General features: G+C 32.2%; 6 protein-coding genes and 2 long non-coding RNA genes across 44 annotated transcripts in view; 2 read left to right on the plus strand and 6 right to left on the minus strand.

Moving 5' to 3' along the window:
• Window positions 1–20,121: 20,121 nt before the first annotated feature.
• On the minus strand, window positions 20,122–24,964 carry LOC123884531. 34 transcript variants are annotated; one of them, XR_006800862.1, is made up of 11 exons: window positions 24,750–24,964; window positions 24,456–24,485; window positions 24,261–24,329; window positions 24,065–24,114; window positions 22,464–23,586; window positions 22,076–22,247; window positions 21,356–21,396; window positions 21,190–21,247; window positions 21,022–21,099; window positions 20,731–20,894; window positions 20,255–20,636 (listed from the first exon to the last, which is right to left on the minus strand). XR_006800862.1 is itself a non-coding variant. In XM_045933644.1 (6 exons), exons 1-5 carry the CDS (start codon window positions 21,559–21,561, stop codon window positions 20,834–20,836), a joined length of 348 nt encoding a protein of 115 aa, XP_045789600.1. In that variant the 5' UTR covers window positions 21,562–21,576; the 3' UTR covers window positions 20,267–20,636; window positions 20,731–20,833. The 34 variants fall into 34 exon arrangements, 1 of the variants encoding a protein (XP_045789600.1); XR_006800845.1 differs by having other exon boundaries at window positions 24,261–24,299; window positions 24,750–24,869; XR_006800835.1 differs by having other exon boundaries at window positions 20,256–20,636; window positions 20,731–20,927; window positions 24,261–24,299; window positions 24,750–24,868.
• Window positions 24,965–27,104: 2,140 nt separating this feature from the next.
• On the minus strand, window positions 27,105–27,795 carry LOC123884533. The gene is made up of 2 exons (XR_006800863.1): window positions 27,383–27,795; window positions 27,105–27,280 (listed from the first exon to the last, which is right to left on the minus strand). It is a non-coding gene; the product is annotated as an uncharacterized LOC123884533 (long non-coding RNA).
• A 2,070-nt stretch (window positions 27,796–29,865) lies between these two features.
• Window positions 29,866–31,700, plus strand: LOC123887430. Of its 2 annotated transcripts, XR_006801487.1 has the most exons (4): window positions 29,866–29,985; window positions 30,340–30,386; window positions 30,502–30,558; window positions 31,116–31,700. It is a non-coding gene; the product is annotated as an uncharacterized LOC123887430 (long non-coding RNA). The 2 variants fall into 2 exon arrangements; XR_006801486.1 differs by lacking the exon at window positions 29,866–29,985 and having other exon boundaries at window positions 30,157–30,386.
• An 8,979-nt stretch (window positions 31,701–40,679) lies between these two features.
• Window positions 40,680–47,394, plus strand: LOC123883023 (TMV resistance protein N-like). The gene is made up of 5 exons (XM_045931704.1): window positions 40,680–41,500; window positions 43,212–44,307; window positions 44,715–44,990; window positions 45,207–46,265; window positions 46,792–47,394. Exons 1-5 carry the CDS (start codon window positions 40,998–41,000, stop codon window positions 47,257–47,259), a joined length of 3,402 nt encoding a protein of 1,133 aa, XP_045787660.1. The 5' UTR covers window positions 40,680–40,997; the 3' UTR covers window positions 47,260–47,394.
• A 132-nt stretch (window positions 47,395–47,526) lies between these two features.
• Window positions 47,527–52,287, minus strand: LOC123883024 (ferric reduction oxidase 2-like). Its single transcript, XM_045931705.1, has 8 exons — window positions 52,038–52,287; window positions 51,830–51,935; window positions 51,547–51,741; window positions 50,801–51,035; window positions 49,242–49,569; window positions 48,883–49,126; window positions 47,859–48,565; window positions 47,527–47,717 (listed from the first exon to the last, which is right to left on the minus strand). The coding sequence occupies exons 1-8, from the start codon at window positions 52,234–52,236 to the stop codon at window positions 47,578–47,580; spliced, it is 2,154 nt and encodes a 717-aa protein (XP_045787661.1). The 5' UTR covers window positions 52,237–52,287; the 3' UTR covers window positions 47,527–47,577.
• Window positions 52,288–59,718: 7,431 nt separating this feature from the next.
• Window positions 59,719–61,275, minus strand: LOC123886336 (cinnamoyl-CoA reductase 1-like). The gene is made up of 2 exons (XM_045935664.1): window positions 60,996–61,275; window positions 59,719–59,981 (listed from the first exon to the last, which is right to left on the minus strand). The coding sequence occupies exons 1-2, from the start codon at window positions 61,120–61,122 to the stop codon at window positions 59,719–59,721; spliced, it is 390 nt and encodes a 129-aa protein (XP_045791620.1). The 5' UTR covers window positions 61,123–61,275.
• Window positions 61,276–64,398: 3,123 nt separating this feature from the next.
• LOC123886337 (cinnamoyl-CoA reductase 1-like) lies at window positions 64,399–66,999 on the minus strand. The gene is made up of 4 exons (XM_045935665.1): window positions 66,979–66,999; window positions 65,797–65,902; window positions 65,412–65,607; window positions 64,399–65,306 (listed from the first exon to the last, which is right to left on the minus strand). Exons 1-4 carry the CDS (start codon window positions 66,997–66,999, stop codon window positions 65,177–65,179), a joined length of 453 nt encoding a protein of 150 aa, XP_045791621.1. The 3' UTR covers window positions 64,399–65,176.
• Window positions 67,000–68,513: 1,514 nt separating this feature from the next.
• Window positions 68,514–71,689, minus strand: part of LOC123884386 (ribonucleases P/MRP protein subunit POP1-like) — a 7,807-nt gene continuing 4,631 nt past the window's right edge. For all 3 annotated transcript variants that reach the window (XM_045933470.1, XM_045933471.1, XM_045933472.1), the window contains 7 exons: window positions 71,560–71,689; window positions 71,297–71,415; window positions 70,709–71,203; window positions 70,167–70,275; window positions 69,480–70,060; window positions 68,991–69,158; window positions 68,514–68,874 (listed from right to left, as the gene is read on the minus strand). The exon at window positions 71,560–71,689 is cut by the window's right edge and continues 116 nt beyond it. In XM_045933470.1, the coding sequence (XP_045789426.1) occupies window positions 68,676–68,874; window positions 68,991–69,158; window positions 69,480–70,060; window positions 70,167–70,275; window positions 70,709–71,203; window positions 71,297–71,415; window positions 71,560–71,689 (1,801 nt within the window). In that variant the 3' untranslated portion in view covers window positions 68,514–68,675. The remainder of the gene's footprint in view (window positions 68,875–68,990; window positions 69,159–69,479; window positions 70,061–70,166; window positions 70,276–70,708; window positions 71,204–71,296; window positions 71,416–71,559) is intronic.

Genomic DNA, 71,689 nt, shown 5'->3' on the forward strand with positions numbered 1-71,689 from the left:
TCCAAAAGCAACCCCAAACTTAGTGACATGCATTGTGCAAAAACACTAAAGGTATCTAATTCTCCAAGAAAATCATTTTTTTTTTTTTATTATTTTGATGACTTGGGTCAGATAACAAACAAACATTTTTCTTTAAGCTCAAAAGGGGTTAAACAAAGGATAAGCAATGATAAGGGTGGCTAGAACAGGCTCAAGGTACCAAACAACTTGCCTCGTGTGTACATCACAACAATAAATCAATTAAAGAGAACATGCGCAAATTCTAGAGACATAGCTAAGTGTGGAATTCTCATAATCATCAAAAGAAATCAGTGTTTGGGCTCAAAATCTCACAGTTTTTGCTGAATTAAACTATGGTCAATATTTGTGAGAGTCCCTAAGCCTTGCCTAAATCATCACTATGATGCATCCGAAACAATCAAAAACATCACAAATTCATATCACACATTTGGTCAACAATTTTGAATCTAAGATGATAGCCAAACAAATTTCAATAGTGTGAGGTTTTCAAAAAGACTAAGACATTCAAAGAAAACAAAACGACTAGCTCAAGTACTTATTATAGACCAACATCAAGCATGCAACAAATTAAACAAAGGAATCATAATACACAGGCCAAAAAGAATCTATAGAGGAGAAGGATAGTAAAGGTGAATGGCACAAAACCTCAATCCTGCTCGGGCATGTTATGATCATGATCAAAACGAGGCAGATTTCCAGGAAATTGCATTGATGAGGACCCTCCTTCATCTGGAAGGCCAGCTGCCCTCCTTTGGCGAATGTAGGTAGCACGGTTCATTTCATGTGTAGCCGCCATGCTCCTAACTCTTTGATTGTGAGCTTCATCAAAATCATGCATTGTTGGATATCTCGGATAGAAATATGCCGGGACTTGCTCCCGGTAACGCATGGATGCTTGCCATAAGGCGGATGAAGTGTCATAGTGGTCCGCCATATCAATGCCCTGTTGAGTGCTCATGTCCATTTTCCACACCATGTCAGCAAGAACATTCACATCAAATTGCGGAGCTGGAAAACTCTCCATTTCCGGACCTTGTGGTATGTCATGGTGCATCATATTTTCAACATTCTCCTCCCTTTCTTCACCTCCTCCCTCAACCGTGTAATCCATTACATCATCCTCATCAGCAAATGGAATGAATGTCTTCCCAAAAGTTTTCCTTCTCACATCTCTCACAAAAGCCGTAGTGACTTTTCGAGGTTCTTCTATTTGATCATCATCAAAAGTAGCAACATTTTGATCCAGACACAGTTTAGTGATCAAACAGAGATGTGTTAGACTATATGACCCGGGATCTTTCTGGATAATTGCAGACAAATCATCACTCAGAATTGTGCCCAAATCTATGTCTTCACCTAACAAAATAGCTTGAAGTGCTAGCCCTACATCCATAGGAATCTCAGAATTGTTCCCACTTGGCTCCACGTTATTTATCCAAAATTCAGCCCAAATCCGTGGAATATCCAACAAATGAGCGGTTTTAAACCGCTGGGGTGGGAGCTGTCTAGATGGTCTCACCCACACACTTCCGGGTGCAGTCAGCTGAGATTTTAAAGCCTCACGCTTATCTGATGCCATGGTTGCCCTATTCTCACGTCGATGATTCAGAACACAGAATTCAGGAACATTAAAATGAAATATCCTATTTATAGTTTCCGGGGAGTAGTCTACATCTACCCCGCGTACTTTAGCAATCCGTGGTGACGAATTTTTCACTCGCCATGCATTACTCAAAAATTCTAATGCTAAAGTACGATTTCCAGACCGAAGACAGAAATTAAACTCATACCAATGCCTGTTGCGGAATTCTGCTTCAATTAAGGAAAATGCTAGCACTTCATCCGTGAGACGCTTTTCAGGTTTGAAGTCCTTACTTTTGAGAGTCTGGTACCGATTGTAGGCCGTTGGACGAACAAAACATGACCGAGGAATTTCAGTCACAACCGGCGTTGGAGGAGGTGGTGATTGCTCTCTAGGCGGTGATGGTGGAGGAGAAGGCGAAGGTGACGGTGTAGGAGTTCGGACTACTCTCCTTTTCTTCACCACTTTTGACCTTGATTTTGAAGACCCAACTTCAACTTCTTTATCTTTTGAGGATTTTTTGAATATGTTCTTCATGGTGAGAAAGGTAAAGATTGAGAAGGGTGATGGGTTAAGGGTGATTGATGGAAAAGATGAAGATTTATGGTGGTTTTGGATGAATTTTCGTGTAGGGTTTTGAAGGGTTTTTGATTTTGGGCTTTGGAAAAATTTGAAGAATTGGTTGTTGTTGATGATGGGTTTTGAAGAATAGAGTTGGATGGAAGAAATTTTCGTGGGTTTGGTGTTATGGGTGTGAGAGAGGTTGTTGTTTTAATGGGGTTTTGAAGGATTTGGGAGGTTTAGGTTCAAGAGGGATTTGAGATTTGAGGATGAAATTGGTGAAAGAGAATGGGTGAATTTGTTGTGGTTGTTGTTTTAATGAAGGATTTGTGTTGGGTTTGAAGGTTTGGATGGTTGTTAATGGAGGATTTGTGTGAGGAAGGAGATGAAGTTTTGTGAGAAAGGATAAGGTTTGTTGAAGAAGATGAAGTTTGAGAGAAAGAATGAGGGTTTCACATTTGTTTACGCCTAAAACGTGATTTTTCCGCCTAGAACGTGAGTTTTTACGCCCCAAACGGCAAAACAGAGAGCAATGTTTTTTCTTCAAACTTTTCCGCCCCAAACGGCACTTTTTACGCCCCAAACGGCAAACAGAGAGCAACCAACATTTTTCAGAATTTTTTACGCCCCAGGCTCCATTTTTTACACCCCAAACGGCAAAACAGAGAGCACATGAATTTTCTTCAAAATTTTTACGCCTTAGGCTCCATTTTTTCCGCCCCAAACGTAATTTCCTGGTTGTACACTTTTCACACTCCTCTTTTTTTCAATTTGACCTGCAAAACACAAAAAAATCAAAAGAAAAACTATTACGGTTAAATAAAACCTTGAGTTGCCTCCCAAGCAGCGCTACTTTTAGCGTCATTAGCTTGACGGTCTCGAAACCTCAAGGGTCTTTGAAAAGTACTGCCACCTTGTGGCGATTAAAATCTCCTCCCTTATAAAACTTGAGTCTTTGTCCATTTACTTTGAAAGATTTCTCCTCCTCTCCTGGTGTAAAAATTTCCACAGCCCCGTGTGGAAAAACTTCCTTAATGACAAACGGACCAGACCACCGAGACATCAGCTTACCCGGGAATAACCTTAAACGAGAATTGAACAACAAGACTTGCTGTCCTTTCTTAAACTCCTTTCTTACCAACCCTTTATCATGATACTTCTTTGTCCTTGCTTTAAAAATCACGGCATTTTCATATGCTTGCATCCTCCATTCTTCAAGTTCGTTCAGCTTAAGCAATCTTTTCTCACCCGCAAGACCTGCATCAAAATTTAAAAATTTCACAGCCCAATATGCCTTGTGTTCTAGCTCAACCGGTAGGTGACATGATTTGCCATAAACTAGTTGGTACGGAGAGAACCCCAAGTGTGTCTTAAACGCGGTTCTATAAGCCCAAAGTGTATCATTAAGCTTCATTGACCAGTCTTTCCTTGAAGTAGAAACCGTTTTCTCCAGAATTTGTTTCAATTGCCGGTTAGATACTTCAACTTGTCCACTTGTCTGAGGATGGTATGGGGTGGCCACCTTGTGCTTGACATTGTATTTCTCCAAGACATTCTCCAAGTATTTGTTACAAAAATGTTTGCCTCCATCACTAATGAGAATTCTAGGAACCCCAAACCGAGTAAAAATATTTTCTTTAAGGAACTTCACCACGGTATGAGAATCATTCGCTTGGCAAGGAATAGCTTCCACCCATTTTGTAACATAATCTACACACACCAATATATGAAGATTAGACCGTGAAGATGGGAAAGGTCCCATGAAATCAATCCCCCAACAATCGAAAGGTTCTACTTCGAGCAGTTGGTTTAGAGGCATCTCATCCCGCTTTGAAACATTGCCGGTCCTCTGGCAATTATCACATCTTCTAGCAAACTCTACACAATCTGCAAACAGTGTCGGCCAAAAGAAACCACTTTGAAGCACCTTTGCTGCTGTTCGTGGACCACTGTGATGACCACCATATGGAGAACTGTGGCAATGCCACATTATGCTTTGTGCCTCTTCCTCATCAACACATCTACGGATCAAGCCATCTTGCCCCACCTTAAATAGGTATGGATCATCCCAAAAATAGAAGTTAGCATCTCTAAAGAATTTCTTCTTTTGTTGATAGGAATAGTCCTCCGGAATTTCATTTCCTGCTTTGAAATTAGCCATGTCAGCAAACCAAGGCCTTTTAGAAACCATCAACAATTTTTCATCCGGGAACTCTTCATTAATGCACTTCTCTTTTGTGGTCACCATTGGATTTTCTAACCTTGACAAATGGTCCGCGACCACATTCTCCACACCTTTCTTGTCTTTTATCTCCAAATCGAATTCCTGCAAAAGTAGTACCCACCTCAAGAGTCTAGGCTTTGAGTCGCCTTTTGTGAGGAGATACTTAAGTGCCGAGTGATCTGAAAAAACAACAACTTTCGATCCAATCAGATAAGAGCGAAATTTTTCCAAAGCAAATACTATTGCAAGCAACTCTTTTTCAGTAGTTGTGTAATTGATTTGGTTTTCATTCAAAACCTTGCTTGCATAATATATAGCATGGAAAAATTTCGCATGTCGTTGGCCAAGCACCGCTCCAACCGCATAATCACTTGCATCACACATTAATTCAAAAGGGAGATCCCAATTAGGTGCAACGATTATGGGCGCGGTGACCAACTTTTCTTTAATCACAACAAAAGCATTCAAACATTCATCATCAAATTTAAATTCATTTTCCTTCACTAGGAGGTTGCTTAAGGGCTTTGCTATCTTGGAAAAGTCTTTTATGAAACGCCGATAGAAACCGGCATGTCCTAAGAAGCTTCTCACTCCCTTAACATTCACGGGAGGAGGCAAATCCTTAATAACCTCTATTTTTGCTTGGTCAACTTGAATGCCTTTTGAAGAGATTTTGTGTCCAAGCACAATTCCTTCTTTAACCATAAAATGACATTTTTCCCAATTCAAGACTAAATTGGTACTTATGCATCTTTTCAAAACAGCATTCAAATTAGCTAAGCAATGATCAAAAGATTTTCCAAAAACAGAGAAATCATCCATAAATACCTCAATTGAATTTTCCATCATATCGGCAAAAATGGATAACATACACCGCTGAAAAGTAGCTGGTGCATTGCATAGACCAAACGGCATTTTCCGGTAAGCAAATACTCCGAATGGGCATGTGAACGCCGTCTTTTCTTGATCAGCCGGGTCTACAACAATCTGATTGTACCCGGAATATCCATCCAAAAAGCAATAATACGCCTGCCCTGCAAGCCTTTCTAACATTTGGTCCATGAATGGAAGAGGAAAATGGTCCTTCCTTGTCGCTGAGTTCAATCGCCTGTAGTCTATACACATCCGCCACCCAGTGACGGTGCGAGTGGGTATCAGTTCATTTTTTTCGTTTCTCACGACTGTCATACCACCCTTTTTCGGGACCACATGGACAGGACTTACCCAAGCACTATCCGAGATTGGATAAATCATACCAGCTTCTAGAAGTTTAAGAACCTCTTTCTTCACCACTTCTTTCATGGTTGGATTTAGTCTTCTTTGAGGTTGCACCACAGGTTTGTATTCATCTTCCATTTTTATTTTATGCATACAGAATCCGGGACTAATCCCTTTCAAATCAGAGATGCTCCAACCCATGGCTTCTTTATTTTCTCGCAAGACTCTAGTTAGCTTCTCTGCTTCCAAAGAACTCAACCTGCTGCTTATGATTGCCGGTTGTGAAGCATCTTCTCCCAAGAAAACATATTTTAAGTGAGGGGGAAGCTCTTTCAACTCCGGAATAGTAACTTTTAAGTCCTCCTTACCACTAGCTTTCTCTTCCACAGCATACACATTTTCAAAATCTTTTTGTGCTTCTTCTTCTTTACATGCTTCAAGTTGACGGAGACAAATTTCAATCTCCTTGTCCCATTCCTCTTCCAAATCATCAATGGAATTAACAATTACTCTTTCTAATGGTAGGGATGGTGTTTCTTCCACTAAGACATCTTCTACCACTTCCTCAATCACGTCAACCTTGTAACATTGTGGCTCATCATCATGGTGTTTCATAGCTTTGAACACGTTAAACATGACTTGTTCCCCATGTGTTCTCAACATAAGTTCTCCCATCTCAACATCAATCAATGCTCTTCCGGTAGCTAAGAATGGCCTACCCAATAATAACGGTTCTACATCTGCATCATCTTCCATATCAAGGATGACGAAATCAGCCGGAAAAACAAACTCAGCAACTCTTACCAAAACATCATGAAGTACGCCGTAAGGATGTACAATAGAACGATCAGCTAAAGAGAGCTGCATCTTTGTAGGCTTTGCAACAGCTCCGGGTATCTTCTTCATCATTGACAATGGCATTAGGTTGATGCTCGCTCCTAAATCACATAGAGCTCGACCAACGGATATGTTACCTATTGAACATGGTATGGTAAAGCTTCCAGGATCCTTCTTCTTTTGAGGAAGTTTCTTTTGGATTATGGCACTACATTCCTCTGTCATCTCCACTGTATCATCATCAAGAGGTTTCCGCTTCTTTGTCATAAGTTCTTTCATGAATTTGGCATAGACAGGCATCTGTTCCAACACTTCAGCAAAAGGAATGTTAATTTGGAGATCATGAAGCATCTTCATAAACTTTTTGAATTGTTGGTGATCATTAGCCTTTGCCTTCTTCTTGCGCGGATATGGCAATTTGGTATGGACAGAACTTTCTTTCTCCTCTACACCCTTGCCTCTCTTTTCAACTAACTTCTCATCATTTTCTTTTTCAATTTTTTTCTCTTTCTCATCTTCAACTAACTCCTCTTTCTCAATCTCAATCATTTTCTCCAACTCCTTTTCAACTTCTCCCTCATTCTCATTTTCAACTTCTCCCTCAACACTAGACTCACTCTTTTTCTTCGTTACAATCTCAGGTGAAGGAACCACTCTATTTCTCAAATTAATCGCCTTGCAACTTTCATTCCTCGGATTATCCTTTGTAGAACCTTCAAAACCATTATTTTGAGTAGCCGCGAATTGCCTTGACAATTGTCCAACTTGAGTTTCCAAGTTCTTAATTGAGGCTTCATGATTCTTGTTGGCAATATCTTGGTTGGCTTTCATTTGATCTTGGCTAACCTTCATAGCTTCGAAGTTGCCTTGAGTTACCTTTATGAATTGAGTAAGCGTATCCTCTAATTGAGAAGGTCTCCTTTGTTGAGAGTTTTGTGAAGAAGATTGTTGTTGAGATTGATTTGAGTTTTGATTTCCTCCCCAACCAAAGTTTGGATGATCTCTCCAACCTGGGTTATAAGTGTTTGAATATGGATCATACTTTGGGTTGTTCCTTTTGAAGTTGGCTAGGTACTTTGCCTCTTCTGACCCTTCAGGAAAACATTGGCCATTAGCATGTCCTTGTCCACAAAAATCACATTTCACTTCATTAGCTGCCATGACTGGCATTTGGGCATTAGGAGTGCTAGTGAGGTGTTTCAACACAGCTGCCATTTGAGAATTCATCAATGTAGATTGGGCCAAAAGAGCAGTTTGAGTATCAAGCTCTATCATGCCTGCCTTCTTCTTTGCACCACGATCATTTTCAACTCTGTATTCATTTTGAGCCATGGATTCCACCAACTCTCTAGCTTGAGTTTGATTTTTATTTTTCAAAGATCCACCTGCCGATGCATCTAGAAACATTCTAGTTTGAGCTCTCAATCCTTGTGTGAAATGCTGCATCTGAGTATGACTATCGAGCCCATGCTTAGGACACTTCTTCAGGCACAGTTTGAATCTTTCCCAGGCATCATACAATGTTTCGGAGTCTCCTTGCTCAAAACTTGTAATGTCAGCTCTTCTTTCAAGATACTTATGAATTGGAAAGTACCTATCCATGAATTTCATCTCTAGCTCTTGCCAAGTAGTGATGGTGTTAGGTGGTATTGTGTCCAGCCAGTCTTTAGCTCTTCCAGTTAACGAGTACTTGAAAAGCCTTAATCTTTTATCTGATTCAGATACTCCTGGTGGGTCTGTATAGTCACAAGCTTCATAGAAATGCTCCAGGTGGAGATTGGGACATTGTGTTTCTGCCCCTGAGTATTGATTCTCTTTGAGGGCGCTGAGCACTGAATTCTTGATATCAAATGACACATGATTTCTCGGTTGAAAACCCAGATTGGCAAGCTCTCCATTGTTTCTTTGGCCATAGTCACCTAATGTCCTTTCAGGCACAACTGGTGGAGGTGGTGGTGGATTTCCAGCCATGATGTTGGCTTCGTTGTCCGATGTGTCTGGACTAGAAACCACTTCTTCACAACTTTCTTGTGCAACACCTGCTAACCGGGCAACCTCTCGGGCTAACCGAACTGCTTTTCTGTTTGCTTTAGCTGTTTTCTCTATTTCAGGATCAAAGATTAGTTCTCTTGCTACTCTCCTACCTTGCATAAACAACCAGAAAATACCTTAAGAAGCAACTGCACTACACAAGAATGAAAATGAAAATAAAATTCAGAACTTATATATTTTTTTTATATATTTATAATTAAAATAAACAAAAACTTAATCAATAAAACAATAAAATTTAAAAGTATGACTCAATTGCCTTGTTGATTTAATCAACAATCCCCGGCAGCGGCGCCAAAAACTTGATGAAAATTTTGCAAGTGTACTAAATAGCCGTCAAGTAGTATAATAAAATCGTTCTCTCCGCAGGGATTGTTCTAAATCAATTGTAAATTGAAGACATACTTATGTAAATTGACATAAATTGTAAAAGGGGGTTCTTGTTTGGTTTCAAGTTCAAATTTTTAAACTTTGGAATTACTTTGGTGTTTAGATTGATGTAAGAAAAGCGATTGGTCCTTTTTGGGTCATCTAATTACTATTTTTCTTGGTAATTTCATGTATGATTACAAATTACTCAACTTTAGTTTCACGATTAGATTAAATCAAAAATAATTATGCCCAATGTCTTGGTAACATAATCCTCTCCCTTGATCATCGATCCCTAATGTCTTAGGTAATCTATGATCAATTGAGGTTTATAACCTTTAATCCTTTAATCTCAATTAACAATCCAAAATGTCTTAAGTTAAAGTTAATTGATTAATCATTCCTAGATCGATGATTTATTTCTATTGTCATAGTAAAACAAATCATTGCAATCATCATATAAGTCGCGAATTCATACAAAGCATTAAGCACGAAGAACAATCAATAGAAACTAACTTCGTAATTTATTAATCATATCATATGACAATCACATAATTCAAGATCAAAAGTAATTAGAATCACCTAAGGACCAATCATGAGAATTTAGCTAGACATTGCAAATTCAGAAATTACATCAAATAAAATGAAAGAAAGCATGTTTACAAGAAGAATCTTGATGTGTTTCCACACTGGAATCCTTGCTTGATCGCTCTTGATCCTCCAAAATCGCTCCAAATGCTGTTCTTAGTGTCAAAAATTCGATAATGATCCAGATCTGATGTTTCCCTTTTATAAAAATGATCAAAAGTAACGTTTTCCGCCTGAGGCACAGAATTTCCGCCCCAGGCGTAAGAAGTTACGTTTCAGGCACAAGAATTTCGCCTGAAACGGCAAAACAGTGAGCAAACCAGCTTCTTCAGTGAAATTTCCGCCCCAGGCGCAAAGAATTCCGCCCCAGGCGTAAAAATGCTATATAATCCACCAATTTTCATTTGCTATCTTTCTTCGCATGTAGCTTCAAATCAATGTCTTCTTCTTCATGATTTAGGTCAAAAACCTCTAAAAACACTTGAAAATGGTCTTTATTTCCATGTAATGACTAACGTCATCAGATGTCAAGACAGACTTTAGCAGAACCAGACGACCACCAAAGGACAAGAAACGACTCTTCCACCCGGATAATCTATTCTTTATACGAATCAACATCGGTTCCCAAAAACTCAAACGTCTCGGATCGCCCCCAATCTGAAGACCCAGATAAAGGAAAGGAATCTTTCCCACTTTACAACCTAGAGCAGACGCAGCTTCGCCCAACCAGGAATCAGGAATATTAACCCCAACCAACATACTTTTATTAAAATTAACTTTCAGGCCTGACATAGTCTCAAAAAGCACATGAACAGCTCGCAAAGCCCGAACATTTGCCCAACTTTTGACCCCCAACAAAAGAGTGTCATCTGCAAACTGAAGGTGTGACACCGTCATCGAACCCTGCTCTCCAATACTGTATCCCGTGAACAAATTTTGCGCTATCATCGCCTCCATAAGCACATTTAATCCCTCAGCAGCCAGCAAAAAGAGAAAAGGGGACAGCGGGTCACCTTGCCTAAGACCGCGCTGGAGAGAGAATTCATCAGTCGGACTACCATTAACTAACACAGACACCGAAGCCGTACTGACACACTCACGAATCCACTTCCTCCATAGAGTTGGAAAAGACATTCTCCCCATAACATCATCCAGATACCCCAAGTCCACTGAGTCGTAGGCCTTCTCAAAATCTACCTTAAACAACATTAGATCCTTCTTAAACTTCCGCGCCTCATCCACCACCTCATTTGCAATAAGAATACCGTCGAGGATTTGTCTATCCTTCACAAACGCCGACTGAGATTCGGAAATCACGCTACCAATCACTGTACGCAACCTATTCGCTAAAACCTTCGCCAAAATTTTATACAGGCTTCCCACAAGTGAAATAGGGCGAAAGTCGTTTAACCTTTGAGGACTATCAATTTTAGGGATCAAAACAATAAAAGTAGAATTTAAACCCTTTGTCAACTTGCCATTACGGTGAAAATCCGAAAGAAAACGCATTATGTCACCCCGTAGCTCAGCCCAAAAATCTTTAATAAAACCTAGATTAATCCCGTCTGGGCCAGGACTTTTATAACTGTCACAATCCCACACAGCTGATTTCACCTCATCCTCTGTGAACGGTTTGGTTAAACCAGCACTCTCCGCCTGATTTAGGTTTTTAAACAGGAGGTCATCAACCCCTGGTGAACAGATTTAATTTAAATTTTTTGAAAAAAAAAAATGAAAGTGTAAAAAATTAGATTTTAAAAGGGTAAAATTGGAATATTTTGTAATTTATAGGGGTGAATGTATAATTGTTGGGGTATAAAAGAAAATTTCCCGGTTTTTTTATAAGAGATTAGACCTGGCTCAAGTGCATGTACCATATGGGCCATGGAATTGAGCCTAAAAAAAATGAGGACCTAAAATAAATGTTATGTAGTAGTAATAAATAGGCAGTACAATTAACTTGAATGTTGTGATTTTGTGAATTACACATATTGACCGGTAATTCATATGAATCATAATCTTAATTTTTTAATATAGATCTAAAACTATACAGAAGGATTTTATTGATTTGGAAGGAAAAAAAGAAAGAAAGTGAGAATGAAGGAAAATACGAAAATCAATTAATGAATCTAGACTAAATTCTAAGATAAATTTCAAAAAAATTCTCTAAAAATAAGCTATTTTAAATAGCTTTTCATAAAAAAAATTTGTAGAAATGTGGGAATGAAGATCTGAAAAAAGAGTGAATGTGAGTGAAATTTGTAGCGGGTTAATTTACACTCCGCGGTGATTTGGTGAAAACGGAAGCAAAGCCTTGAAAGCAATATAGCGACGACGGTTGGACATGAACCGCCGCCATCGTTATGTCGCAATTCAGCAAATACTTTGTAGTGTTTTTTTTTTTTTTTTTTTTTTTTGAAATACTTTGTAGTGTTAGTCTAGATCTAATGTAGATTAGACTACCTTGTTGGTCAATCTGACCTATTTTTATTCATATTCGTCATATTATGTGAGTATAATTTCTTCCAATATTTGTATTCAAAAACTCTATAAATTCATATTTAGGAAAGATTAGGATTCATCATTATTTTTACCATAAAAGATAAAAACCAATATATAGTTACATCACATCTTATTTAATCTAATAACGAGATTTATTAATTCAATAAAAACAAACTTATACGTCATCATGAACTTAGTTCAATTGATAAAGAATGTCACATTTTATATGTAAGAGTCGAATGTCGAATTTCGGACACCCCACTTATAATTTCTAACCACTAGACTAGTAGCTACCTAAAAACTTATACAAACCATAGTTCCTAGCCTAAATTTTCATTTATGAACTAGCTACAAACCCGTGCGTACGCACGGGACGCGCCTTCGGCGCGTTATATTGCGTCGGGGCGTTAGGTCGTAAGAGGTCTTCGGCGCGTTGCACGCGCCTTCGGCGCATTAAGAAGTTGGTTTCAACGAAATTAATTTTATAAATAGAAAGAATTAATTGATTTAAATTGTTGTGTTATAATTCATTGACATAACGATCAATTTAATTAGTTTATTAAAAAGTGTATTAGTGAAACAAAAATTCAAAATATTGTTGTCTATCATGGACTTATCTTTTAGGCCTGAGTCTGACCTTTTGAAAGCCTAATGTGACTTGTTAGCCTGTTTAAAAACCTATTTTACATGAACATATTTAAATAAATAATTATATTTATTTTTAAATATACGTATAACTAATAAACCAATGTCCTTTTGATAATTAACATGACATTTTAGAAAATTTGACTATATATGTCATCATATTTCAATTCTAGTTTATAATAATACATTTATATATGTGAAAAACTTATGTAGATTAATAAACTTAAAATACTGAAAAAGTTAATAAATCTACAATTTAGTTAAAGTACAAATTTTAATATATAAATAATTATAGTAGTAAAAATATTATTCATATCAACTTAAATAGGTCGGCCTAGTAGGCTAAAATGTTTTTTTAATTGTCGGTAGTCTGACCTATTTAACTAAATATAAAAATATATTGGCCTGAGCATATGCTAGGCCATAGGCCCATGTAAGTATATTGAGGGCTTATATTAATTACGACATCGACATATTGTCAAATTTATTTTTATATTATCAAATAATTATTTATAAAATAATTCTTTCTTTTTAGATTATTAACTTAGACTTATTAAAATATCTTGGCCTGAGCCTATGCTAGGCCATAGGCCCGTGTAGGTATATTGAGGGCTTATGTTAATTACAACATTGACATATTGTCAATTTTTTTTATATTATCAAATAACTTTTTATAAAATAATTCTTTCTTTTTATATTATTAACTTATGTGTATATTAGTTTTTTCAAATTGATTTATCAAGAATAAATTTTATGTGTATGATAAATATTTTAAATTTTTTTAATAGTTAAAATTGTTAATTTCTTTATTGTTAAGCATGAAGGAGTACTGCAATGTGTTTTTTTAAGCAAGAAGGAGTGCAATGTTACCAGTTTTGTTTCTTCCTGTTGCAGGAGAAAGGAGTAGTAGCTACTACAAAAGTGTTTTAGAGTGAGACTTTGACCGCAACAACTCACATCATGTGATAAATTTTAATCTTATCATAAAAAGTCATCAGTATCCCTATTTGTTTTTCTTCTATTTATTAGTAAACAGTTTTTTATTTTGTCTTGCACTTAGCAAAATGACATAAAATGACATATTTAACTAAATTGACTTATAAAAATATCTTGACCTGAGCCTATGCTAGGCCATAGTCCCATGTAGGTATATTGATGGCTTATATTAATTACAACATCGACATATTGTCAAATTTATTTTTATATTATCAAATAATTATTTATAAAATAATTCTTTCTTTTTAGATTATTAACTTAGACTTATTAAAATATTTTGGCCTGAGCCTATGCTAGGCCATAGGCCCGTGTAGGTAGGTATATTGACGGCTTATGTTAATTACGACATTTATATATTGTCATTTTTTTTATATTATCAAATAACTTTTTATAAAATAGTTCTTTCTTTTTATATTATTAACTTATGTGTATATTAGTTTTTTCAAATTGTTTTATCAAGAATAAATTTTATGTGTATGATAAATATTTTAAATTTTTTTAATAGTTAAAATTGTTAATTTATTTATCGTTAAGCATGAAGGAGAAAGAGTACTGCAATGTATTTTTTTAAGCAAGAAGGAGTGCAATGTTACCAGTTTTGTTTTTCCTGTTGCAGAAGAAAGGAGTAGTAGCTACTACAAAAGTGTTTTAGAGTGAGACTTTGACCGCAACAACTCACATCATGTGATAAATTTTAATCTTATCATAAAAAGTCATCAGTATCCCTATTTTTTTTTTTCTATTTATTAGTAAACAGTTTTTTATTTTGTCTTGCACTCAACAAAATGACATAAAATGACATATTTAACTAAATGGACTTATAAAAATATCTTGGCTGAGCCTATGCTAGGCCATAGGCCCATGTAGGTATATTGATGGCTTATATTAATTACAACATCGAAAAAATATTTGTTGATTAATAAACTTAAACTACTGAAAAAGTTAATAAATTTATAATTTAATCAAAGTACAAATTTTAATATATAAATAATTATAGTAGTAAAAAATATTATTCATATTAACTTAAATAGACCGGCCTTGTAAGCTAAAAGGTTTTTTTAATGGCCTGCAGTCTGACCTATTTAACTAAATAGACTTATAAAAATATATTGGCCCGAGTCTATGCTAGGCCATAGGCCCATGTAGGTATTGAGGGCTTATATTTATTGACAAAAAAACATTTTCCATTGTTTTGATTTAGTGACAAAAAAAAACATCGCATTTAAAATAGTTTGAATTGATCGATTGCCTATCGACATTTTCCAGTGTTTTGATCAGTGGATAACTCTCACTGTAAGTGCAATCGATTTGTTTCATTGACACACATTATTGCAATCACTATTTTAATTATATACTAAATTTTATTTAGTGACCTTGGAGTAAGATAATACTCTAAATTCCGGATGTACTAAAAATTACGATTACATATAAAATTAAACATAATTAGAGATTGAGCAGAGACATAAATATCATTGACACAAACTTTTGTGATCACTATTTTAATTATACTCCCTCTAACCACAATTATAAGAAAAACTTTATTTTTTAAGTTCACTTAAAAACTCACGTATTTAATTTATAATATAGATCAAATATATCAATTATTCAATGAATCTTGAATGTGAACCCGTGTATATCATTCAAAATATTTTAGAAAAAAAAAAAGTTGGTTAAAAATATTTTAGAGAAGGAAACTATTGTGCCACTTGTCCCATGGAGGTTAGGAATGACTATATGTTCATGATATGGTTGGTCTTCCCTCATATCGTTTCTCTTAGTTTTGTGGAGATCTTGGCCTGATCCCCTCCTTTTGTGCATTTTCTTTTTCAATCTTAATGTAATATTTAGGGTGCTCTTGGATAAAAAAAAGGAAAAAAAATTAGTATGAGAAAGCACGATAATATGCTATATATAGATTTAAAAGCAAAAGAATAAGTTTTTTTTTTACAATTTTAAATTAGTTATATGTTTTATGATTTTTTTTAAGGTCAATGAACCTGTTTGACTGCTCTTGTTGTTGTTTTTTTTTTTACGGTAAGTACTACTATTATTATTTAAATCAGTTTACCTATCGATTCCGCTAATTAATTGTTTGATCCTCAAAATATCAGTTCCGTATGTATAATAGAAATGCAGTCGCCAGTCCTCCTATACTTCATAATCAGGACTTGATTTTAATACTCGAGACATTGAAAGAAATGAAAGGAAAAAACATGTTGGGTAAAAAAATGTTTGAGAAAAATCAAGCTACAACACTATGATTTGATGGGATGTCTAAGGAAATTGGTCTATACTGTTGATTATTTCCTCCGGTCACAAATATAAAAAAAAAAAAAATTTACGTGGTATTTGATAAACTTAGTTAATTAATTTGTAAAATATGAGTTAAGTTTACTATATTATCCCTTTTGAAAAGTGTAAAAGTGAAATAAATGTCTAAAAAAATAGAATTAAATAAGGGTATATTAGGAATAATAATATTAATTAGTTTAGAAGTAGTTAACTTTTGCTTATAATAGTGACCAAATATTGAAATATTTTTTTGCTTATAAATATGACCGGAGGGAGTAACTTGTAAGGAAAATACTCTGTTAAATTGAAAGTTTAAAAATTCAAATAACAGGTGGGAAAGTTCTAAATTAAAAAGTTGGCGGTGAAGTTTGAATTTGAGATTTTCTTGGAGTCCAATTTTGAATATTGTTTTCTTACTTGTACTAGGTACATACCCGTGCATACGCACGGGACGCGCCTTCGGCGCGTTATATTTCATCGGTACGTTAGGTCGTAAGGGTTCAACGGCGCGTTGCACGCGCCTTCGGCGCGTTGCGAAAGAAAGAAAATTTTATGATAAATAGAATAATCAATTGATTTTAAAGGTTGCCTTATAATTAATCGACACAATGTATATTTTTTGACAATAGTTAAAAAATAAAGACTTAACATCAAATTCATTACAACATTATATTCGAAGATAAATAACTTAGGAAATAACATAATACTTAGTCTAAATTATGGAAAACTGACAAACATTCAAGCTTATGTGTCTGAATTCAAAACTTATTCTATCTCCCAATTTAATATTGTTGTCAAAACAGAAATTTTTCCATCCTCTGGCAATCTTGACATTCTCTGAAGGATTGTTCGGATATTTCAAGTGAACTATTGAAATATCTTTGTTTGGTACATTCAGAACCAGCTTATGAAAATTGTATCGCCTTACATAATCGCTACATTCAGAAGCGACATTTTTTTTGCCGTAAGGCATCCGTGATTTCATGATGCAATATTAAAAAGATCTTTCTCAATCAAAGTACACTTACGGTTTCCAATGCTTGTCATAGGTTGACATAGTGTTGCTGCCTGAAAAATTCTGCAAGCTATTGCTTGCATAAGTAATGAAAGTTTTATAATGTTGTAGGAGTTGGTATTACCAATGACTTTCTTTTTCTTTTCCGGATATTATTACCGATGACTTTGTAAAACAAACTACTATAAGGGGTTATATATCCAAGTTCATGCTCTAACCTTTGTAATGAGAGTAGTTAGAATTAAGTGATTTATTGACAATAGACTTATGTAGTTTAAAATAGGCAAAATACATCTATAAGTCCTTTGAGTTTTATGTTTGTATCAGATATGTCCTTTAAGTTTTTAAGTATTAGATAGGTCTTTTAAGTATTTTAAGTATCAGATAGGTCTTTTAAAACTTAAAACTTAAAGGATCTATCTGATACTTAAAAAACTTAAAGATCTATCTAATACAAACGTAAAACTTAAAGGACCTACAAATTCATTTTTCCTTTAAAATAATACTTTGATATCTTCTAATTTTTTATTCAATAAATTAACATGTAAGTACACTCAAAATAAATAATAACTAAATAATAGAAGGTTTTTTTTGTACAATATTAAGATAAGAGTTATAAAGAACTCTAAAAACTTAAAGTAATTTACTAATTTAATTAATAATAATGCTAGTGCTATTACATGATAAGAGTTACAGGTATTGCAATAAAATTAAACTAATTTACTAAACACAATGGTAGTACGTAATACGATTACAGAGGTTTTAAAAACAAAAGTAGAAGATTATGCATTTTAAATTTTGCGAATATGAATCAAGTTGCGCAAAAAAGTCTGCAGGCAAATTTTAACATAAGCGTCGTATCACGTTGTTTGTACTTTTGAATATTGCATATTATAGAGTAAATACATTGTTCAATCACTATTTAAATTATATAAATTTTATATAATTAAAACTTTAGTTTCAATGTGTATTTGAAGATTGTAAAACTTTGCGGCTCTTTTTGGCACACCTTGTGTTAGCACACTGTCTTTTGGTGTGAATATATTTCAGTTTTGCTTGTTCAAAAAAAAATTATATAAATTTTATTTAGCGAAAAACATTGCATTTAAAATAGTTTGGACTAATCAACTGTCTATCTTCATTTTCAAGTGTTTTGATCGGTGGATAACTCTGCCGTATAAGTGCAATTGATTTGTATCTTTGACACATAATATTGCAATCACTATTTTAATTGTATAATTTTTTTTGACACAATTTATATAAATTTTATTTAGTTATAACATTGCATTTAAAATATTTTATGAACTGGTCGATTGGCTATCCGTATTTTCAAGTGTTTTGATTAGTGAATAATTATCTTATATCAGTGTAATCAATTTATATCATTGAAACACATTGTTGAATCATAATATAATAATATTTAATACAAAACATAGTTACAATGTCAAAATATATGTTTAACTCTAAACTATTACTTCAACCACTTAGTTTTATATATATATATATATATATATATATATATATATATATATATATATATATATATATATATATATATATATATAAATATATATTGATAAGACTAAAGTTGTAAGATTTGAGGACTTTTTAAAGTCTATGAAGTTACTATTAGCTAGTTTCTACTTATATGTTTCCAACACATATATATACTTGTAAGTTTGTGTGATTTGATTGAAGCCCAATATTTTACAATTCCTCTACCACTCTTTCTCAATAATCGGTGTAGCAGTACCACAAAGCTCAACAAAATTGACTTTTGCAACTCTATACCCTGCAGAAGTTAAAATGAGTTGTATTGATGTCACTTAATTGAATTAAACCAACAAATAAGTGCAATAAAATATTTTAGTCCCTCAAGACTCAAGTGACTAACATAGTCGGTGGCGGAACCGGAAAAAATATTGTGGGTGGGCCAACAAATAGTCGATCTATTTACAAATTGAATTTTTTGGTCTCTATTTTCATTGGTTACAATTTTGATACCAACAATTTATATTTTTACTCTAAAAATTGTGATTTTTGGCCATAAAGGTGATTTATTGTCTCAAAAGATGAAATATCAAATTTGAGACCAAAATTCACATTTTTTTGGCATTAAAATTCGCTATTTGTATGGCAAAAAAGAAAAAAAAAATTGAGATAGGACTAAAATTGCAACAAATGTGAAAATATGGAACTTAAAAAATTAAATATTAATTAAATATATTTTTTTAATGTCATTTCATATTTATATATGCTAGTTCAATTGCTAATTTTATCTAATACTATAAATTCAATTAATCATGAACTAATATTTACACTAATATTTGAACTAATATGTGCACTGAGTTACTTATAATCATCAATAAAACTTTAAATTAATATTTAAACTAAAATTTGTACAAATATGTTTGCCGAGTGATTTAAAACCATTAATAATACATTTAAATTAATACTTTAATATAAAAAAAATTATTTTTTTGGGGTGGGGGTGGGCCGCGGCCCACCTCAGCCCACCCCTAGGTCCGCTAGTGAACATAGTGTCGTTCAAAAAGAATAAGTGACTAACATAATAGTAGGAGTATTCTCTCTAGTCTTTTTTTGACGTCGACATATTGTCAAATTTCTTTTTATATTATCGAATAACATTTTATAAAATAATTTTTTCTTTTTATATTATTAACTTATGTGTATATTACTTTTTTCAGATTGTTTTATCAAGAACAAATTTTCTGGGTATGGTAAATATTTTAAATTTTTTTAATAGTTAAAATTGTTAACCTTTGTATCGTTAAGCATGAAGGAGAAGAAGTGCAATGTGTTTTTTTTTAAGCAAAAAGGAGTGCAATGTTACCAGTTTTGTTTCTTCCTGTTGCTGGAGAAAAGAGTAGTAGCTACTACAAAAGTGTTTTAGAGTGAGACTTTTACCGCAACAACTCACATCATGCGATAAATTTTAATCTTATCATAAAAAGTCATCAGTATCCCTATTTCTTTTCTTCTACTTATTAGTAAACGGTTTTTTGTCTTGCACTTAGCAAAGGAAATAAAAAGGAACATGTAGGGTAAATTTGTGAGGGTGAATCTTAGCATTTTTTATCAAATATTTCAAGAATAATTTTCTAATAATAGTTATTTAATAAAAGATTAAAATTTACCATTTAATTAACGAAGTTAAAATTGGTCATCTTCTCATGTATAATAGTGATTTATAAAAAATGATAAGCGATAACTTTATAAGTTATTTATAAAAAAAGTAGTTTTTTATATACATAAGAATAAATTAAATAAATGGAATTTGAGTAGTATGTTAAATATTCTAGATTCGATCCTCGGCTCATTGTAAAATAAAAAAAAAAAAAATAAAAGTACTTGTTTTATTACTTTTTCTTTTACGGCAAGTGAACCTATTTTCACCATTATTATTATTTATTTTTCCCTTGTAAGGACCATTCATGCTTTAGTAAGGGCCATTCATGCTTATAAGCTTGGACAACATCAACATGTTCAATATATGAACCTATTTTCACAAATATGTTGAAACAAAAATATCGTAGGCCATTAGATCTTCTACTTCTTAATGAGCTTGTCAGATCTGGTTGATGAGAAGTTCTCATTGAGAACTGCGAATCAAGGTGGGTATTCTCAAGTGGTTGATGCTTTCCAACACTCCTTTTGGCTGGTGTTTTGTGAGAAGCAGGAGATATGTCATTCTTGGCAGAAGCGGAAGAAATTGGCTGCATAATAACAATTACAATTAAGTTAAGTCTCTTAAAAATAAAACAGGTTCTTATTAAAGTTAATTATAAATAGGTTGGATAATTTGCATACAGTGGAGAGAATTGAATCATCTAGGGAAGCAGACTTGTCAAGATCATCTTGTGTGAAAGTCTGAAAACAGTATTTTTGAATGTCTCTCATCAAATTAGTTACATCATCTTTCCTGCTTCGGCAACTGGCTTGGAAGTGGACTTGATTGATTGTCTTCCCCTATTCTTTTCCATCCAATGACACGGGTTAAATCCACCCTAAATGTTAATTATATATCAAGACAGCATGCAACAATATTCAATCAGGAAATGTGTAAACTGTAGGTAATATGGAAAAAGCATAAGCAACTACCTGAATTTGAGGTGAAACAGTAATTGGAAGAACTTGTTCCTCTCCTTCAACAATGGTTTCAATGTCTTTGCATGAACTCTGATGAAGTTCAAATGTTAATAACATATAAAGCTAGCAAGTAATTATACACAATTATGATTCAGTTTTAGTGAAAGTTGTATAGTATACCTCTTTAGTTGATGTTGTGATACTGAAGTTTCAACATTTTTCTTTAGTGTTGATGAAGCTGTAGAAGTAAAACATGGAAAACAATAGGGAAAAAAAGCGAATCAGTACAATTAAAAAAGCGAGACATGTAAAATAAAAACTGAAACTTTAGCGTTGATGATGCTACCAGAGAGAGTGATGTCAGTCGTTTTCCCTTTTCCCATTAATCTGTAATGAAGATAAGTAAAAATGGAAGGAAGGTGAGTTAAAGACAGGATTAAAAGGAAGAAGAAATGAAAATTTCTCACAATGATACCTGATATGAATGAAAGAGCTCAGAGAAAAAAAATCATGAGTGAAACTGCTACCTATATTAGTACAAACATATACCATGTTTTGCAGGTTTCTCAAATAAGTCTCCACTGCCAGTAAAGCAGCCAGTGGATTAAACTATTCACATCATGGTACTTTAATCAAGCATATGTAATGAGCTAAAAAGAGAATTATAATCAAACATAAGACAGACATAAACATAAAAGAGGGATAAATCCAAATTTCATACAAATTCATTGTAGTAAAAAAAATGGAATGAAGTAAGTAGCTGACAATCAAAATCAACTAAACTAAGATTTTTCTCTATTTACATTACATATTAACACCTTGCATTATGCTTCCATGGAAGAGCTAGCAAGCTTCAAGTTCAAAATAAAGATTAGGTAAATAATCAATAACCAACCTCTTGAAAACAAATCTCCATAAACATAAAGGTATAAGAAATATAGTGGAGAGAGAATAACATTGGACAGGAAGTTGGGTGGTCAAAAAATGTCGAAGTGGCAAAGAAAAACCCAAAGCTTGCAGCGATGAATAAGAAGTTTGGTATGATTCATGGATTATCTTCCCTTACCAATATCACGTCATTTGGAAGCCTTGCAATACACTCTTGGTACTTGGCAGGTAAAATTGATCTGATTTAGTTTTTTCCTCGCATTCTAGTAGAGGTACTTGTCTATGCAATGTAATTTGTGAAATGGACTATCCAAGCATTACATGGTATTGGTTTATCACGTGTATCATGTCTGAGAAAACATAATGTATAGAAAATCAAAGTACAAATCAGTTATGTGAACCTATATATTTCAAAAATTTACCAATTGGAAATTAACTATATGTATAGAAAATCAGTTATGCCTGAACTTTTGAAATCTCCATAATGATAAACATGAGGTATAGTCGTATAGAAAATGCTTATCAGTTCAAACATGAGACAATTCATTGATATTGAAAATGCTTACTTAATGAGAGGATCATTTGTCTGATTGCCCTTTTTACATTCATAACGTGAGCTTGCTTCATGAAATTGTCATCGGCTTTATATTGAGAGCCAGCTGAACTTTGGGTGTAGAATTGTGTTGACATAGAAGTAGTGCTATTTGGAACTGTGTTTGTAAAACTAAAGAAGTACAAATGATGCAGAGAAGAGAGAAGAGAAAGTAGTCTACAAAAAGATGGCTACCAGTAATATTTGCTCTCCAAATTCTCCTTCTACAAAATAAAGTGCTTAAACCTACATTTATAAACCCATTAAAATCCCATTTGAAAGGCAAATATAGTGTACCTGCACACCACATCCAACATATTATGGAGAACTAACAAAAGACACTAACATTAAACAATGTAATAAAACACAAATACGAAAGTGAAGTTGTTTTTATTGATAAAAACACAGTATTTTTAGCAATAACTGGTTCTTTAATGTCATTCTTTTCATTCTGCTAAACATCAGCCTTATCTCCAAAAAGTGAACTTTTATACTTGAAAAGGTTAGTTGTTGGGTTAAACTTGCATATACAGATGCTCATATACCTACAAAAAGTGAACTTTTACTTTCCTATGCTGCAATAAGTGAACTTTTAATTTGAAAATAAATGTAAACATGAAAAAAGGGTTCATTATATGTTCTTAATTTGTTATGTATCTAACCAAAAAGTTCAGTTTCTTTCAAACTTCCAATAGATATAAAAAAGTTCAGTTTGAAGCAGAAAAAAAAAATCATAGAACAACTAATAACAAAGCAGAAAAAAATGAAGCAAATATCAGAGAACAACTAATACAACAATGAGGTGAAAACCTAATATAAGTATCTTGCCAAGTTTGGGTTCCATAGAAAGTACAAATGTTGATCACGTCAAAGGGAAATAAGATGTGAGACAAAACAGTGGAGATGGTGTTAGAAGAAAATAAAAAGTGAAAGAAGTAAGCAGCTGACAATCAAAATTAACCAAACTAAGAATTTTCTCAATTTAGCTCTTTGAAAGTTTTACATTACATACTAATACCTTGCATTGTGCTTATCTTAGCACCTTGCATTTTTCTTCCCTCAATGGTGGCCAATTGTTAGCAATGATAATCAATTTCCTTGCAAAAAATTTAAAAATGTTAACAAACAAAATTCACAATAATAATCAATGAGTTTAGCAAAGTACTCATAATTCAATAGTCATAAAAAGAACATGTTATAATATTGGGAAATCAATATAATCAATGCACTTAAACTTCAATCTCCAACATACAAAACAAAATGGAGGTGAAAAACAGAAAAAATTATAACAAAATATGAGAGACAAAATCAATGAAAAGAGATTTCACAAACCAAAGCAAACTCATAATAAAACTTAGGTAAAGTGGAACAAACTTCATTTTAATTATAACATATGTTCACAAATAAACTATGCTGCCTTTTGGATACTTAAGACAAACTATATTTTAATGTTATTCCTTAAACTTATGGTAGAACTATTTGCTATTATCTCTACTGCAAGAAGCATCATCGGTATGCTGTCAATTATAGTCTATATTATGCTGTTAACCTTTCATTAATAGTAAAAAATTTCACCTGCAACTGGAAAGAACATTTTGTCAAGCACATGGTGTGCATTCATAAAACTGAAACAGGACAACATAAAATTGTTAGGTAAGTAAATTCCAACACAACACAAAAACAAATAAGAAGATTTTGTAGTAGAAGTAATGAAGGTTTTGAAAACAATAAAGTAGAAGAAACCACAAACTTTATAGAGAAAATCACTAACCTATGTTACATTCTTCTTCCTTCCGGGCGTTCTATACACCTACAAAAAGTGATCTTTTACTTTCCTATGCTGCAATAAGTGAACTTTTAATTTGAAAATAAATGTAAACATGAAAAAAGGGTTCAATATATGTTCTTCTTTGATATGTATCTAATCAAAAAGTTCAGTTTCTTTACAACGAAAAAAGAACAAAACCTGTTGATCTTTGGCCTCCATTTCTTCAACCTGCATTCGAGTAAGAAAAAAATTTCATTAATAGTAAAAATTTGCACCTACAACTGGAAAGAACATTTTGTCAAACACATGGTGTGCATTCATAAAACTGAAACAGGACAACATAAAATTGTTAGGTAAGTAAATTCCAACACAACACATAAACAAATAAGAAGATTTTGTAGTAGAAGTAAGGAAGGTTTTGAAAACAATAAAGTAGAAGAAACAACAAATTTTACAGTATAGAGAGAGATGATTATAGAAAAAATCACTAACCTATGTTACATTCTTCTTCCTTCCAGGCATTCTTCTTCTGCTGTGAATCTTCTTATTTCTCCCTTCTTCAGCGGTTTTTGTTTTCTGGAAAGGTGAGAGAGCGTAGAATGATAATAACTTCACATGTATCATAGTTTGTAGATAAATATCACATTTTGAAAAATCAATAATTATATAAGAAAAACGAATTAATCATTGTTTAAAGGACCTTATCCACAGGTCTTTGGCTAGTGGAGAGTTACATGGAGTCCAGATTTGCAGAGGGGCACCGTCGGTGTCCCACCTCCTTTTTGCTGATGATTGCTTCTTGTTTTGCAGGGCCACAGTCGCGGAAACTGAATTTTTGATGAAAATTCTGAAAATTTATGAAGAAGCATCAGGACAAGAAATTAACTTAGCAAAATCAGAGGTTTTTTTCAGCAGGAATCTTAGCGCAGCAGACCAGGAAGATCTTTCCAAAATAATGGGTGTTCGACATGTTCTTGGAACGGGTAACTACTTAGGACTCCCCTCTATGGTTGGCAGAAAGAAGAAGCACATTTTTGCGTTCATTAAAGACAGAATTTGGAAGCGAATTAACTCGTGGAGAGGGCGAGCCTTATCGAGAGCAGGCAAGGAGGTGATGATCAAGTCAGTACTTCAAGCAATCCCTTCCTATGTCATGAGTGTATATCTCCTTCCAGATGGTGTTATTAAGGACATAGAGAGGATGATGAACTCCTTTTGGTGGGGTGGTGGAGCAAATAATAAAGGTATACGGTGGCTAGCTTGGGACCGCATGACAAATCCGAAAGAGCAAGGTGGTATGGGTTTTCGTGATCTACATAGTTTCAATTTAGCCATGATAGCTAAGCAAGGGTGGAATATTATGACAAAACCTCATACCCTATTAGCTAAACTTTACAAAGCAAGGTATTTTCCAAATTCCTCTCTTTTTGAATCAAAATTGGGACATAATCCGAGTTATGCTTGGAGAGGTATTTGGAAAGCTCGGCAAATTCTTATGAATGGTTGTAGGTGGCGCGTTGGTAATGGAAAGAACATCAAAGTCATGAGTGAACCTTGGTTGAGAGGAGCAAACGGCGCATGGTTACCTTCACCGCAAGACCAAGGTGTGCATAATTATAATGTTCATGATCTTATGAGGCCAAATGTTAAAATGTGGGATAAGGATAAAATTGAGTCGTTATTTTCTATACATATTGCTAACCGTATACTCGAAATTCCTTTATTTGATATGATTGAGGAGGACAAGTTATTATGGATTGATAGCACAAATGGTAATTATAATGTCAAGAGTGGATACAAGTTAATGATGAAAATTGCAGGCAAAATGCATAATGAGGAGCAGCAAGTAGCATGGCGCAATCTTTGGTCAATTCAGGCTCCTCCAAAAGCCAAACATCTTTTATGGCGTGTCAGTAAAGGATGCTTGCCAACCCGTTTGCGACTACAACAGAGACATGTATCCTGCCCTTTGCTGTGTCCGGTCTGCAATCAGGAAAATGAGGATGATTGGCATGTGCTTTTTGGGTGTGAGATAAGCAAACTAGCAAGGCAAGCAGCTGGTATACTGCAGCAGACAGAGGCGCGGCTGCAACATATCACCTCTGCCAGTCAATTAATTCACACAATCTGTTCAACAGAAGATAAGGAGACAGCGGGTATGTTTGCTGTGCTAGCCTGGGTACTATGGAATAACAGAAATAATATAGTGTGGAATGGCACGAATGAACCGGGACGGAGTTTAGGAATCAAGGCACGTGTTTTATGGGAGGAATGGAGCTCGGTTCAGCAGGTACAGCAGGGTCAGGCGCACTCTGCACAGCAGCAGCACATCATCAGATGGCAAGCACCAGATCCTGGATGGTACAAATGCAACGTTGACGCCGGATTTCATCAAGCGATAAACAAAACTAGTACCGGCTGGGTTTTGCGTGATGATATGGGACGATTTGTGATGGCGGAGACTACATGGATGGAAGGAAATTGCTCCATTATGGAAGGTGAATGCATAGCACTAATAAAAGCTTTGGAGAAGTTGAGTCAAAGAGGTGTATCGAAGGTTATTTTTGAAACTGATTCCAAAAGCGTGGTGGATGCAGTTCATCGTTTGCATAGCGGTAGCTCTGAATTTAGCTTTCTTATTCGTCATGTTAATAATATTATGTTATGTAATCCAAACTTCAAGGTTAAGTTTACCAAGCGGCAAGCGAACATGGTTGCCCACACACTTGCTAGGGCGGCCATTTCTTGGCCTCGTCGCTGTGATTTTGAGACATTACCTATTTGTATTGCTCCTTTTTTAAATAATGAAATGATATAAGCCTTTGTTTGTCAAAAAAAAAAAAGGACCTTGGTCTTGTCAGTCTCCATGGATATTGCTTGCTTCTAAAAAAATAAAAATAAAAAATTACAAAAAAATCAGAAGGAGAATGAATCAGTGAATCAACTATAAAATAGAATGGAGAAAGACATGAGTGGGTAATAGAAAAATAAAACCTTTTGATGTTTGTCTTGCATCATTTCTTCTACACACAACAACATGAACATAAGTGGAAAAACTATTAAAAATTGATGCATAAGGATGAAGAAAGACAAAGGAAAAAGTTGAGGATTGAGGAAGAACAAACCTCAGCAAAGAAGAAAAGAAGAAAAACAAAGAAGAAAAGTTTATGAAAAAGGTGATTGTACTTGTCTTCCTAAAAGGCAATACAATACTACTTCAAACTCCATTTTGTCCCATCAAACTGATCTTGATCAGTGTGTAAATCTATTATGCAATACCAAAAACACCCTTCATATTTGAATTTGCTTTCTAATACTTCTATGATGAGGATTTTAAATTTTGTGAGTTGAGAAGGCATAAAAGTTGCAAAAGGGCATTTTCGGTAGAGTTGTAATTTTTCTGTGAGGAGGATGGATACAATTTTATGCCAAATATGACAGTAATACCCCCACTTATTCAACACAACAAAAACAAAAAAATTAAGGGTGAGAGGGACAATTCAGTATTTTTGGTAGTATATTATTGTCTTTGATTAGTAGTTGAAGTAAGTAACAACAAAAGTGGCAGAGTTGAAATTAACAACGGTTCACCGTCCTATGCAAGTGGCCTCATTCTTTTGCTTTGAAATATAGTACGATTTAAATATAAGTAATTTCGAAAGGTATTTTGTACTGGTTTCACCTTGTAGGCAGTTGGTTTGAAGTCACGCCCTTTGAACCTTCTGGTACTCGGTTCGAAACTAGCGTATGACAGATGGAGGGAGTATTATTATATATATTGCTAGTAGTAGTAGTATATAACACTATGAGGTATTTCAAAATACCTCTCTTTTTGATTTAATTAATTATATAGTTGTATAATAATTTTTTTTTTTTTTTTGAAATTCATTGATTTTACTTTTAGTCTCATAATTTTTTTTTATAAGAAAAAAAATAAGGTGAAGAGAATTGATGGGGAGTTCGGGGGAGCTCGGGAGAAACAATTGGTCAATGCTCCAGGACCATAAGAGAGAGAGACGCCACATCTCCACCCAAAACCTTAAGGCATTAGGTTAATGGGTCGCCTCTCTTATAAATCCAACATTCTTCTCATACATAGTCGATGTGGGACTTAACCACTCACACTTGAAATCCAACAAGAATGTTGGGGAAGATTTTAATCTCATAATTTACATATATTTATTAGTATTATGTGAATTTGTCCAAACTTTTATTAGTATTATGTGAATTTGTTTGTTGTAAATTTTATGTGTTTATATTTATATAAATTTTATATGATGAAATTTTAAAAACACATGAATATTTTGAAAATATAAACATTGATGTATTATTTTTTATAAAATATTTGTTTTTTTTACATGCAAAAATCTATTAAATATTTGCAATGCTCCCGTTAAGGATTTTATGTGCACTTACAAGTTACATATGCCGATACACATTTTTAATGTTTTTGAAAACTTGTGAGTATTTTTCAAAATAGGGACGTTAACTTAATATTTTGCAAATTTTATGTTTTTTTTTACAATCAAATTTTATGTACTTATATATGCAAAAACATATTTTTAGGCCTCGATATGATAAATTGAGAAGGAGAGACTAGATATTTTTTTTTTTAAACGAAACAAACTCAATTAATATCATTAAATAATAAATATTCAATACATAAGGGAATGATCTCAAATCTATGGAAACTAGCTCAAACATTGGCCGCAGTAACAAAAGTATGAACAAACAAATTTACTTGTCTCCTAACAAACTTAACCTCAAAGCTTACATAAAAAAATGACATGAGAAGAATAATATCATTAACGATTAAACTAAACTTCGAATTGCCTAGTCTTCCCTCTAAATCTAATAACATGTGGTATCGGCCGGTCTCTTTGTTGAAATGGGGAATTGCTATGAAGAATCCTACAAAGTGCTCTTTTGAAAAAGGGGATAAAGCTATGTTCAAGGTTAAATCCTAGGAAGGATAATTCCCTTCTATTTATTTATCTTCAATAATTCAAGTCTTTTACTAGGGTAAAATTCTGATCAGCTTCACATGTTTTTTTATCGAGTCTCGGCCCCTAAGAATAATTTTAAAATCAAACATAGTTTAATTGAAATTGTCATATTCAGTTCCTTATTTTTAACCGATCAATCACACCATAGTACGAAAGGAAACATCTATTTGCACCTCTCATTTTTGATATTATACCTCATACAGTCAACTACTAATCAAAGACAGTAATATACTACCAAAAATACTGAATTGTCCCTCTCACCCTTAACTTTTTGGTTTTTGTTGTTGCTTTGCGTTTTGAATAATTGGGGGTATTTTTGTCATATTTGGCACATAAGCTCCACAATGCTCCTCAAAGCTTTTCTGCAACTCTCCCCAAATTGCCCTTTTTCGTTTTTTTGCCTTATAACCCCACAAAATTGGAGTTCTCTACCACTCAAAAGTTGCATGATAAATTTCAAAAAGCAAGGTTATATCTGGTATTTCATAAGCTATTTACACACTGTCCAATGTTAGAAGATTTCAATTTCAAATTTCATATTCTCCCTCTTTTTCTCCCTTTATAATCAATTTGTGTTTTCTGTCTCTTAATCTACTCATATTCATGTTCTATCTTCTCTTTCATTTTCTCTTTTCTTCTGCATATTTTTTCCTTACTACTGATGTTTGTTCTTCTTATTTTGCAGAGAAAGAAGAATAAAAGAAAATGAAATCTTCACAAAGGTATGTCCTAGAAAAACTCGCATTTTCTTTGTTCATCTATTTTTTCTATCTTTTATATCATGTTTTTAACAAACATATTTTTTCTTCAACTTTCCTTTACATCAATGATTCTATAGAATAAAAACAACTAATAACAATTATTTATGAAAAAAAAATTTGTTGCAGAAAATAAATAAGAGCTTAGAAGATGCACTTCTCCAAAAATAAATAAAAAGTCAAGCAAATGAATATCAATCTTCACTAATTTCTTTTTCATTAAACAAAAAACAGCAGCACCACATACATACTTATCAAAAGCATTGTTATCATTTTATTTTTCACTAATTAATGCAATAATATGTTTTTTCCTTTCAGGATACATAAAGATACAAACAAAAATGAGAAGAAAACAAGAAACAGAGGTAAAAACAACTACTTAACACTTTTTTGGCTCAATATTATTTTTTTAGCTTTTTTATTTTTTCATTCAAAATTTTCTTTTACACTAATCAATGTAACAATTTTTTTTCTTTTCAGATACATACAGATACAAATAAATATGAGGAGGAAAAAAAGAAAGAAAGTTTGATTTAGGTAAAAATAACTTAATATTTATTGATGTTCAATATTGTTTTTAAATTTTAATTAAACATGCTGTTATGAAGAATAAAAATAAGTACTAACAATTTTATTTGGACAAAAATTGGTTGCAAAAGATAGAGCTTAGAAGATTTCAAAAATAAAATAAAATAATGATTTTAATAAATAAATAAATAAAAATTAACGGATCTAAAAACAAATAGAAGAAAAGAGCTAGAGAAGTTGAGTTTGTGACTTTCATTAAAGTAATTGTTTTTCTATGAACATTTTTTAAATAACATTTTGTGAATGAAAACAACTACTAACATTTATTAAGTAATTAAAAAAAAATGTTGCGGAATAATAAGAGCTTGGTAGGTTTCAAACTAGAAAATGACCTTGCTATATTGTTTTAAAAAGATATGAACATAGATATAAAAAAATTTTAAACATGAAATTAAATTAAATAAATATGAGTGTTTCTTTATAGATATGAACATAGATATAAAAAAATTACTTTACCAGCAAAAATTATTCCTTTAATTTCTCTGATTTTGTTGTTGTTAAACTAGGAGCTTAGACAAAGAAGCAAACCTCTCATACAAAGATGTAAAAAGAAAAGAAAGAAAGTATGTTTCTGGCACAGTGATACAATTTCTAGCACGATTCCGATTCGGTGGTTACATTTTCCGGCGCGGTGGCTACATTTTCCGGCGCGGTGGCTATTGGCAAATGTATTCCGATCTTAATTTTTCGTTCTGGATTTTGTGGATGAGAAGGAGGAGAGCCTTTTTATAGTGATGATTTTTTAAATGGTGGTGTGTGGTGATCAAAATCTAGATCTAAACAAATTGAAAGCACCACTCTAACAACAACAAAAAAGCAAAACAAAAGAGAAAGATAAAGAAGAAGGTTGAATAGGAAGATAGAGGATGAGATTTGATGGTAGCAAAATCAAGTTGGAGGCATTGGATTTGGTGGCCGGCGGCTAGGGTTTGTTTGTGGAAAACAACTTCTCAAAACTTCTTTCTTGAAGAGAGAGAAAGAAATTAACAAATGCTATGGATTTGTGAAATAAAAAATACGTTAGAGAAAATAGAATGAATCCTATGGACTTCAAATAAAATTAAATCTAGCCTATGGACTCCAAAACAAAATTCAATTGAGTTAATTTCCAATTTTTAATACAATTAAATGAGAGCAAAACTTCTCAAGAAATTGCTTAAAAAAAAAACTTCTCAAGAAAAAAATTTAATTAATATATTCTAGACAAAATATACCTCTTACAATATTTAAATTAATGTTTTTTTGTCAATTTTTTTTTACGTAAAATTAATGTTATATATAGGACAAATTGATAATGTTTTAAAAATAATTACTTACTCTGTCCCAAAATATAAGCAAAAATAAGTCAAAAAACTTGATGTATTTGGTTAAAGATTTAGACCAAATACGGTACATTCACTTTTGTTAATCACTTTTTACTTATATTATGGGACGAAGGAAGTATTATACATCAAAAAGTTAAATGTAAATCGTTTGATGTTAATCAAACGACTCTAATTCACAGACTACATCAAATTGAATGCATTGAATCCATTTGAGATATAACCAAAAATAAGAAAGAGAGATGTGATTTGTAGATAGATGACAAATTCACGGCCATACTGTAACACACCATTTGTTAACATAGCTTGATTGGTCATGTCATAGGCCCTCTATCCCATTGGAGTTGCACAGTAACAAAAAGTACTCCACAAGTCTTACTATATCCAATTTCTACTCCAAAAGTACTACTTTTTGCTGAATTTGCAAAAAAATAAATAAATAAATAAAACTACAAGTAAAAATTTTATATTGAAAAAAAAAACTATTTTGACTTTTAAAAAAATTGAATGTATAATTTTTAAGAACTTTTTATATTGAGTCTCTTAACATGTGTCATAAGAATACACATTAAACTTTTCCATTTTTTAATTACTTAGACATTTCCGGTTTATAAACTAAACATATTTTTTTTTATTAAATAATATGTATTATTTTTTCCTAAAGGTCACCGGAATAAGGTTGGTTGTGACTGGATGGAAGTAGTTTGGTGGTTCATGGCTATAGAGATAAATGTGTGTGTATTGAGGGATTTGGATCCTCTCTAATTATTCTCTCATGTTTTCTCTCATTTTGTTAATCTAATGGTTGACAAATCCTCCTACTATGTGCAATTTATTTTCTTTTTCTTTTGGTAACATTAGACAGTGGAATAAGGGAATTGGAGAATGCAAATAATTTTTTTTTATAACTAATTTATTAATATAATAATAACTCTTCACAAAAAATTTAAAAAATATAATAACTTCTTATAAAACAAAAGAAGAAATAACTTACTCTCTCCATCACATATTATAAAGAGTTTAATTTTGAGCATTATTAATGTAAAGTTATTTTATACATGTATTTAATAATGTGTTATCATGTCGTTAAATGAATGAATACGCAACGTATTGAAAAACACATTTAATTATGTATAAAAATAGTTGAATGAAATCAAATATTATATCGATTTTTATTAGTATACAAACACTTTTTTTAACAAATTTATCAGATTTAATATTTACAATTCAAAACTACTGTATTATATACAGGACAATAAGTTGTTGCTCATAAACTTTCCAAAATAATAATATATGTGGAGAAAATTTTCTTGATAAATCTTTTAGAATAACTATTATATATTATTGTACATGTTGCTCATATTTTAATTATAATAATTATTATACACAGGATAAGTTATCGCCTGTAATTTTTTAAATCGCTATTATACATGGGGAGATGACCAATTTTAACTACTAAAATTAAATGATAAATTATTAAAAAATTAATACCTTTATCAATTGATAAAATTTTAAAATACTTATCATACACAGGACAAATTTTCCGATCATTTTTTAAAATCGCTATTATATGCCGTAAGATGGTCAATTTTAACTTCATTTTTTTTTTTATAATTGTATTTTAATGTGTAGTCAAATTTTATATGCCTATATATATTCTAGACAATTTCCCTGATAATCCAATTTTTCAAAATTATTTTATACTTCCTCCGGTCCTAAATATAAGAGAGGATTTACTTTTTAGATTTATTTAGAATTTAATGTATTTGATTTATATTATAGGCTATATACATTGCATTCTCAATGTATCTAAAAAGTAAATTTTCTCTTATATTTAGGACCGGAAGGAGTACATAAATTCAATCAAATTGTAATGTGTAAAATCTATTTGAAATAAACATGAAGAGGAGAATGAACCATTTTTCAAGCTAAGCTCCTTTTAAAAATCTATTTGGACAGAAATATTGAGAATAATGAGAAGATGAAAACTATGTAATTTTTTTTGCAAAAAGGTGACCGGAAAAATTGGCCGGAAATTGGGTGTTTGGGTTGAGTTTGGAGATATCCAAGAGAGAAAGAGAGAAAGAAGACGTTTGAGTTGAGAAAGAAAAACGAAAGAGATAATGTTAAATGTTGAAGTGTGATATACATCACACTGTTGTACTAAAGTGCAGATTGTTTTATTTTTTTGACGAACTAAGTGCAGATTGTTTAATCCTATGTAAAAGTTTATTATAATTTATAACCATGTACTAAAGTAAGTACTCCTACTCTAAGGGATAAATAAATAATAGTAGTAATAGTGAAAACAGGTTCACGGTTCACCAACCGTAAAAGAAAAGTAATAAAAGAGGTTGACTTTTATTTAATTTATTTTTATGTAAAAAAAAACTACTGTTTTTTTATACTTCATTCGTCCCAAAATAAATGACCTAATATTTACTTTGCGTACTACTCCCTCTGTCCCAACAAAGAGTGACACAGTTGATCGTTTCACGTCGATCCATAACTTTGACGATTAATATTTATATGATATACTTTGACGATATTTTTCTACTAATATGTATATGCAAATATTAGCATATGAGATATTTGAATTATCTCGATGAATATTTCTAAAATATATAATTTTTAATAATAGATAGCTTAAGATATTTATGATTAAATATTTTTGTACATCGGCAAACGTTAAGGTGGTCAAAATAGGTCATTTATTTTGGGACATAGTGAGTATTTTACTTCTCCCTCCATCCCAAAGTAAGTGTCGAAGTTGTATTGGTGCACACCTGTCGATCCATAATTTAGAACTTTATTATCTTTCGTTGTGTATTATTAAAAATTATTAAAAGTTGATATTTTGAAATATCGATACAAATCTAACAAAATATTATATACTAATATTTATCTTTATATATTTATAAAATAAGATAGTCAAAGTAGCCGATAAAATTTACGGGAGAAGCTGATAAAATTTAAAATTACCTTACAAATTTTTGAATTATATTGTTATACTCCAAAGAGGAATATCTTTTTGACTTATTCTATTTTACTTCAATCAAGGTCAGAATATTGACCTTCCCTATGCCATTTTTCCTGCAACATTTGAGTTGTCACAGTAAAAAAAATCACTCCACAAGTCTTACTATGTCCAATTTCCATTCCAAAAGTACTACTTTCTGCAAATGAAATAAACCCAATGGAAAAATAGCGGTGCTACTTTATGCTCTAACACATCCAATCTCATTATTTATTTTCATTTTTTCTTGAACACTACTTCGTTGATTTTAATTACTTTGCATATTAAAATTCAAATTTCTCCTTTCCATCACTTTCTCCCTATAAATTCGATTTCGTTTAAATTTCAAATACAAATATATAACTCAGTTTACCTAACTAATTTAAATGTTAATTTATCTAAATTGTATATAATTCATTTTTTTTGTTTTTGAATCAATATAGTCAATTTTTTAACTCAATATATAATCATTGTTTTAAGAAATCTAAAAGTGAAAATTTTGTATTGGAAAGAGAAATATTATTTTGACTTTTAAAAAATTGAATGTATCATTTTTAAGATTTTATTTTATCGAGTCTGTTAACATGTGCCATAATAATATAGTTAAACTTTTCTATTTTTTAATTACTTAAGATATTTGCGATTTATAAAGTAAACATATATTTTTTTTATTAAATAATTGTAGTAAGTTGATAAGACTTATCCAATGCAATAAAGACAACAACAAATGTCATTTACATGATATTTATCTAATCCTGCCGAAGCATGCCGATCTACAGTGTTTTTTAATTTAAGAAAAGCTAAATACTACTAATTAGTATCGGACTAATTATAATTTAAACTAACGCGACGAAACAAGTTATCGCATATATAAATTTAAAATTATTGTTATAAACAAATTATAATCAAAAGTTCACATTCAAATTTCATTGAATAACCGATATATCTGATCATTTTTATTATAGACTAGATACATGCACTACATGTTTTTGAGCAATAGTGGTAGACGAATGGTAAATGATTGGGCTTCAATGTTTGTTATATTGCATTCACGTTAATAAACATATGAATTTAATTTATATGCACCGTTAGTGTAAAGTTATTTTACACATGCGTCCAATAATATACCGACACATCATGTATGGTAATTAAAAACACATGATGTGGCAACGCATCATTAATGTATGTGTAAAAAATCTTTCTACATAAACCCACTTGGGTTGGTGCATTGGTATTGACTTGAGACCTGGGAGTGTGCTCCTCTTGAGGTCTGAGGTTCGATTCTCTCTGGCGCCAATTTGGGTGGACTAATTTAGCTTCTTCAAAAAAAAAAATCTTTCTACATATTTAAGTGCACAACAATTAAACTCTAAACATATGTCCTAAACAATAAAAATTAAAAAACTCTTAAAATAATTTTTTTACATTAGTTACAACAAGACATTATCTATAAATTGCGGACCCGGATTCTGTGTAGTCATGCAGTCAATCACTTTATGATCGTCCGATCAAGATCGGACGATCATGATTTAACAACGGTATTTTTTACAATATTTATTTAAACTGTCTGATCGTGATCGGACGCCTATCAAATAACTGCACTAAAAATTTGAATGCACATAATCTAATTCCATAAATTGCAACTCAAGTAGGGTCTTAACTTCCAACAATATTAAGTTCAATTATAAGGGTCTTTACTAAAAAATGGCCAATTTAATCCTACTATTTTTTTTTGGTTTTTCAATCCCACTATTTTCAAATACCGAAAGAGACACGTGTTCAATTGTTCGTTGGCATGATCAAGTAAGTTCTATTAAGTATATTTCAAATTTACATTTTCTCATTTAATTTATTTTGTTAACCTCCTTTATATATGTCAATTTCTCATTTCTTCAACTAGGACTTATTGTCCCTGTTCCACCAACTTCACATTAGTCACACCAGTCTCTCCTATGCATTTAATAAAAGCAGATTAAGATTTACCTCTACCTTGATCACAGGCTTCGGTTACCGATGAAAACAATCACCTTTTAGCACTATTACTTTACGTAAATTATTACCTTCCTTAGTTGATCAATTCAAGGCACAAGGACAACCTTTGAACCACTAAATCATCTATGAAGAGCCAAATTAAAAATTGTCAAAGTTCCCTCCATTATTTGATTTTTTCCAATCTCCAATAACTTACTCCTACTTCTTTTGTCAAAAAAAAACTAATAATTTACTCATACTTCTTTTGTAAAAAAAAACTTACTCCTACTTAAAAAAAAACTTACTCCCTCCATCCCGAGTTTAATTTATGTGCATTGTTAATGTAAAATTATTTTATACATGCATATAATATGTTGTCATGTCGTTTAATGAATGTTATATGTCATGTGATTTAAAACACATTATATGAGATATCAATATATTATTGAATGTATGTGTAAGATAATTTTACACCGATGGTGTATATAAATTAAATTCTATTATAAACAAAAAAATCACAATTATTAATAAAAGTCAAATATAATAATGAGAAATACGACTTTTTGTGTTTTCCTTAAAATAAGTTTCATCAGAACAATGTGTGTTACTTGAAATATGACTTTTAAATACAATGTTTGTAACTAAATAAAAGTGACTTTTTTATAAGCAAATAAAATATTAATACAACTCATTTTAACTTCTAGGTCGGATAGAGTTGAGCTTGGTGCCAATTTTGAGAAATCAGAATGGTAAAATATTGAACTTCAATCAAATCATACAATATATATATATATATATATATATATATATATATATATATATATATATATATATATATATATATATATATATATATATATATATATATATATATATATATATATATATATATATATATATGTGTGTGTGTGTGTGTGTTGGAAACACACAAATAAAAATTAGCTAATAAGACCATCTTTAATGGTGTAGTACCTATTAGGTACTTATGATACTTATTAGGTACTACCATTGAAGTACCACCAATTTGAGTATTTATTATGTACCACTTCTAAAATAAGAACTCTTTATCTCCTCTTGGACCCATCTTATTTTTCATTCAAATATTCTTTTCATGGGACCCACTTTATTTTATATATTCAATTTGAATTAATGAATATTTATAAAAAAACACAAATTTTTTTGGTACATCACAAAAGCACAATTTTTGAAATTATGTAATGTTATTTTAAATTATTTTTTAATTGAGTAATTCTTAAAATTTGACAATATTATTTTAAATTAAATTTCGAATTTTAATTATTTTTTTGAATTATAAGAAAAATAGTACATACTAATTTTGTAATTTTATCATTCAATCAATTTATATTATAAAATAGATAATTAAATAATAAGTTATTGTAATGATGTGAGGTTATTGATGAGACCCATTTTAGAACTTTTTAAGAAGTGCTTCATTGGAGGGTTTGAGTACCTATTAGGTAATATTATTAAAATATAATAAATTAATGATGTGTCTATATGAGACTCATTTAAGTACTCAAAATTAGAGTGCTCCATTGTGGATGTTCTAAGTACGTAGAGTTTAAAAAAATACCAACTTTGGACTTATCAATATAACTAAATATTTGAAGTAATCTTTTAGATTTAACCATATATTTTGATATTGTAATTATGTTTGGTATTAAATATTACTCCATCCGTTCCTAATTATGAGAACCTTTTATAAAAAAAGTATCCCTAAATATATAAACCCTCTACAAATTTTTAAATGCAATTATTATTATTTTTTCAAATATATCTCTCAATATAATTACACGGGCCTATGGCTTAGCATAGCCTGAGTCCAAGATATTTTTATAAGTCTATTTAGTTAAATAGATCAGGCTTCAGGCCATTAAAAAAGTATTTTAACCTACTAGGCCGACCTATTTAAGTTTATATGAATAATATTTTTACTACTGTAATTATTTATATATTAAAATTTGTACTTTGATTAAATCATAAATTTATTAACTTTTTCAGTAACTTAAGCTTATTAATCTAATAAGTTTTTCACATATATAAATGTATTTTTATAAACTAGAATTGAAATATGATGACATATATAGTAAAAATATGTCTTTTATGATAAGATTAAAATTTATCACATGATGTGAGTTGTTGCGGTTAAAGTCTCACTCTAAAACACTTTTGTAGTAGCTACTACTCCTCTCTCCGGCAACAGGAAGAAACAAAACTGATAACATCGCACTCCTTCTTGCTTAAAATAAACACAGTGCACTCCTTCTCCTTCATACTTAACGATAAAGAAATTAACAATTGTAACTATTAAAAAATTTTAAAATATTTATCATACACATAAAATTTGTTCTTGATAAAACAATTTAAAAAATAAATGAATATACACATAAGTTAATAATATAAAAAGAAAATAAAAAGTTATTTGATAATATAAAAAGAAATTTGGCAATATGTCGATGTCGTAATTAATATAAGCTCTCATTATACTTACACGGGCCTATGGCTTAGCATAGCCTCAGGCCAAGATATTTTTATAAGTCTATTTAGTTAAATAGATCAAACTGCATGCCATTAAAAAAGTATTTTAGCCTACTAGGCCGACCTATTTAAGTTAATATGAATAATATTTTTACTACTATAATTATTTATATATTAAAATTTGTACTTTGATTAAATTATAAATTTATTAACTTTTTCAGTCGCTTAAGTTTATTAATCTACATAAGTTTTTCACATATATAAATGTATTATTATAAACTAGAATTGAAATATGATGACATATATCGTAAAAATATGACTTTTATGATAAGATTAAAATTTCTCACATGATGTGAGTTGTTGCGGTCAAAGTCTCACTCTAAAACACTTTTGCAGTATACACTACTCCTCTCTCCTGCAACAGGAAAAATCAAAATTGATAACATCTCACTCCTTCTTGCTTAAAAAAACGCATCGCACTCCTTCTCCTTCATACTTAACGATAAAGAAATTAACAATTTTAACTATAAAAATAATTTAAAATATTTATCATATACAGAAAAAAATTTCTTGATAAAAGAATTTAAAAATAATAATATACACATAAGTTAATAATATAAAAAATTATTTGATAATATAAAAAGAAATTTGGGAATATGCCGATGTCATAATTAATATAAGACCTCGATATACCTACACGGGGCTATGGCCTAGCATAAACTCAGGGCAAGATATTTTTATAAGTCTATTTAGTTAAATAGGTCAGGTTGCAGGCCATTAAAATCTTTTAATCTACTAGGCCGGCCTATTTAAGTTAATATGAATAATATTTTTACTACTATAATTATTTACATATATTAAAATTTGTACTTTGATTAAATTATAAATTTATTAACTTTTTAAGTAGTTTGAGTTTATTAATCTACATATATAAATGTATTATTATAAACTAGAATTGAAATATGATGACATATATAGTCAAAATATGACTTTTTATTATAAGATTAAAATTTCTCACATGACATGAGTTGTTGTGGTTAAAGTCACACTCCTCAATTAATTATAACACAACAATTTAAATCAACTAATTCTTTCTATTTATAAAATTAATTTCGTTGAAACCAACTTTTTAACGCGCCGAAGGCGCGTGCAACGCGCCGAAGACCCCTTACGACCTAACGCCCCGACGCAATATAACGCGCCGAAGGCGCGTCCCGTGCGCACGCACGGGTTTTTAACTAGTTTCATTCCGAAAGTAAAGTATGCTTTTAGAACATGTAAAAGCAGTATCTTACTATACATAGAGAAAAATTTTGAACTTTTATTAATGTCTACTTGTATTAATTTATTCTATATTCCTTGGTTGCTTAAAAAAAATTCAATATTATGTTACACCAAACCCCTTTTAGGAATTCTTGTTGATTTCTAAGAAATTTCTATACTTTTTCCTACATAGACTTAAAGACTTTGTTTTGTTCACACTTATTTAGTCAACTTTATCATTTCTTTATATCTACATGAATCTTGAAATGCATTGGCACCAAAACCATCAACATTGTAAGAAAATAATTCATAATTGAATGGCATATACCTTCATAGATGATGAAGCATCTTCATCTTCATCTTCTTCTTGTTGGAGTAACCATGTTTTCTTGAGTTTTAGAGGCGAAGATACTCGCCGAGGTTTCACCGATCATCTTTTTGCTTCATTGGAAAGAAAAGGTATCAAAACATTTAAGGATGATTATGATCTTAATAAGGGAGAAAAGATATCAAATGAACTCAATAAAGCCATTGAAGAATCTATGTTTGCTATCATCATTCTCTCACCAAACTATGCTTCTTCAACATGGTGTTTAGATGAGCTACAAAAGATTGTTGAATGCAACAAAAGTTTTGGTCAAGCTGTTTTTCCAATCTTCTATGGTGTTGATCCTTCTGATGTTAGGAATCAGAGAGGAAGCTTTGATGAAGCTTTTAGAAAACATGAAGAAAAATTCAGAAATGATAGAATGAAAGTGGAAAGGTGGAGAGATGCTTTGAGAGAAGTTGCTAGTTACTCTGGCTGGGACTCCAAGGACAGGTTAGTCGTCTCATCATTTGATTTTTTTTATTTACTGTTTTTATTTTTAAGTTGATTGGAATGATAGAAAATTTGTGGTAAGATGGTTTTAAATTGCGGTTGCAGTTTAGCTGTGAAACCATTGATATTATGCACATAAGGTTAATGATAAAACTACTGAGTCAGATTATGAAGAGAAAGATAACATAAATTGATCTGATAACAGCGAACATTCAACGAAAGAGTTTCAAAATGCAGTGCAAAAGTAGTGATTCAAATAGCGACACAACTAGATCAGTTTACTAACTGATACACTAACAATTTGCTCTGATAACAAAAATTAGCCTGCCACCATAACTAATAATAATGACATGTGCCTAAACTTCATATTTACCTAACATCTTCAAATGCACAAAATCTATCAACAAAAAAACGGAGATGAACCAAATGTTAGTTGGTTCAGTAGTGATTGGCGTTGAACTTGGTAGGGAGGACCACGGTTCGATCCCCCGCAACTGCATTTGGGAGGGGACTGGAACCACTTGATGCCAGAACTCGCCCCGAACTCTGGACTACTAGGGCCCCCTTCCCCTAGGAACCAGAGGGTGAAAACAAAACACAAAAAAAACGGAGATGAGAACAAGACAAACACTCAGATTCCAAAAACTACTTGCTATTTCAGACTTTTTAACGTTCCTTGAACATTGTTAAGGTGGTGTTCTAATGAATAATATTATGGTACCGGGATACCAGGGCCCAATTCGGCCAAGCCCAACAGCCAATCCGATGGGCTGATCGCCCAAGAAAGGGTCAAACTCACTTGAACAAGTCCAGGGTCTTACTCGCCACACGACCACACGTCCCGAACCTTAAGGAAGTAAGGATTGACAGTATAGCACGATCGAATACACGTTCCGCTCTAGGCGGAACCGCCATGTAAGAACGTGGGACAGAACTATCTCACCCCCTGCAGTTATGCCAAGGCCTATATATAGTACCCTTCTCATTTTCCAATGATTTACGTTCCAAATCCTCACTTACTTACAAAACGGCTTAAGCCTGGAATACCATTTAACTAAGTACATACCCCCTCAATCCTTAGCAGGAACAATTACATATATGTGAACTGTGACAAAAGATATGTCATGTCAAGATAGATGAAATTACAATTGCTCAAAAACACCTGGTTATTTACTTTGATTTGTTTGTTTAAGATTTTGACTCAAATAACTGAATCACAACATTAAGGAATACTCCAACCATGATGCCAGTGACCAATTCCATTGAAAAAAAGAAATCTACTACAACACTATGGTTTAGCTCCAAATCATAGTAAGCTAAGCAAGTATACCTTTAGGAACAATGAGAGTTGAGCATGTAAGGCGAGTTAATCCAATGGTTAAATATAGAGAGAAATCAATAAGAACTATAGATCAAACCGTTGAGATAGATAAACTTTAACATTGTATAACTAAACTCAATACATGATCATGGAGAATTAAGGCATGGTTATTGTTGTAAATGGTATTGCTATAAACAATCAAGTTGTGCTCCATTCACCTCTTCTGTACATAGAAAATTAAACTTGAAATTCTAGTAGGAATTTTTATGCTTCTAATTGTACCTCGAATTTCCAACATATATAAAATGATAATAACTTGTTTTTTTTCTATCTGTTCCTAAATTTACTTTTGGTTTAATGCAAGTCTCCTTTTCCTCCCTCTCTATGCAGGCATGAGGCTTCCTTGGTGGATACAGTAGTTGAACATATTCAGAAAAAATTGATTCCAAGATTGAAGGTTAAAGATAACCTTGTTGGAATGGATTCGCGGATAAAGGAAGTATATTCGCTACTAGGAATGGGATTAAACGACGTTCGCTTCATAGGCATATGGGGCATGGGCGGCATAGGAAAGACAACTGTTGCTAGAGAACTGTTTGAAACGATCAAAGACAAATTCAAGGTTAGTTGCTTTCTTGCAGACATTAGAGAAACAGTTTCTAAGATAAATGGCTTAGTTCACATCCAAAGTGAACTTCTTTCTCATCTCGATATAAGAAGCAACGATTTTTATAACGTTTATGATGGAAAAAAGATATTAGCAAACTCCTTAAGAAACAAAAAGGTTCTTCTTGTTCTTGATGATGTAAGTGAATTAAGCCAACTGGAGAATTTAGCCGGGAAGCAAGAATGGTTTGGTCCAGGAAGTAGAGTAATAATCACAAGTAGAGATAAGCACTTATTAATAACACATGGAGTGAATGAAACTTATAAGGCTCAAGGCTTAGTTAAAAAAGAAGCACTTAAGCTCTTTTGTTTGAAAGCATTTAAAGAAAATCATCCTAAAGAAGAGTATTTGAGTTTGTGTCAAGAAGTGGTTGAATATGTAAAAGGTCTTCCATTAGCACTTGATGTATTGGGTTCACATCTTTATGGAAGAACTGTTGAGGTTTGGCATAGTGCTTTAGAACAAATAAGAAGTGTTCCTCATTCCAAAATCCATGGTACATTGAAAATAAGCTATGATAGCTTACAATCTATGGAGAAAAATATGTTTCTAGATATTGCATGTTTCTTCAAAGGAATGGACAAAAATGCAGTAATAGAAATATTAGAAGATTGTGGTGATTATCCAAAAATTGGAATTGATATTTTGATTGAAAGATCTTTGGTAACTTTTGAAAGAGGGAACAATAAGTTGTGGATGCATGATTTGCTTCAAGAAATGGGAAGGAATATTGTGTTACAAGAATCTCCGAATGATCCTGGAAAACGCAGTAGGTTATGGTCTCAAAAAGACATTGATCAAGTATTGAGAAAAAATAAGGTATGTTCCAAACTTCCAACATCTATTGCATGTTTGGTGTTACATAAATGGAAATTTTAACTTTTTCTAAGCTTTAGCAGTATGTGCTTAAGATTTTTTTTTTCTTTTGACAAACAGTATGTGCTTAAGCTTAGGCGTGTTTACTTTCTGAAAACATTTTTCGGTTTTCATTTTCTAAAATTTATATTTATTTTAAATTGCAAACAACAAGATGAAACCCCGTGTCTTAAAAATTTTAATAGATAGAAGATGAAAGGCAAGTTAAGAAGAATGCAATTTCAGAAACAATGAAAGAGTGTTTTGTTAGCAAAAATAGTGACAAAAATATTGGATCTATATGTTTTATTAGCTGAAGCGAAAGTGAAAACTTGAAACACTAAAGTTTTTTTATCATTCTGATTTGATAGGGAACTGATAAAATTCAAGGCATAGCTATGGACTTAGTTGAACCATATGAAGCAAGTTGGAACTATGAAGCCTTCTCCAAAATAAGTCAGCTAAGATTTCTCAAATTATGTGAAATAAAACTTCCCCTTGGCCTCAATTGCTTGCCTAGTTCACTAAAAGTTCTTGATTGGAGAGGTTGTCCTTTGAAAACTCTGCCACTCAATAATCATTTGGATGAAATTGTTGATCTCAAATTGTCTCATAGCAAAATAGAACAACTTTGGCATGGAACACAGGTTAAGACTCTTTATTTGTGAAGCACAGACACTCCTCGGATTAGGCGTGTCCCGATGTTGGAAAAGCGTCGGTGTCCGATGTGTCAGTGTCTATGTCGTATTCGGTGTCCGTGCTTCATAGCTCTTTATGCTTTTGTCATTAATTCATTATGATCATAATAATTCTTAAAGCTAATAGTATTTTGTTTGTTTTTTCTATCTTATTTTTTTTATCAGTTTCTTGAAAATCTGAATTCCATCAACTTGAGCTTTTCGATGTCTCTAAAGCGATCGCCGGACTTTGTTGGTGTTCCAAATCTTGAATCATTGGTTCTTGATGGTTGTACAAGCTTAACTGAGATTCATCCCTCCCTTTTAAGCCACAAGAAACTTGTTCTATTGAATTTGAAAGGTTGCAAAAAGCTCAAAACTCTTCCATGTAAAATAGAGATGAGTTCCGTGAAGGTTTTACTTCTTTCTGGTTGCTGTGAATTTAAACATCTTCCGGAGTTCAATGAAAGCATGAAAAATCTATCACAGCTTTATTTAGAAGAGACTGCTATAACAAAACTACCATCTTCACTTGGATTTCTTGAATCTCTTACTCTTTTGGATTTAGAAAATTGCAAGAATCTTGTTTGTCTTCCAGATACAATATGTGAGTTGAAGTCCCTCTTAACTCTAAATGTTTCTGGCTGCTCGAAAATCCGTAGTTTTCCAGAAGGTCTAAAAGAAATCAAGTCTTTAGAGGAACTTTTGGCAAATGAAACTGCTATTGAAGAACTACCTTCATCGGTTTTTTATCTTGAAAACCTCAAAGTAATATCATTTTCTGGATGCAAAGGAGTAGTTTCCAAGTCAGTGAATACATTTTTTCTACCCTTTTCACAGCTACTAGGTAGTCCACAAGAACCTACTGGATTTAGATTGCCACCTAAGTTATATCTACCCTCTTTGGTGAAATTAAATTTAAGTTATTGCAATCTATCTGAAAAATCAATGCCAAAAGATTTTGCCAACTTATCTTCCTTGATTGCTTTGAATCTCGACGGAAACAATTTTGTTAGTACACCAAGTTGCATTTCACAACTTCCAAAGCTTGAATATCTTGGCCTAAACTGCTGTGAAATGCTTCAGACGTTGTCAGAGTTTCAATCAAGTATGAGGTTATTGGATGCAAGTAATTGTGGTTCGTTTGAAACTTCCAAATCCAATCTATCTAGACCATGCAGTCTCTTTGCTACGCGTCCACAACGACACTCACATTTACCAATAGTACTGGAGAGCTTTCTGAAGGTTTGCACTCTTGCTTCCCTAACCTTCTCAAAATAATGTGATTTGATTTGTGTGCGCGCGCACGCTTGTGTATGTGTGTATACATAATCACCCTTTCTTGTCACTTAAGACATGTTTATATTGATTTATTTGAGTTTGTGAATGATAAACACTTGTAAGACTGTTTGTAAGAGTTTACGAAAACAGTTTGTGACATGTTGATGAACTGTTTTCAGCTTATTTCCATAAGCTCGCCAGGGTAGCTTATAAAAACAGATTATATATAGCTTATACAAACAAAAAAAAAACGACTTTATCTTATCCTTTGGTATAGAAATAGCTTGTACATAAACACTTACTCCCTCCGTGGCAAACTATAAGTAAACGTTACTTTTTAGGTTCATTGTATGATTAATGTATTTGGTCTATAAATACATTAGTCATACAATGAACCTAAAAAGTAACTTTTGCTATAAGCATTTAAGTAAGTTGTTTATTCAAACAGGATCTTATTCAACTTAACAATTATGTGTTACATTACATACAGGCACATGAACTTGGTCTACCTAAAGCAAGATTTGACATGCTTATCACAGGGAGTGAAATTCCTTCATGGTTTACACCTTCAAAATATGTTAGTTGGACACATATGCCAGTCCCTCATGAGTATCCTCCAACTGAATGGGTAGGACTTGCTTTGTGTTTTATGTTGATTAGTTTTTATAATCAACCTGAGTTGTGTGATCATGAAGTAACTTGTTACTTGTTTGGACCCAACGGTAAGTTGTTTATCAAAAGCCGGCATTTATCTCCTATGGAACCCTATGTCCCTCACCTTTATATTCTCTATCTGTCCATCGAAGAATGTCGTGAGAGATTTTGTGAAGGTGGTGACTGCAGTCAAATTGAATTTGTCTTGAAAACTTACTGTTGTGATGCATTGCAAGTAAAAAGGTGCGGTTCTCGCTTGGTATGCAAGCAAGATGTTGAAGATGTTTACAAAAATTATTGCTAGATTCTTTTAATAATTTGTGAGCCTTATTGCATGTACTTCATAAACTTATAATTCTCCATTTCGTATTCGTTTTATTTTGTCTTTGTTGAGAGGATTGATACTTTATGAGAAGCAAGATATTAAACTTCACTCATATTATATATATGCTACTAAACAATAAGGACAAATGATTATAAAAAAAAAAAAACAATAAGGACAAATTGTTGTTGACAAATAAATTTTACAGATTTATGAATCAAGACAATTAAAAAAGAAGCTCTACTATAGAGATTGATTGATCGTGAATGATTTGTATCCTTTGAATTAGAAAGAGTAAAATCACCAGGTAAAACTTATAGACTCAAAATGCAGATTTTCAACTAAACCAGATGAGCAAATGGCAGCAACCTCCTGCCTCATATTTTTAGGTCCTGAAACAAGAACTCCCACACTTGACCCTTTGATTTCAAATAGAAGTCCTGTAAAAAAAAAGATTGATTTCAATTCACAGAAATGTCTCAGAATCATAATTAAAGAAAATGGAGATCGTTGTAATTAATCACGCGCATTAGAAATATATCAGATATATTTTATACAGCGATAGTCGATAGATAACTTACTTCTCAAGTCAGGTCTAGTTCCATAATGCACATTGGTAGCTTCAACAAGAGACTGAGATGGAAGACTTTCCAATTCTCTATCTGCATTGTAAATCGTTGAATTTGGTGATACTGTTGGTGATGACCCTTCCAAGTTCTGAATCTGTTTTGCTTCTTTGGCATTTTGTTTCTTGTTCAAAAGGACTGCTACACTAGCAACAACAGCTATTGACACACATATTACTAGCATGTTAAGGAACGACCTTAACGGATACGCGAATATTCTATTCGTGTTATGATCGATAGGGAAAATGTAGTAACGAGTAATGATCCCGATTATGATAAGGAAGATGATGAACGATGATGAGATTATAGCACCAAGCCAAAGCCAAGAGTTTGGACCTAACATAGCATGTATTGGTGCATCTGTTGGATTTGGCTTAAACCATAAAGTTTGAGGATGAATTGGAATATCAGATTTAAACTCTTTGTCTCTTGTGATGTATGCCTCAATTTGTATTTGAAGATTAGAAATATCAGATGGTGTGCCAGTAATTGGTAGGATCAAATCTAGCATTGATAGATATGAAGTACTCTTGAATGAACAAATTAAGACAATGTTTGGTGTTTTGCATTTAAATGTGGTGCTAAGATATATTAGCTCTCTAATGATTGAGATAAATGGTGTGATACCACTTCCTCCACTCACCATCACAAGTGTGTCATGCCTGATAAAAGAACAAACAAAAGTTATTATGTGAAAAATCAATTAACTTATGCATAAAGGCATTCTTATATTAGAAATGCTATTTTGATATACAATTTTGATATCAAATTTCGATAATAAATTAGATGGTTAATGCAGTTCAAGTATGTAGTTAATTACGTTCAGTTGATAGTTAATGAATATAACAATGTGTTACAACACATTAATCATCCACTGAAAGCAATTAACCACGGTTTTGAACGTTATCGACCACACTTTTTATGTGAATATTTGAACACTTCTCACAAATAAAAATGCAATCATATATAAGATGTAGACCTTAGGTAATTGGTTGAAGCAGGTCCATAAGGACCTTCAATGGATATAGCAAGGCGATCGATTGGTGCAGGATTTGAAAGTATCTGATAGAGCTTTTGTGTCCAAGGTCCTTCACTTTTGATGACAACACTTAGCTTTTCTGGCTCCAATTTACTATTAGATGTAATGGTAAATGGATGCCATTGTAATTTTGATATGCTTGGTACATTTATGAACATCACACTTGTGGGATTATAACTCAACCCTGCAAAAAGCATATCGCATTATTAGCTCTCTCAAAATGTTATGTCAGTAGATAAGTTCGAATAAGTCAATTCAAATAAGGGCATAAGAGTTTAATTTAAGATATTGTTAATTACCATGTCCCTTGGCGAAGTTGAGTTCTACGGTTTCGCACGGCAAAACACGAGATGAAACCAAACGAACTTCTCGTCTAGATTGCAAAAACCGTAGGTAACGGTCAACCAAGAAGAGGTAGAAACCGGGGAGCATATAGAAGGCATAGGAAATGCCAACATGAAAGATGAAGAAGATCATGAAAATGATGTAGAGATTATGAGTGTAGAAAAAAAGCTCAAAGAATTTTCTCCTAATTTTAGGAATGGTTGCAACCCATAGGAACAAACCAGCAAGCAAAGATATCTCTCCAGCTACATTTGATATTCCAACTTTCTCCCATTTTAGCATCTGCATTGAAACAAAGGCATAGCTCCATGAAATAAATACTATACTATAAACTAAAAGTAATGTAAAATGTCATCCATGTGATTCTTTTTATGTCTTAATCCTCCGATTTTCAGGGAAAGAGACTTTCTGATAATTCACGGTTTGGAAAATAAAATTTGACTAAAAGATTGTTTCAGTCAAGATTCGACTCGAGTAACACGACATTCATAAGACTTGTTTAAGAACATAGTGACTAGTTTTTGCTAAGGTTTCTCAAACTGTTAGCATAAGTCATTTTTCTTGATAAAACACTGGTATCATATTTTAAGTGCTTCTTATAGAATTTTTACCCATTAGATTTGATGAGATTAGAAGTAGCCTGTTAATTTCAAATGTGATTTTCATATAGCTCAATTTAGTTTTAAAAAAATAAGAAATTAATAATTGTTATTTTTTTCGGTTTTGAAAAAAATCGAGTTAAAAATAAGCAACGAAGAAACTACTAGCCGAGTCGCGGTTCGATACGGTCTCTTTAAGACGTTTCACGGCACTACCCAAATTGTGCAAGGTAGACCAGCAACCGTGAAGTCCCCACGACAAAACAACCAATTCACTGAAAATACTGTTCTCTACTGCACTGTAGAAAACGACCAGAAAAATACCTTCGATGGTTAATAAACCAGTTTAGATTGATATACAAATATCAATTCGAAGTGGCAACAACCAAAAAATTATGTTCATGACTTGATCGCTTGCACAAAAAACATGTGCGAATTTTCAAAGGGTACACATAGAGAAAAATAATTTTAATAATTATTTTTTTCTTTCTGGATATTAAAAAATATTCTATCACCAAGTCGGGCCCTCCCGGACGGCGGCACGCGTGATTTTTAGCATGGTGTGCCCCGTTTACAAAACTGGGTACCCCTTGAGACATACCCCTAGTAGTGACCTTCTAGTATATAAACACTACTAAAGTGCGTATCCTAATCAATGTGAGACTCAATGTGAACATTTTTAAATTCACACACTCTAGCTCTTTCACTTGTGTTTATTTCAATATCAAGTTCATCATACAAGTTGTTAACTTGTTCGAACAATAATTACTTCCACCTACTGTAATTAATGATTTGATGATACGTAAAGCAGGGATTATAGGGTCTTAAATTGGTAATTTATTTTTATTTTAAGGAAGTCTTAAATTAGTAATTAATTGTGTGTCAAAAAAAATTAGTACTAATTAATAACTAACCTCAGAAATTTGATTAGTAGATGCCCAATAGATGATGTAACAAATTCCATGAGAAGTAAAAATTGTCATGAGCACGTGTCCAATCCAAATATGGTATTTTATGGAACTTTCAGAAGTGAGCCCAAACAATGGTAGCACGGATGAACCACGAGTCACAGGAAAAAACAACAACGTCAAACATATGTTCCCAACAAGCCCTAACCTTAATCCCGCACTTTCCAATTTCTCTTGCCACCTGTCAATTTTCACCACCAACATAGTCAAACAAACATCAAAATATAGGTTTCATTAATAGGTCAACTCAGTCATTAATTCTACTTAAAGCAGCGAATAAGTGGAGTGTTTAATGCCTAATATATATGTAATGTTCCTACCAACTGAGCAAAGCTCAGGAGAACAATTTGGTTCAGTTTTGAATGAAAAAGAAAAAACCCGACTAGCAACATAATCAGGATTATAGTATTAGTTGTAATAAAGATAATATTTGTTGTCCCCGTAAACTTAATTCAGTTAGTAAACATATTGCATTATATATGTATAAGATCAGAGTTCAAACTCCGGACACTCCAGTTATTCAGCATAAATTTTCTAGTCAACTTAAATATTTAATAAGCTTCGGTTAAAAACAAATCTAAGTTTGAATTTTGACTGAAATGATCATTAGTAAAATTTTATTTATCTTTCGACTGAATCCTGAATTACTGAAGTCGATTTGTGTTTAGTGTATGATGGAAAGAAATAATTACACTTTTTGGCCATCCTCAGGTGGTTCTGATGTGATATTTGCAAAGTCATTGTGTAACCAAGTTGCTAAGGACCAAACAAGAAGTCCAATGAACATAAGCAAAAATGCAATCTCTGTGCTAGAAACAATTCCAAGTGGACCTTTTACAAGGATTGGACGATTCCATATAGTTGTCTCACGGTTCTTTCCATTGCCACTATGATTCAAAAACACACAGATATATAAAAATTAAAAAAAATAAATAAAGATGCATGATAACAAGATTAAGAGAACAAAAATGTTACATGTCTATATTGTTGCACTCATATGATTTTTTGGCTATGTGAAGATAGACACATCCCAAAGTAGCTATTAAAAAGACTGGTAAAGCATACAGAATAAACTTTAAACCTGAAATAATTAACAACATCATAGGATTAATATTATTAATTAATGGTACAAAATAAATGAATGAAAGCATCCATAATTGGATTAAAAAAAAAAGAAAGTGACCTTGTGCACCAAAATAGGTGGAATTATTTGTCTTTGCTTGAACTTTAGGAATCCATTTTTGTTTGTAAGTTGTTGTAGGCATCATAATGAAAAGGAAAACCAAACCCAGAAACAATAATATAGCCAATAACCTTATGGTAATTTGAATCATGCCATATTTTATTTGAGAAGGTGACCTTTTCACATTTTCTTGAGCCATTTTTTCTTCTTTTCAGTTGTTTGGAGAGAAGAAGAGACACTTAATATTGATGAGAATCTGGAGTTGAGATTATGTATTTATAGTGAATAATTAGGATTAGAAATATTATAATATTTTAAGGGACAATTAGCAAACAAATACTAGTACTTTATTTTCAAGTACAAGTAGAATATAGACAAAATATGTGATGTAAATTATTAATTTGATTTGATAGATGGATCCATCATATCACTCATCTCTTGAGAGTGAGACCAAATTAAATAATTTGGAAGTGCATTTTAAATTTGGAGGTGTTTTTCATGTCTTGAATTGAGACATGGTAATGTATTCACTTTTTTTCCTAAAATTATAATAAAAACAAAATCACTTTAATTTGTTTACTAATGAAAATATAAGAAAAACATAAAGAGAATATTTATTGAAAAAAAGTTAACTCGATCTAAATTGCAAGCGGGCGATATATATACTTTACTTTATTAAAAATAAAATAATAAAAAAATAGTATAATTCATCAATCTTGGTAATAAAAGTTTTTTTCTAATTTCACCCTATAAATGTTTAATTGCTTTCCCAAAATTGACAAAAATACCTTTAATTGCTTTGCTTTCCAAATTAATAAATTTTTGTGGCTGCCCAGCGTAAGCAGGTCACACTTTCAATCGTGGAGGGCGAAGCATGGGCGTTCTTTCCGGCCATGAAGAAAGCCAATCAAAGAGGTGTGAATAGGGTTCAATTTGAAAGCGACTCACATGTGTTGACTGAAGTTATTCGAACCAGGTGTAGTGGTAATTCGGAATTTAGTTTAATTGTTGCTGACATTATCCAAATTATGTTATCGTGTATAAACTTTGAGGTGAAGTTTGTTAGGAAACAAGCGAATATGGTTGCTCATACTCTTGCTCGGGCAGCTAATTCTTGGACTAGTCTCCGTAGATTTGAGATTATTCCCTTATATTCCTTTCATTTCATCCTCTAATTTTTTATACTTTCAATTCCTTTCATTTTTCCTTTTCATCCATCTCTCACAACTTTATTGATTTCAAAAGTAAATCTTATTTATTTGCTTATATTTTATAACAGATATTTTTATGAATTTAATTTATATGCACCGTCGGTGTAAAGTTATTTTGCACATGCGTCCAATAATATACCGACACATTATGTATGGTCATTAAAAACACATGATGTGTCACATTCATTAAATAATGTGGCAACACGTCATTGGATATATGTGTAAAAAAAAATTACACCGACGGTGCACAGCAATTAAACTCTATTTTTATTATTTTACAATTTATAACGGATAATTTAATAAGACTTAATATTTATCATAATCTTATGTCGATGTTTTTAGTCGGCAACTAGCGATATCAAACGATTATCAAGGGAGAACCACTTAACGTGCTTTATACGTCGTGTTCTTAGAAAACGTAAATTAAAATCATGCACCTATAATTAACAATAAATTCATGTGAATTGGAACATAGTTTACTTACGATTTTACATATGCAGAAAATCACATTAGATAAAACATTACTTAAAAAAAATCACTTAAGCGTGAAAATCATTTTGATGGACAATTTTGTCCTACAATTCTATCTTTCATCAAACTTGATTATATATCTACGGATGTTTGTGGGAGAGACGATGATTTAGACTCTCATTGAAAAGACACATAAGTTATCTTATAGCTTATAAATTTATTCGGTTATAAAAGAACTTATAGCGCTTATATTACTAAATTATATTTTATTTTTTAAACACTATTTCAAGTAGTTTGTGAGTTTAGCTTATTATTTTTTTTTTTAATTTTACTTCTGTCACTTTACTTGAAAAAAATTAAATATTAATTAAATATATGTTTAATTAATATTAATTAAATTATCCTAAGGTTATATCTTCTTTTTTTTTCTTTTTTTTTTTCGTTCACACATAATTATAGTTATATCCATGGAAGACTTTATGTAGAATATATTCCTCGAACATAAAATTATCAAAAAAAAATATAATTCGAACATAACACTTCATTAGAATTAAGTAGAATAGAATAGAATCTTTAAAACAAAGAAAAAGAATTAAGTGGAATAGAAGAAAATGGATATTGCTGAGGTAAGATTGCTCTCAAAAAATGATTAAATTATGATAGATTGCACCGATACAAAAATTATTAGGCTTGCTAGAACTAGAAGGAAAAAATACAAAAAAGCATGGTTCACGTCCATATGCTACGTACTACTACAACAAAGTTTGGAATGTAGAAATTAATTTTTTATTTTTTTTATTTGATTACGTAGTGTGACAAAGAAAATATTAATGTGTGGGTCACAGAGACATTATAGTTGACATGAATGGAAGGTAGCCGTTTCAATGTTCTGATTAATGCCATATCAAAAAATCAACCAAAGCTGATGAAGCTCACATAATGCATTGCAGGATTATGTCATGGTATATATATCCATAGTTTTTTTTTTTTTTTACTAAATTACGAAAATTGATGATAAAAGTCTAGAAAAGAATTTCCTCAATAGTTTATTTCTTTTGAGGTGGAGAAGTAAAATCCTAACCCTTAATAAATCTCCATCTGATAAACATATATTTTATATAAGAAAAATATTTACTATATAAGAGTGTCCTATATATAAATACTCTATTTTATAATAGTAACTAATCAGTGAGCTAGTTAACTGTTTGTTTCACATATGTTAATGCACGATTTTGACCATTGATATTTTAATTTTATATCTGGTGAAAATTATAAAATAAAAAAAAAATCAAATTTTTGAATATATTGTATTAATTGAAACAAATCTAACATCTTAATTATATACTAATACTTGATTTTATTTATTAGTAGAAAATATTGATCGTACCTGATCATAATGTGCGACCGCGCCAGCGTTAAGCTCTTGATGACCCCTGTTGAAGCGGAGGGGGGTTGTGTACCTGTAGGTGCTCCGACGCTCAAATCACTGAGAGTGAAGCAAATGTTTTCTGTGCTAGATAGTACGTACCTTGTGAATGACATGGAGTCACGTATATATAGCCCCTAGCGTTGGCCCAAGACCCTTGATGGCATTAATGACCATCAAGTGGCTGCCGGAAAACGGCTGGAAAGCCTTGATGAGCAGTTAATGTTCATCATTCCGGTGGAATTTGACGTTACAGGAAGCCTATGAATATAAACGTTGGAATGTCGAGCAACTGTCATATGTCGTGTATTAAGCCTGCTCGGTTTCATTTGCTCATGATGTTTGGATGTCCGGGCTTGTAAGCTCGGTCCAGAACAAATATGATTAAAATTATAGTGTTTATGGATTAATTAATAATGGTCAATTTAATATGATAATGTAGTGTTTAGCTTTTGGTGTGCCTTCTTATATATTGTTTGTGTTTTTTAGAAGTTGTTAGATGTTGGCGGGATGTACTTCAAGTACTCTTTTATATTTTGAATTTTTTATTGTTTGTTTTGCTTATTATATAATATATTTGCCATTAAAAAAAATATGGGGTAAATAGTTGGATCAAAAAATTATAATTTCGAAATTTAATTGTTAATTTTATTTTAATAGTTTAGAGACAATACAACCCGATGCTTGAATAGTTTAAGAATATTTTAGTTGATTTTAAATTTGTGAGAGTTATAATTTATGGATTAAATTGAGTACTTAATTACTCAAAAAAAAAAAAAACAACAGTACTTAATTTAGGCTTATTTTCAATTCAACTGTTATTTTTTTCAATTTTTTTTTTTGTTAATAAATTTAGTGACTAAAAATTTTATCTTTAACATGAATAAATGAGATGATCGGAATTCAAACTCCAATATATATATAATGCAGATGGGATAAATGGGCTGATCAAGGTGGATATTGGTTATAATTTTGTCAACAAATTAGTGACGATCCAATTTAAAGAGAAAAAAAATGCTCCATCTATCCTGAAATTTCTAATTGCGTCACTATTCTAAAAAATTTCAATTTGCCAATAATGCCATCATGTTTCTGTATTCTTTCATTCTCACAGACAGCATAATTGAAGCCACAAACCATGCCTGTGTGTAGCAATTTCTCTTATGCTTTCCTTTTCGATATTGTATTTTTGCTGACTTCAGCTTCATTCTAAAATCATTCCAAAAAATGGATTTTGAAGTGGAAAACTCTTTATTAGAGACACTAGATAGATAAACAATGTTTTTTTTTTTGTTGACAAAGATAGATAAACAATGTTAAGATAATAAAAGTAATAAACTCACTTGGGTTGGTGCATTGGTATTGACTTGGGACCTGAGAGTGTGCTCCTTTTGAGGTCTGAGGTTCGATCATCTCTGATGCCAATTTGGATGGGCTAATTTAGCTTCTTCAAAAAAAAAAATAATAATAAAAGTAATAATACAATACAACCGAGTTGAGTTTAGTAGAAAGGATTAAATTTTTACTATATAATTAAGAGATTAAGTTCAAGTGTTAATGAACTACTGGAACTGATTTTCAGGAAAATTCCTGGGAATAATTTTTGGTTAGATTTTTCTAATATCGTGGCCGAATTTTAAATTACTGGAATCCCTTCCATTGAGAACCAAAGTACTGATACAAAAAAAAAAAATTACAAAATAATGAACTAAAATTTGTATTCTAATTAAAAAATATATAACTACGTTTTAGTGTCCGATGCATCTCGAATATGATTACTTACGATGGAGGAAACTTATGAAAAACACAAAATAATCATTTCTTTTTAAAATTGACCACCTTTTGATGAAATAATATTAAATTGATCAAATTAAGAAGATATTATTATTATTATTATTTTATTATTAAAACGGATCAATTTATAAAAAGTTGATTTATCATACTCACACTCTTAAAAAAAAAAAAAAAATCAACCGTTAGATTAATTTAACAACTGAAATTTATGTGTGTAGAAAGTTGAGAGAATAGTTGTGGGGAGAATCCGGATCCTTAACCCTCGAGATTACGTAAAGTTTTTCTCTAAAATTGTGATTTTTGAAATATCTCATCTTTGATTGAATGATCAACATGTGGAAAGTCCTCTTCTATGCAGGAGCGATCCTTAGGGGTATCTTCTCCGTTTTTGTATGCTTAGGGGTATCTTCTCTGTTTTTTGGGGAATTGAAGATATTTTTGTATGGTAGCATGTCTAATGAATACTGATGATTCAAAGAAAATAAAATAATAAAAAGTTTTATTTTAATTTATTTTTGTTCGCTCAATTCAAAGTGGCTAGGTCAACTTTTCAGAAAAATAAAATAAAATAAACAAAAAAAAAAGGTTTTTTGTGTCTCAAACATAAATAGAAATGCGTGTATCTTCTCCGTTTTCATTTCACTACTAGAAGGAATGGTTTTTTTAAATAGACAGAAGATATTTTGTTGTTATTATTGATTAAAATATAAATATTTTGTATTAATAACAAGGAGCACTACTTTTTATGTTATAGATGTTATTTACAATTTAAATGAGTAGTATTATTTTTAAAATAAAATGGCATTTTTTAAGTGGTTTATTTTTAATATTAGGTGCCGAACCTCCAAATTATCAAAAGCACCCTGCTTCTATGAAATTTTCATCTTGACTTTTTGACAAAATTGAAGCATTGGGAGTTCTTAAAAAGAATCATAATTGTTCACGTAGTGGTACCAAATTAGACAAAGTTTTAGGGATTGGACATACTAAAATTTTAGTCCAAAACTATGCTCGAATCCCTATACATTCAAATCCTCTTGTGCCAAAATGAAATTTCATGACTTTTACCCTACTCAGATTCTAGAATTCAAATCTGATTCATTTGACACGAGAGATGTAGGGGGTGTGAGGGCAGAACCAACTCCACCACTCATCATGTTGGCCCAATTTTTAGAAGAAAAAAAAAATATGAACCAAAAATGAAAAATATCAGGAAAAACAATTGAATAAAAAAAACATATTTGAACAAAAATGTAGGAAATATGGCCCAACAATGGCCCAAAATTTGAGTTCTTTTCGCGCCCCCCCGAGTCTTTCACACGCCCCCGGCCTTCCAATTCTACTCCTCACAATATAAAAATTTGTCATCTCAAGTCTTCACACTTCTCTCACCTCCGAAGAAATAATTTTGAATAAAACACAGTTCACAAGTTTATGTGTGAACCTTTCTTTCACCCCCAAGAAAATATTTTGAATGAAACACTGTATGAACGAGTGATTAAAAAATGGAAAGAAAAAAAAAGAAGAGGTTTTCAATTTATAGAATTATATTGTGTGTATGTGTGTGATTGGTCGATATTGTCAAAACCGCTCAAACGGCCAATCAAAATATGGTATTGGACAGTGACCAAATTTTTATAAGGTTCACTAGTTAAAGTGTAAATTGGGTTCCCAACCTAATTACCATTATGATGTATTTACAAGTAATGAGCAAGGTGCTTAATGAACTAATTTGATTTTGCAATAATTTTATGCTTTACCCCAATCCAATATTGGGTAGTTTTTCTACGTAAGGTCTAATGACTTGCTTTTCGTATAAATAAATAATTACTCAAAATTCCAAATTTAATTTAATTTGGAACCAAAATATCAGTTTTAGAATGGAGACCATAAATTTTACTTTGATGAAAATATAGAAATCAATTATACATTTAAATTAAGTTTAATTATAAAAATAACTAACGCATTTCAAATAATAATTGTCGGTATGAAACTTCACCTACAAATAAAAAAAATATAGTACATTATATGAATCTTTCTTACAAAAATTTAATTTTTTTAACAAGAGATGAATTAAATATGAATTTTTTTAGTTGCACATAAAAATTCATAAATAATTTATCTTATGTTAAAAAATTCTGCCGCAACCTTCGGTAAGTACCAAATCGTTCATGCGAAAAGGTTTTTCAGTTCAAATATAATTTTAGTCTCTGCAATTATAATACTTTTTGGTTTTAGTCCGGGTAAATTTTTTGTCTTTTGAAGGTAAGTTTAATTGATAATCGCTTGATCAATTTTGAGATACGTATATTTGTCTTTTATTTATGTTAAATTGACACCGATCAAGTGACTGTCTCAGACGTTACATGAAAAACTGTGAACTTTTACCTTTGAGACTCGACATCAATGTCAAGGTGGTCCACCATAGATTTTTTAAATAAATGTCACAACAACAATCTGGATTGTGACATAACAATTCTTTATGTTGCCAAAATCATAACGCGACATCATTAGGGTTTTATTGCTGCATTTGCTCGCGATTCTCCTCAATATCAAGAATTGTGATATGAACCACATCAGGAGCAGAAAAACACAGCAGGTGTTAATGGTGCAAACTTCATTGCAAAGGATGTTGGCTTCGAAAACACAGCAGGAGCAGAAAAACATCAAGCAGTTGCACTTCGAGTAACCGCAGATCAAGCATTCATCTATGAATAGACGGTTACCAAGCCACACTCTTCACTGAATCCCAATGCCAATTCTAGAGGCAAAATCAATGCTACACATCTTGAATCAATTTTGCCTCCTCATAAAGTGGAACCAAACATACACCGAAAACAAGAGAAGAAGATTCGAAATATGTTTTGGTTACCTCAGGATTTGGTACAACTGTTGAAGGTACAGGGCTTGCAACATGGAAGACAGCAGTGCATCCGACAATTGCTTTGTAAACAGATTCATAATTCAAGATATCTGCTTCGAAAAGTGTAAGGTTCTCAGAAGCTCTCTCGAGTTTAAGCAAGTGTTCATATTTCTTACTACCTGCAATGGTCAAAGTCATACATACACTTCAAGTGAATCACAACAACAATTGTACCTCAAAGAATGACAGTAATGCATATATAATATAACAATATCCTCTTCAAAACTTGTATGAAAAGTATAACATCCATGCATTCCAAAAAGTATACTAGCCCTAAAATTGAATGTCTTGAGAATTATTTAGAGCATGTTCAATCGGAGTTTTTTTGAAGAAGCTAAATTAGGCTACTCAAATTGACACCAGAGATAATCGAACCTGAAACCTTAAGGAGGAGCACACTCCCAGGTCCCAAGCTAATACCACCAGACCAACCCAACTGCCGCTATCAATGTTAAGATTTCGTTGGTGGGCAATATGTAAGTACTTCAGTCAACGTCCTCTAAGAGCTTTGAGGCTTGCCCTGATCCTAGTGGATCCCCTAGGACCCAATTCAGCTAAACTTTTGTTATCCCAAAATATTATATTTTGTAAATTTCGAGGACCAAATTCACTAACCCTAAAATTTCGAGGATCAAAATGACGATTCATTCCTTACGTATCACAAATTTAATTGATATGCATTTATGCTGCGATACTTGATATAACTTTGCAGTCGTTTATCATGATATAACAACATTACATTTACATATCATTTATTTGTTTTAGTAATTGGAGTTAGTTAGTTTGTAACTATGAATCACGGACTGAGACACAAACATCGGACGCAGACAAACACGTCAACACCGATAATAATATGAGAAAAATGACATATTTCAATATAATTACAAAATGTGCCACACCAAAATAAGTCTAATCCGAAGAGTGTCTGTGTTTCATAGGTTTGTAATAATCTCTTGCATCTAAATCTAAATGTATTTCTTTGTTCTATATTGCTTTTGCTTGTATAAAAAAAATGTATACATGTATAACAACTAATGAACTATTAGGACATTGCTTCAATAACTAATATATTTTTACTTTATTCTAAAAATATTGAAACATTATACGAACGATGATGAGATGAGATGTATTACCAGGTTGTCTGACAGTTCCATGGACAGAGTAACCTTTGGCAAGAAGAAGCTTAACAAGCCATGATGCTACAAACCCTCCAGCCCCAGTTACACAAACCTTCTTATTAGCACCCCCGTTTGTTGCCATTATCACCTCCTCTTCTTTTACTCTCAAAAAATCTCAAAACGACAAAGACAACTCTGAAGTCTGAATATTCACATAAATTTATTTAATTCACATAATACTAATAAATACTAGTAGTAATATTTCAGAAAATTCCAGAGATGTTCGTGTCGTGTGATTCTATATTTATATGATCCATCTGTTCATTATCCGTATTAATGGCATGGTAAAGAAACATATTTAAATAGGCTAATGCTACGGTGGACAATGAATTTTATGAAATTTACTGTTGGATTGAAAGTTTATATCGTATAGATCATCTATAAATTTTTTAAATTTTTTTGAAAATCATTTGATATGTTATTGAGACCCATCAAGATTTACGTTATTTAATAAACCGTTAATCTTGATGTGTCTCAATAACATATTAAATGATTTTCAATTTTTCTAAATTTTTCTATGGATGATCTATATGATATAAACTTTCAATCCAACGGTGGATTTTGTAAAATTCGTATTCGTTATAATGTTATTCATGACTGGCCCACCATGGACCACTTGATGAAGTGGTTGATATTAGAATTTACCTATTTAAATATGGTAAAGAAACATATTTCTAAATTTAAAAATGGGTTAGGATGTTAGATGAGTTTAACTCAGTTGGTAAGGACATCCACTTATATCACTAAGTTACTTGACACCGTATTAAACCAAGTGGGTGCGATGTTGGGCTAATTCTATTCCGGTCCAGTCCAAAACACACATCCTTCATGAACATCTGCGACACAACCATTAATCATAGATATGCTAATCAGTAATCACATAACTAATAACATACATGATGATATATAATTGGATAATGGATTTTCACAATATTAAACCAACCATAATACGTGGTTTGTCAATATATGGAAAAACGATTAAACCAATTTCTAGTAAGTTAACACATCGTTAGTTAGTCTAGTGGTGATTGGCGTTGGACTTTGTAGGGAGGACCACAGTTTGATCCTCTGCAACTATGATCGAGAGGAGACTGAAACCATTTGATGCCAGTATTGACTTTCTAACCAGATTAGAGAGTCCAGTGGGCCGGATGATAGAAATTTTTTTTTTTTAATTGGCATGCATAATGTCAATAGTTCCAACATCATGCATTGATAATTTAATTAAGTTGGGTTAAATAGGAAGTAAGCAAGTGATAAACCAAATAGGTTCCAATTAGACACAAGTTTGTGAAGGGGTGGCAAGTACTTTGAGATCAATTATTGCTTTCACCAACAACTTAAACTTACTTAAGGAACAATAGTTTATATGGGCACGTTTGACACAAGTTTGTGAAGGGGTGACAAGTACTTTGAGTTGAGATCTATTATTGCTTTCACCAACAACTTAAACTTATTTAAGGAACAATAGTTTATATGGGAATGTTTCGCCTAGCTTTTTTTTTTTTTTTTGTATAGAAGCTCTTTTAATTATAAAGTTAAAAATAATAACTTTTAAACTAAAGTTTGAATTATTTGGTAAATCTTAATTTTTTTTATAAAAAAAAAATTAAAAGTGGTTGTTTTTTTTTATTATAATAGGGTTAATATATATATATATATATGGGGTTTTCTAACTTAGACCCTAGTTAGGTCTAAGTTAGCAAGGTGCACCTTTTCAATTGGACCAAAATACCCATTCTTTTAATTTTTGAAAGAATAGAGCAACAGGGACATTTCTGTAATTTTCTGCAATTTTGCCAACCATATACACGCGCCCCACCTTCTTAAACCATTAATAGACGCGGATCCAGTGTCGTGCGCGTACCGAAGGACCATGGTTACAGACCGTTGATTTCCATCAGACAGCCAATATCTGATCTCATCAAGACTGTCTGATCAATCAGACAGCCCAGATCATCCTGATCCATCAGATTCAAGCGCCTGCGTCACACTGGATTACAACCTGGAGAGAGAAAAATTTGCTTTTTAAAAGTAGGACACGTGTCACACAATGGTTGGCTGGGCGTGATTTTTGTTCATTTTTTACTTTGAACTCAACTATTTCGTTGTAAATTAATTTTTTATTTTTTTATTTTTATACCAAAATTCATAATTTTTTTTTTCTACAAATAGAGACTTGGTTCGTTTGATTTGGACACCGAAAAAAAAACGCAATTTTTCACTACCTTAATCTCATTTATTGTTTACTAAATACGTTACTTGTGTGTTGTAATTTAACACGCACCACTCAACCAACTCACTGAAACCATTATACCAGGAAAATAGTAGATAATATTCTGGAACTTTTGGTATATTTTATGAAATTTTTGGAGACCTGAAACTATTTTTAGTTAATTAAATGAGATAAAACGGTAATAAAAAACTAATGTTTGCTTCTGAAACCATTTTACTGGTAGAATGGTTGCACATAGTTGTATTCTGAAACCATTTTACTGGTAGAATGGTTTCAATGAGTAATTTATTAATTGTGTTTGCTTCCGAAACCATTTATCTAGTACAATGGTTTCAGAGAGTTGTAATCTGAAACCATTTTGCTGGTAGAATGGTTTCAGTAAGTTGATTATTAGTTATTTGCTTCTGAAACCATTTAGCTTGTAGAATGGTTTCGGAGATTTGCACTCTGAAACCATTTTCCTGGTAGAATGGTTTCAGTGAGTTGATTTAAGGTAGTGAAAAATGAGATTAAGGTACTGAAAAATTGGGTTTTTTTTTCTGTGTCCAAATCAAACGAACCAAGTCTCTTTTTGTAGAGAAAAAAAAATTATGAATTTTGGTATAAAAAATAAAAAATAAAAAATTAATTTACGACGAAATAATCGAGTTTAAAGTATTAAATGGAAAAAAATTAACGTAGCCAATCATATGCTGACACGTGGCCTGCCTTTTCAAAAACTTTCTCTCTCCGCGTCATCCTTCCACCAAACGCGCGCCTGTCGGCGCGTGTGATGCACGCGCGCTGATTGTGTCCAATAACACGCTGCCACGTGTCCTGGGGGGGGAAAAGAAGTGGGGGGCGCGTGTACTGTTCGGTAAAATTACAGAAATGCCCCTGTTGCTCTATTCTTTCAAAAATTAAAAAAATGGGTATTTTTGTCCAACTCAAAAGGTGCACCTTGCTAACTTAGACCCAACTGGGTCTAAGTTAGCAGCCCCCTATATATATATATATATATATATATATATATATATATATATATATATATATATATATATATATATATATATATATATATATATATATATATAACGAAACAAACTTAATGCATTTCATTAATCACCAAAAGTTCAATGCATGAAGAAATAATCTCAAATCTATAGAAACTAGTCCAAGAATTGACCGCCCTAGCTGGCGTATGAGCAACCAAATTCACTTGTCTCCTAATAAACTTAATTTCAAAGTTTGCACAAGAGAACATAACAAGAATAATATCATTAACGATTGAAAGAAACTCTGAATTGTCTCGACTCTTGGTACGAATTGCCTCAACCAGCACTTAAGAGTCACTTTCGAATTTGGACTCGTTCAAAACCTCTATGCTTAGCTTCATTCATGGCTTGCAATAATGTCCATGTTTCACCCTCCTCTGTTGATAAAACCATCCGCTGCCACTTTGTGATTCCAGCAGTAAACTCACTGGAGCTATTACGGAAACAAGCACTCATTGTTGTCCTTTCCGAGTCAACAAAAAAAGTTGCATCGACATTGCATTTTAACCATTCTAAACGAGACTTTTCCCACCGATCCGTGCTTAAAAGCGGAACATAATGATCATCAGTACTTCGCATCTTATGAACAGCAAACCACTCACTCCAATGATCAAAAGCGGCCCGTCCAACTTGAAGTTCTAACATTATCATTGCAAAAAATTAGTGATGTGTCCATTGAGACCCATTTAAGTACTCAAAGTTGAAGTGCTCCATTGTGGATGCTCTTAGAATGCCGTTTAAGAAACTGAGCCAGCATAAGAACTGTGTATATCTTATTGAGTACAATAAACAAGCAGTCACATTTATTATAGATTGATTGATGAGAACTGCCTCCCAAATAGGGAGATGAGATGATGATATTGTGATTAGAGTACTCCAGATTCCTCATAGCTTTTAACAGAATCAATTAATGTTTCTTCCAATGGCCTGAATTTCCAACCTAAACTTTGCAGTTTCTCTGAGCTCAGCATTCTGTAATCATCCAACTCAGTATAACTGCCAACAATGATATTTTTAGATATAAGATTGTAATCATTTATGACTACTACTACTTATAATATCCCTTTGATTTATATATATTATTATGGAACTTAAGCTTACTTTGTAGGGTACTTGTAGTTTGGAAATAGACTCTTCAATTTCTCCACCAAATCTCGGGCCGTGATAGCCTGTGAAGTGCATATGTATCTCTCTTCTGCTTCATGATTCTCATAAGTCAACAGTATCGCATCAGCTACGTCTCGTGCGTCAACTGTCCGACCAATCCGCTGGTGCTTATTCTCCAATGTATCACCGCCTTCAATTCAGACAAATAAGCAAAACGCGATGATTTCAATATTAATTCATGACTAACATGGCACATTATATATAAGAATTTGATAACAGTAAGTACCTTTAAAATTTTTGATGAGATCCAAGCTACTTAGCTCTTTCTTTACAGTAACATGGCACATTATATATAAGAATTTTTTATAACAGTAAGTACCTTTAAATTTTTTTGTACTCCACAAAAGTGCCGGACAGCTATTAGTTCTACTGATGTGTGCTTTATTTATGATCTTGCATTTGGCTCTTTCTTCACAACTCTGCTGCTACGATATTGCATTTGCAAATTCATTTTCAGCTCATGCGTAGAATATAATAAACTAAAATCTGTATTTGTTTGTTTGTTCAATTATTGTTTCATAGCATTTTTATCTCATTGATGTTTTAATTATTTGTCCTTCTGTCCATTACTCTTTATTTTTACAAATCAGGACCATATCTTTTTTTTAATCAATCAGGACCATATCTTATAGTTTATATATTAAATCACAATATTAGGACAGTAGGACCATATCTTTTTTTTTTTTTTGAATCAATCAGGACCATATCTTATATTTTATAGTTCAGTAAAAAAACTGAGTCAGAAAACAATAATAGTTTAGAGTTTAATTAGTCCACCTTAATTTCACATCAACATGCATTCTTGTTCTTTTATATATATATTTTTTTTATAGAAATACCTTGTAGACATTGAATTGTATGTAAATTTGATTAAGCCCATTAAACTAATCAAAATGTTGGGCTAATTTTTGTCGTAATGGGTTTTTTTTGACGAATGAAAATTCTACGGTTTGTTCTGTATGGTTACAAAAGAATAAGAGATTTGCTTTTCACGTCCCCTGAAAAATTCCTTACGCATCCCTGAAATTACCAAACTAACCCCTTGCCTTTTAGGATGCGAGTACTTTTCGCACTCTAAGTAACGAGTGTCAATATTTTTAACTCAAATTCAGCGTTTGCGCCCCTAAGATGAAAAAATAGTTCGCATTCTAGAATGCGAACTCAGTTTGCAGTTTGCTATCTAGAAAGCGAACTTGTTTGCAGTTTGCTATCTAGAAAGAAAACTCTTTTTTTTATGATTTTTTTCATCTAGTAGGCGCAGATGTTGAGTTTGAATATAAAATATTGTCACTCGCTTTGTAGAGTACGAACTGAAACACAGTTCGCTATTTAGACTGCGAAATCAATTTACAATTTAATTAGTGTACCTTATAAAAAAGTGATTACTATCTTATATCATATTTTAATTTTCCGCTGGAGTGGTTGTGACATTACCGACCAATCACACACCGTAAACATAGCAATACTGAATTGTTACTTTATTCGATATGACAAAGTTTACATTCATACTAGCAATAGACATGTATCAAGGCTACAAAAGTTGATAAGTTTGACGGAATAGGTGAATGAATGGTTTATACTTTAACTTGCGAACTGTATTTCAGTCAAAGTTATTACATTGGAGATGAAAGAAGGGTGAACAGGACAAAAAAAAAAAAGATTTTTATAAGGTTCACATTCTAGAAAGGAAACTCAGTTTGCAGTTTGTTATCTAGAAAGTGAACTCTTTTATACTATATTGCATTATTATAAAAATTGATTTTTGAAAAATGTTGTCCGCTACTTAAATAGCGAACATCATAAAGGTAGGGTGTTTTTAGGGCGTGTCCGCTGATATTTTGATAAATTCGTAGAACGCGCGAGATGAAGAATAGGATGACAAAAGTAAATCTTCAAAATTTACATAAGATATTAACCTAAGATATTGGTTCATGGTCAGTTCTGTCATCAAGTGGTTTCAATCCTCTTTTGATTGTAGTCTAACGTCAATCACCATCGAACCAACATTGATATTTGTTACCTAATTAAGTTGTATAAGTAGAGTTCTTCCATTTGACTTTCATATATGGACCAAACCAGTCCATAACGCTTAATTAAGATATGAATATAGCCTTGTTTTATGTTTATGTTATCCTTGTTTGCTACTACAAAATGCGAACGAAGTGATCACTCATCTAATTAATTAGTTATCTGAATCTATATTTTTATTGTCATGTCATTAGGCTTATCAAGCTTTTTGGTATTAAATTGCGGAAGACAAAATCAATTACCATAAGTAATCATTAAGCATGAGGATCGATATAATAGTACTAATGTACTATAATTCTTTGTGCCACTCCTTTCCAAAGATATAAGCTTAAAATAAAAATTAAATCAACATACTTCGTCTTCGAATAAATATAAGTAAAATTACACTTTTTAAATTTATTATTTATTCAATGATTCTGAAAAGTACAATTTTGGTTATAATTATAGCAAGAAAAAGTATAGTGATAAAAAATGATGAAGCACATTTTTATGATCATCACATCCTTATTTTCACTAGGCATGGCAATAAAACTCATACCTGCGGGTACCCACCCAAACCATACTCGTTTTGACGGGAAAAACCTGAATTGACTGTGCTTGGGTTCGGGTTTGGGTTTTCCCCGATTTCAAAAGATGGGTTTGGGGCGGGTAATGAGTACATTGATACCCACCCTGTATAGCATCCTAGCACAAAGCACAATTTAAAATTAATTGAATCCTTCTCAACCTTCAAAGAAAACAGAAGCTGTAAATGGGAAGCGTTGACGATGGTCGAGTAAAAACTGCTCCATACCAAGAAAAAATACACATGAAGAACAGGTTAAATTGGCCAACTAAAAACATTATGCAGCAAACGTTGTAAGCAGAAATTCCCAATGATTGTATAACAGGCCATGTCGCACATTAACAACAGTATGCGCAACGGTCTTAGAAATCCTGGAGATTTTGATTGTAAGGAAGGGCTAGAAGAAGTAACAATCTCGAATTTAGAGTAATTACAAGTATGGCTAACTTCAAATGTTTTTTTATATATAAATTCAAATGTTTTGATTGTACAAATATTTATAAAAATCAAAGTAAGCTATTTTTCTCTATGTTGTTGACTTCCTTTTATCTAATAAGGAATATTGACCAATTTGGCCCTATTTGTGGCAATGAAACATAATCAATTTACAAGAATTCAATGTCATTTTCCTGATATTCTAGGACAATAGAAGCAAGAGCTAGCCTATATGCAACAGATTTTAAATTCCTGACAAGTACGTATATTTCGCTTCTCCTCTGCTTCAAGAGCATCTCCTTCCATTGTTCCTCTCTTAAATGAGATAGTAAAACGGCCTCACAAAATCCCTCTGCTGAAAGCTTCTTGCTGCAATGATTGCACACAGTTAGATTCTCTACAATGATGTACGTATATGTTCTGTATATAGTTTTTGCTCAGATTAATAGGAAAGGATTAGAATCCAAAAAGATATAATTTCATACCTTCCTTGAACACAACCTGACGTGATGAAGCCAATAGGCCACCGGTGAGACTGTCTGCCGATTGAATCGTCTGGTATCTGCATTTCCCATTTACCAGAGGAATTCTCTTTGAAATATGATTTCATAGCAGAATCAGACAGTTTAAGTCTCACTTCACTTTTCACTGAACTGCAAGACATTCACAATACATTATATTACGTTTTGATATTCTTATGCACCGATGGTTCAAAATTTAGAATAAAATACTCCACCTAACCCATATTCGTCTGGTATATACATTATATCATACATGTTTGACAAATAAAAAACAAATTTTACAAGAACAATAGTCAATTCTTATATGATATATCATAGGGTTAGCGGCGCAGCTTGTTGCCCGTTTGCCTTTCATTCATATGTAATTACCCTATATTTATTAATATATACTAGTACAAAAAAATATAATTATCATTAATAGAACAGGAATTCATAATTTAACTATTAAATTACCTTGAAGTCCATAAAGATAAATCAGAAGGATGTGGCGCACAAATAACTGCACCCTCTTCAAAAAAGCCTTCCTTGAATGGCTGAAGATGAACTCTTATAAAACATAGCTTACGGTCATAAATGACAGAACTTTTATGCCTCATATCGAGCATTAGTTCTCCCTTAATAAACTTAGAGATTCTGGCCTTTCCATCTGCTGCATAAGGAAATAACAGCAATGGGCCAGTTTTTGTTTCATCGAGTAAAGTAGTCAACACATGATCTGTCCTTGCTACAGTTCCATCAAATGAATTCTCAGAGTCGAAATTTGAAATTTCAAAGTTGCCAGAGCAAGAGTTTGACACCGAATTAGCATTGGTCAAATCTTCCCTGGCTGAAAGGTCTGGAGTCTCCATTGTGCTAAACTCTTTGATGAAAGTAGCGTGAACAATACCCCATGGAGGCAGGATTGGAACTCTCAAATTCCTTACATAAGGAGGACGAAGTTCTTCTTTTTCATTACATTCGGCAGCTTTAGCAGCCATGAAGCATGAGTATGCCTTGCAATCTGGGAAATCTTGAGGGAAAATTGGTATCCCCGTCTGGATAAAGAGAAAAAATTTCAAGTCATATTCAATACTTAATACAAAAAAAGAAACAGAAGGAAAATAAAGTATTTTTTGTGGTGTATGTAGTGCAAATACTTACATCAGATGCAATCCACTGCTTTTCTCGCAAACCTATTGCCTGTGCTCCATTAGTGATGAGTGGAATCCAGAAGGCTTTAACCCAACTTAAGGGAAGTATAACAGACCATCTAGAAGATAATCACAAAAGCATTCATTATATAGTTATATAGTACGTAACATGAAAGATTTTAACATTAATATTCATTGACCAATTTGATTTTGTAGCTGATTAAACTTATGACAAGTTATCTAACTTTTTCTAATGTATCTTAAGCAGGTGATCACAAATATATACACTCCCTCTGGCCACAAATATACGCAAAACTGCACTTTTCAAATTCATTGGACAACTGATGTATTTTGGTCTGTATTATAGTCCAGATACATGAGTTATCCAATGAATCTGAAAAGTGAAATTTTGCTTATAATTGTGGCCGGAAGGAGTATATCCTTTGCTTACAAAGAAAGAAAAAAATAGTACTTGATATTATATTCATAAACAACATTGGTAATTTCAAGAAAAAAAAAATAAAAGGAAAAATATATTAAAGAATAAATTACCCTGTGGTTAATTCCTTCATATCATTTTTCAAAAGCAGAATAGGGCAAGATCTTGAGCACTGCACTTTGGAAGAGTTCGCGTCCCCAAATTTTTTGTCATCAAGGCAGAATTTAATCATGCGTTCACGGTGCTTCTCCATAGAAAGAACACTGTCTTCCAGTGGAGGCTTAAAGCCTCTGGTATTAGCATACCATAGATCATCAACATCAGATAAAGAAGTCAAGTCATTATTCTTTTCCAACATTCCTCCCAAATCAGCAAGCTCTTCGCAATTAGTTTCTTGTGCATCACTTAAAACCTTAGGCGAAATTGGCTCCGTCGAAACAACAGTCTTTTTCGCAGGTAAATCCCGAGGATCCTTAACATTAAGAGATAACATTGCAGACGAAGAAAAATGCTCCTCATTTTTCAGTATGGAAGATTTCATATCCTGAGAAATGTGGTTTTCTTCTATAGTCACATGTTTCTTTAACTGCCAATGATTTTCTGAAATACTGTCATGCAAACATCAGCCATTTTGGATCATTAATGCCAGTTAAACAAGTAAAAAATAAAACAGAATTGCTTTTCAAATTTAAACAACAAACCTTCTAACAGGATGCAATATCTTCTGAAGAAGTTGAAATGTCTTTGGTCCCATTAATTCCAATTTGGCAAGTTGACCCTCAAGCGAAGAACATTTGATTGAGATGCCTCTCTTTTCCATCTGAATAATAGTAAAGATAAAAAAAATGAGTAATGAGCTCACTAGAGCTCACTAGCTTCTCGTTTTCTTATCCAATACAAGAAAAATAATATAAACAAAATACAATTGATATGACCGTATAAGAATCTAAAGAAGAAAATGAACCTCTTTCTGGCAGGCCAGTTTTAGATTATCGTATCCTTCTTCAAAGGCAGAAGCATGTATCCACACCCAAAGGTGTCTAGAAGAACTACTACACTCCAAGCTTTCTGGTTTTTCGCATAAATCAACGTCA

Source organism: Trifolium pratense, linkage group LG5 (genome assembly GCF_020283565.1).
Source record: "Trifolium pratense cultivar HEN17-A07 linkage group LG5, ARS_RC_1.1, whole genome shotgun sequence".
In the NCBI taxonomy this organism is placed as follows: Eukaryota; Viridiplantae; Streptophyta; class Magnoliopsida; order Fabales; family Fabaceae; genus Trifolium; species Trifolium pratense.

Excerpts from the sequence above, each read along its gene's own strand:
- LOC123886337 (XM_045935665.1), bottom strand. The coding sequence starts at position 66,999 with ATGTCTATTGCTAGTATGAAT. Across the intron at positions 65,608-65,796 it reads GAGTACAAAAAAATTTAAAG|GCGGTGATACATTGGAGAAT; the intron begins GTACTTACTGTT and ends TCTGAATTGAAG. Across the intron at positions 65,307-65,411 it reads AACTACAAGTACCCTACAAA|TTATACTGAGTTGGATGATT; the intron begins GTAAGCTTAAGT and ends CATTGTTGGCAG.
- LOC123886336 (XM_045935664.1), bottom strand. The coding sequence starts at position 61,122 with ATGGCAACAAACGGGGGTGCTAATAAGAAGGTTTGTGTAACTGGGGCT. Across the intron at positions 59,982-60,995 it reads TGGAACTGTCAGACAACCTG|GTAGTAAGAAATATGAACAC; the intron begins GTAATACATCTC and ends TGACCATTGCAG.
- LOC123884531 (XM_045933644.1), bottom strand. The coding sequence starts at position 21,561 with ATGGTATATGTTTGTACTAATATAGGTAGCAGTTTCACTCATGATTTT. Across the intron at positions 21,248-21,355 it reads GACTGACATCACTCTCTCTG|CTTCATCAACACTAAAGAAA; the intron begins GTAGCATCATCA and ends TTACTTCTACAG. Across the intron at positions 20,928-21,021 it reads CTGTTTCACCTCAAATTCAG|GGTGGATTTAACCCGTGTCA; the intron begins GTAGTTGCTTAT and ends ATTAACATTTAG.
- LOC123883024 (XM_045931705.1), bottom strand. The coding sequence starts at position 52,236 with ATGGCTCAAGAAAATGTGAAAAGGTCACCTTCTCAAATAAAATATGGC. Across the intron at positions 49,127-49,241 it reads CAACTTCGCCAAGGGACATG|GGTTGAGTTATAATCCCACA; the intron begins GTAATTAACAAT and ends TGCTTTTTGCAG. Across the intron at positions 47,718-47,858 it reads AACTAGACCTGACTTGAGAA|GACTTCTATTTGAAATCAAA; the intron begins GTAAGTTATCTA and ends TTTTTTTTACAG.
- LOC123883023 (XM_045931704.1), top strand. The coding sequence starts at position 40,998 with ATGGCATATACCTTCATAGATGATGAAGCATCTTCATCTTCATCTTCT. Across the intron at positions 44,991-45,206 it reads AACTTTGGCATGGAACACAG|TTTCTTGAAAATCTGAATTC; the intron begins GTTAAGACTCTT and ends TTTTTTTATCAG. Across the intron at positions 46,266-46,791 it reads TACTGGAGAGCTTTCTGAAG|GCACATGAACTTGGTCTACC; the intron begins GTTTGCACTCTT and ends CATTACATACAG.